The sequence below is a fragment of the Nerophis lumbriciformis genome, linkage group LG28 (genome assembly GCF_033978685.3).
Source record: "Nerophis lumbriciformis linkage group LG28, RoL_Nlum_v2.1, whole genome shotgun sequence".
Taxonomy (NCBI): Eukaryota; Metazoa; Chordata; class Actinopteri; order Syngnathiformes; family Syngnathidae; genus Nerophis; species Nerophis lumbriciformis.
In genome coordinates this window covers 6987553-7059641 of record NC_084575.2, presented here as the reverse complement: position 1 = coordinate 7059641, position 72089 = coordinate 6987553, and the positions used below count along the sequence as shown (strand labels likewise).

General features: G+C 41.2%; 3 protein-coding genes, 1 long non-coding RNA gene and 8 other non-coding genes across 12 annotated transcripts in view; 7 read left to right on the top strand and 5 right to left on the bottom strand.

The window, feature by feature from the left end:
- The window catches only part of LOC133570535 (uncharacterized), a 17606-nt gene extending 12468 nt beyond the window's left edge, over positions 1-5138 (top strand). Inside the window, exon 3 of the mRNA XM_061923220.2 lies at positions 3197-5138. Coding sequence (XP_061779204.1) covers positions 3197-4197 — 1001 coding nt within the window. The 3' untranslated portion in view covers positions 4198-5138. The remainder of the gene's footprint in view (positions 1-3196) is intronic.
- A 13266-nt stretch (positions 5139-18404) lies between these two features.
- On the top strand, positions 18405-19727 carry LOC133570699 (uncharacterized). Its single transcript, XM_072916568.1, has one exon. It carries the CDS (start codon positions 18405-18407, stop codon positions 19725-19727), a length of 1323 nt encoding a protein of 440 aa, XP_072772669.1.
- Positions 19728-24950: 5223 nt separating this feature from the next.
- Positions 24951-25021, bottom strand: trnag-gcc (transfer RNA glycine (anticodon GCC)). Its single transcript has one exon. It is a non-coding gene; the product is annotated as a tRNA-Gly (tRNA).
- Positions 25022-25262: 241 nt separating this feature from the next.
- Positions 25263-25335, top strand: trnav-cac (transfer RNA valine (anticodon CAC)). Its single transcript has one exon. It is a non-coding gene; the product is annotated as a tRNA-Val (tRNA).
- A 2466-nt stretch (positions 25336-27801) lies between these two features.
- On the top strand, positions 27802-27874 carry trnav-cac (transfer RNA valine (anticodon CAC)). The gene has a single exon. It is a non-coding gene; the product is annotated as a tRNA-Val (tRNA).
- Positions 27875-30040: 2166 nt separating this feature from the next.
- Positions 30041-30114, bottom strand: trnan-guu (transfer RNA asparagine (anticodon GUU)). The gene has a single exon. It is a non-coding gene; the product is annotated as a tRNA-Asn (tRNA).
- A 535-nt stretch (positions 30115-30649) lies between these two features.
- Positions 30650-30722, top strand: trnav-cac (transfer RNA valine (anticodon CAC)). Its single transcript has one exon. It is a non-coding gene; the product is annotated as a tRNA-Val (tRNA).
- A 1866-nt stretch (positions 30723-32588) lies between these two features.
- On the bottom strand, positions 32589-32659 carry trnag-gcc (transfer RNA glycine (anticodon GCC)). Its single transcript has one exon. It is a non-coding gene; the product is annotated as a tRNA-Gly (tRNA).
- Positions 32660-32900: 241 nt separating this feature from the next.
- trnav-cac (transfer RNA valine (anticodon CAC)) lies at positions 32901-32973 on the top strand. Its single transcript has one exon. It is a non-coding gene; the product is annotated as a tRNA-Val (tRNA).
- A 1416-nt stretch (positions 32974-34389) lies between these two features.
- trnag-gcc (transfer RNA glycine (anticodon GCC)) lies at positions 34390-34460 on the bottom strand. The gene has a single exon. It is a non-coding gene; the product is annotated as a tRNA-Gly (tRNA).
- A 5543-nt stretch (positions 34461-40003) lies between these two features.
- Positions 40004-51853, top strand: LOC133570545 (uncharacterized). Its single transcript, XM_061923229.2, has 4 exons — positions 40004-40348; positions 41340-41570; positions 45649-45909; positions 50083-51853. Exons 1-4 carry the CDS (start codon positions 40246-40248, stop codon positions 51636-51638), a joined length of 2151 nt encoding a protein of 716 aa, XP_061779213.2. The 5' UTR covers positions 40004-40245; the 3' UTR covers positions 51639-51853.
- Positions 51854-55309: 3456 nt separating this feature from the next.
- On the bottom strand, positions 55310-57095 carry LOC133570649 (uncharacterized). The gene is made up of 4 exons (XR_009810231.2): positions 57071-57095; positions 56041-56157; positions 55513-55666; positions 55310-55388 (listed from the first exon to the last, which is right to left on the bottom strand). It is a non-coding gene; the product is annotated as an uncharacterized lncRNA (long non-coding RNA).
- Between the last annotated feature and the right edge of the window lie 14994 nt (positions 57096-72089).

Here is a 72089-nt window from a genome sequence, read left to right as displayed (position 1 = left end):
GTGCCTCTCACCTGGATAGTAGAAGGATGAGGACGTTCTCTGACAAGTTGGTAACATTTGACAGCCAATTTAGACCCGGCAATGGCGAACAACACAAAAAGACGCTTAGCTTCTCCCCCCTTTTCCGTGCGACGATTATGAATCATTTTTCATCTAAACGGGAATATAACTAGATTTTATCAGTCTGAATCATAGCGACAGCAGACCTTGTACAGTAAGTGCTGTTCTATTATGTTTGTTGGCTCTCATGAAGTCAGCAGTGTGTAATATTCAGAGATGTTGTTAAAAAAAAGCGAACCTCGTGTTGCGTTTTTGAAATGAATGCGCTAATGAGCAATCCAGCACCCCCCGCGACCCATAAAGGGACAAGGGGTAGAAAATGGATGGATGGATGGATGAGCAAAAATAGGTAAATATTACATATTTTAAAAATGCACCTGTTACTAAATGACATATATACCTACTGCATGTACATGAAACCTTAATGGAGGTGTTTGGATGTTTTTAAGTTCTTTATAGGCAGAATATTGTAAGCAGACTTTGGATCACATTTATTTACTATTTAGAATGCATAAAAAAGAAAAATATATGTGTAGTTGATTGTCAAAATAAATAAATGTGTGGTTCCCTTTTAAGTGAAGTGAAGTATATATATTTAACGCTTTTCTCTAGTGACTTACATAGTGAAACCCATTATCTAAGTTACATTTAAACCAGTGTGGGTGGCACTGGGAGCAGGTGGGTAAAGTACCTTGCCCAAGGACACAACGGCAGTGACTAGGATCGAACCTGGAACCGTCGAGTTGCTCGCAAGGCCGCCCTACCAACCGAGCCACGCTGGCTTCAGAATGTATTAAATTCTATCAAAATCTCGTAAAAATCATAAATACATGCTAGAAATGTTTCAATAATTCCATTAACAATATTTTTTATTTAGGAACTTTCTAATGTAGCATGTTTCTATCTACACTTCTGTTAAAATGTAATAATCACTTATTCACTTGTTTTGTTAAAATGTAATAATCACTTATTCACTTGTTTTGTTAAAATGTAATAATCACTTATTCACTTGTTTTGTTAAAATGTAATAATCACTTATTCACTTGTTTTGTTAAAATGTAATAATCACTTGTTTTGTTGTTTGATACTTTAGTTTTGGCTGATACTACCAATGTAGGTATCAATCCAGTACCAAGTAGTTACAGGGACAGTATCGGTCATACCAATGTGGATACTGATATTTAAAATGTTTCAAGATCATTGAATGATAAAATTTTTGTTCGCAATCATAATCAGACAAAAACACAGGATGGAGGTGTTAGAATATCAATGTAATATTTAAATATGGCTCTGAATGAAATCATTTGGTTTGTGCCCTTAAAGTCTTCCTGTGACCATAAACTTATTTCCTGAGTTTGTAAACAATAACAAAATCAACAAATTATATATAATACAAATTATCGATCAAACCACTGTATCGACCTTATATTGATATTATACTTGGTATTGTTACTGTCGGTTTTTGTATCAATCGGTCCACATTTGTTTAAACTCAAGAGCTTTAGCAGGGTTTCTGTGTAATACTGGATGACATTAAATTATATATATATATATATATATATATATATATATATATATATATATATATATATATATATATATATATATATATATATATAATTTAATGTCATCCAGTATTACACAGAAACCCTGTAATACTGGATGACATTAAATTATATATATATATATATATATATATATATATATATATATATATATTAGAGATGTCCGATAATATCAGCCTGCCGATAAATGCTTTAAAATGTAATATCGGAAAATATCGGTATCGTTTTTTTTATTATCGGTATCGTTTTTTTTATGTTTATTAAATCAACATAAAAAACACAAGATACACTTACAATTAGTGCACCAACCCAAAAAACCTCCCTCCCCATTTACACTCATTCACACAAAAGGGTTGTTTCTTTCTGTTATTAATATTCTGGTTCCTACATTATATATCAATATATATCAATACAGTCTGCAAGGGATACAGTCCGTAAGCACACATGATTGTGCGTGCTGCTGGTCCACAAATTAATCCCGCATAACAAACACCTCCCCCCTCCCGTCCATATAACCCACCAATACAAATCAAACACCTGCACAACACACTCAATCCCACAGCCCAAAGTACCGTTCACCTCCCCAAGGTTCATACAGCACATATATTTCCCCAAAGTTACGTACGTGACATGCACATAGCGGCACGCACGTACGGGCAAGCGATCAAATGTTTGGAAGCCGCAGCTGCGTATTCACAGTAGCGCGTCTCCAACTCAAAGTCCTCCTGGTAAGAGTCTATGTTGTCCCAGTTCTCCACAGGCCAATGTGTATCCAACTCAAAGTCCTCCTGGTAAGAGTCTCTGTTGTCCCAGTTCTCCACAGGCCAATGTGTATCCAACTCAAAGTCCTCCTGGTAAGAGTCTATGTTGTCCCAGTTCTCCACAAGCCAATGGTAAAGCTTGACTGTCATCGTTCGGGAATGTAAACAATGAAACACCGGCTACGACGTAGCTGCTACGTGTTTGTGTTGCTGCAGCCGGGCGCTAATACACCGCTTCCCACCTACAGCTTTCTTCTTTGCTGTCTCCATTGTTCATTAAACAAATTGCAAACGGTTCACCAACACAGATGTCCAGAATACTGTGGAATTTTGCGATGAAAACAGACGACTTAATAGCTGGCCACCATGCTGTCCCAAAATGTCCGCTACAATCTGTGACGTCACGCGCAAACGTCATCATACCGAGACGTTTTCAGCAGGATATTTCGCGGGAAATTTAAAATTGCACTTTATAAGTTAACCCGGCCGTATTGGCATGTGTTGCAATGTTGAGATTTCATCATTGATGTATAAACTATCAGACTGCGTGGTCGGTAGTAGTGACTTTCAGTAGACCTGTAACTAATTAACTATTATTCAATCATCACCATATTTCATGTTTGTACTGTTGTTGGTTAATAAAAGTCCACAACCATAAAAGACTTCCAGTAAGATGTGTAATAAGAGCTATAAATGATTTAGATATGATAGTTTTTATGCATATATTTGATTAGGCCAACCTCACATCATGTGGATGGTTGGCATAAGAGCTGCAAAGTAAAATACAGTAACACCTCATTTGTTCTGCAGACGTCCAGCGGGTGTCAGCAGAGAGTCAAGAAGAGATTCCCTCCAAGCAGCAGGAGTGGAGCTCCAGTGTGGGACAGAAGGAGCTGGAGCCCCCACACATTAAAGAGGAAGAGGAGGAACTGTGGGAGCAGCTTCAAAGGTTGGTGGAGGCTAACGATGAAGATGAAGCTCAGTCCTCACAGCTTCATCACAGTCAAAGTGAGGAGAACAGAGGGGCGGAGCTTGTAAGTCAACACATCACAGAAGCTGATGGAGAGCATTGTGAAGATATCAAGTCAGAACCAGACAGCATCTTTGCTCCACTGTCAGACATGGACCACATGATGTCACACTCTTCTGATCACAGTGACCACATCCAAAAACCTTTGGAGAGTAAAAATGACTCTAAAGGTGATACGAGACATCACACTAACAACAAACACTTTGACTGCTCTGAATGTGGGAAATCATTTAGACGGAAGAGTCATTTTACAAGACACATGAGAATACATACTGGAGAGAAACCTTTTACTTGCTCTGTTTGTAAGAAGAGTTTCTCCACAAAACATTACGTGACCACACACATGAGAATCCATACTGGAGAGAAACCTTTTACTTGCTCTGTTTGTAAGAAGAGTTTCTCCAGAAAGAAATACATGATCACACACATGAGAACACACACTGGAGAGAACCCTTTTGCTTGCTCAGCTTCTAATCACAGTGACCACATCCAAAAATCTTTGGAGAGTAAAAATGACTCTAAAGGTGATACGAGACATCACACTAACAACAAACACTTTGACTGCTCTGTATGTGGGAAATCATTTAGGCAGAAGAGTCATTGTATAAGACACATGAGAATGCATACTGGAGAGAAACCTTTTACTTGCTCTGTTTGTAAGAAGAGTTACTCCAGAAAGTGTGACATGACCTTACACATGAGAACACACACTGGAGAGAAACCTTTAGCTTGCTCAGCTTCTGATCACAGTGCCCACATCCAAAAACCTTTGGAGAGTTAAAATGACTCTAAAGGTGATACGAGACATCACACTAACAACAAACACGTTGACTGCTCTGAATGTGGGAAATCATTTAGACTGAAGAGTAATGTTACAAGACACATGAGAATACATACTGGAGAGAAACCTTTTACTTGCTCTGTTTGTAACAAGAGTTTCTCCACAAAACATTACGTAACCACACACATGAGAATACATACTTGAGAGAAACCGTTTAGTTGCTCTGTTTGTAAGAAGAGTTTCTTCACAAAGCTTAACATCACCTCACAGATGAGAACACACACTGGAGAGAAACCTTTTACTTGCTCTGTTTGTAAGAAGAGCTTCTTCACAAAGCTTAACATGACCACACACATGAGAACACATACAGGTGAGAAACCGTTTAGTTGCTCTGTTTGTAAGAAGAGTTTCTCCAGAAAGCAAGTCATGACCACACACATGAGAACACACACTGGAGAAAAACCGTTTGCTTGCTCAGCTTGTGCTAAAAGATTTAACTCTAAGAGGTAAATGATATTGCACATGATAACACACACTGGTGATAAACCTTTTACTTGCTCTGTTTGTAAGAAGAGTTTCTCCACAAAGCAACGCATGACCACACACATGAGAACACACACTGGAGAGAAACCGTTTAGTTGCACTGTGTGTGTTAAAAGGTTCAGGTCTAAGAAGCAGTTACGTAAACACAAGTGTGTAACAGTCATGGAAGCTGCAGGGATGTAAAAACGCTTAGAGAGTGATTGTGCTAAATGTAGTTTAAAAACACAGCATGTTTAATATGAATGTATATTTGATCTTGTATGTAGTGCTTCTCATCTTCTAGTCTTATATGTTGTCCTGTAGTTACTTTTTAAGTTGTGTTCATGTATTGAATATTATATATGTAGCTACTATTTTATTTTATTTTCTCATTGTTTAAAGAGATGGCATCGTATTTAAATGTGTTTTTTTTGTGTCTTATAAAATCACACATTTTTTTGATTGCATTTTATTGATCTTATTATCCAACTAAAAGTATGAATGAATAAAATGGTTAACAAAATGTGGACTCTGGTAGATTAGCAGCATTGTTACATCATGGATGTTAACTACTGCAAAACATCAACAAAGAAGAAAAATGCTGAAGTTAGCAACACATCACTGAACTTTAGAGCCATCGTGAGTGGAGTTGCTTGTTTTTATTGCTGCATTTGTACTTATTTCACCTCACATCTTCACTTTTAATCCTAAAGTCTTCTTCACATATATTGTTGTAGGCTTCTAACATTTATGTTTCTGATGTGTGTGTGTAGTCTGTGGAAAGGGTTGTTGTCCCTTGTGGATCCAATTGTTCACTTGCACAGATACATCCTCATCCTCATCATCATCATCATCATCATCACCGGGCCACTACTGGACGAAACCTTAGCATTAATGTTTTAATATAAGTGTGACCTCATTATTCCTTGATAATAAGACTAAAAATACAGATTTAAGCACTGTATGAGAGTGCTTCTTGTAGTACTCCAACTCGCCACACTGAGAAGTGGGGGCGATCATGAGCTAGCAGATGCATGTTGCTATCATGTTTTATCAGCAAGGAAGACAACATTTGTGTTTACTTTTTGTCAGATCCAAGTTTTAATGCTCTGCTGAATAAATGAATCACTATGGCTGCCAATATGGAGGATTATTTATATATTTAAAATCAAATACTTCTCTTAACAGCTAGAAAAATGACACCACAAAAATAGCGAAACAGCAGCAGGACTCAGTAAATATTTTATTAATTGACTAATTAATAAACTGTAAAGAGTAACATGACAGTGGATATTTCACAAGAGTTGACTAAAAAGTGTAAAATGGGAATGCTACATAAAATGCTTAACATAGACTGATACTGATACTGTGTAATCATTTATTTGTCCTAACATTATTTTGGGATATAAATTGATGTCCCCCCAATGTTAAACTCATTTCTACGCTCACTGTGTGAAGACTGGAGGTTAATGTACTAATAAAGTAAAAACATGGACCACAAATGATGTGTATATATGTTAGCCAATAACAAGTCCGTCTGTAAGTGTCAGGCTTGGACGTAGGAAGGGACTCAGATGCAGAGAGGTGATTCCAAATAAAGCTTTTATTTTGAAAAAACTCTTTAAGCCTCCAGAGCCGAGTAAATTCTAATACTATGAAATAGAAAAATACTATCGACAAAATGTTCCAAAAGGGAAAAACCGAAAATCACTCCAAAAGGGAGGGAATACAAAAATAAGGACGATATAATTAGCACCGTATCTGTTATCAAAAAACTTTAACTCTAAACGCTCCAACAGGAGGAAGAAAATAAAGACTATAAAACTTAACTACTCTAATCAATGTAAACAAAAAATCACTCAACAAACTTTGAGGAAAAAATCTTTAAGGAAAAATTATAACTCACCACTGCGGTAAAAAAAGGTAGGATAACAAAAGTCGCTCTGAGGGAGGAAAAAAGTTAATTCAAAATTACAGCGTGGGATATTCTGGGAGCAAGGACGTAGACATGAGACAAGGCAAGGCATGGACATGAACAGGGACATGGAACGCAAGACAGGCACGAAAGCTCGAGACAATCTGGCACAGAACAAGGGGAGGCTTGGGTTTATAAAGAACATGAGGGTAATGGGAAACAGGTGGAAACAATCAAGGGTCCGGAATGACGTCAGACTGGTGACACAAGAGGAAGGACCCGTGATCTGAAACAAGAGGAGTTGCTTTTCAAAATAAAACATGTAAATCACAAGACAGAAAAAACCAAGACAAGACTTCCCTCACCGCGGTGTAACAGTAAGGCACACAAACACATTTATTCAACATCGTTATGATGTAACATGGAAGATGCTAACGTTAAGCTAACTAGCGAGGTGATGCTGTGAAGAGCTGCTCCGCAAAGTTGGCATACAACCAAAAATTACTTTAAAATGTTATTATTAATGTTCACTTTCAATGTATTTATTTGGAACATGTCAAAACTTTACAAGCACAACTTTTGCTCAAGTGATCAAGCGTCCAACATGAGTGGAAGAAGCAGAGCTTGTCTGGTCCCCCCCAGTGTAAAAACTAAATGCTTGTCTGGTCCCCCCCAGTGTAAAAAGAAAATGCTTGTCTGGTCCCCCCCAGTGTAAAAACTAAATGCTTGTCTGGTCCCCCCCAGTGTAAAAACAAACTAAATGCCACTCAATGATGTGTTGAGTTGAGTTGAGTGTATTTATTTCTATGTGACATTTAAAACAAGCTCAGTTGGCCAAAGTGCTGTACAGACATAAGACATAAGGTGCACATAGTGTCACATTAAAGGCCTACTGAAATGAAATGTTCTTATTTAAACGGGGATAGCAGGTCCATTCTATTTGTCATACTTGATCATTTCGCGATATTGCCATATTTTTGCTGAAAGGATTTAGTAGAGAACAATGACGATGAAGTTCGCAACTTTTGGTCGCTGATAAAAAAGCCTTGCCTGTACCGGAAGTAGCAGACGAGTAGCGTGACGTCACAGGTTGTGGAGCTCCTCACATCTGCACATTGTTTACAATCATGGCCACCAGCAGCGTGAGCGATTCGGACCGAGAAAGCGACGATTGCCCCATTAATTTGAGCGAGGATGAAAGATTTGTAGATGAGGAAAGTGAGAGTGAAGGACTAGAGGGCAGTGAGAGCGATTCAGATAGGGAAGATGCTGTGAGAGGCGGGTGGGACCTGATATTCAGCTGGGAATGACTAAAACAGTAAATAAACACAATATACTCTATTAGCCACAACACAACCAGGCTTATATTTAATATGCCACAAATTAATCCCGCATAACAAACACCTCCCCCCTCCCGTCCATATAACCCGCCAATACAACTCAAACACCTGCACAACACACTCAATCCCACAGCCCAAAGTACCGTTCACCTCCCCAAAGTTCATACAGCACATGTATTTCCCCAAAGTTACGTACGTGACATGCTCATAGCGGCACGCACGCACAGGCAAGCGATCAAATATTTGGAAGCCGCAGCTGCGTACTCTTGGTAGCGCTTATCCAACTCAAAGTCCTCCTGGTATGAGTCTATGTTGTCCCAGTTCTCCACAGGCCAATGTGTATCCAACTCAAAGTCCTCCTGGTATGAGTCTATGTTGTCCCAGTTCTCCACAGGCTAATGTGTATCCAACTCAAAGTCCTCCTGGTAAGAGTCTCTGTTGTCCCAGTTCTCCACAGGCCAATGTGTCTCCAACTCAAAGTCCTCCTGGTAAGAGTCTATGTTGTCCCAGTTCTCCACAGGCCAATGTGTCTCCAACTCAAAGTCCTCCTGGTAATAGTCTCTGTTGTCCCAGTTCTCCACAGGCCAATGTGTCTCCAACTCAAAGTCCTCCTGGTAAGAGTCTATGCTGTCCCAGTTCTCCACAGGCCAATGTGTATCCAACTCAAAGTCCTCCTGGTAAGAGTCTATGTTGTCCCAGTTCTCTACAGGCCAATGTGTCTCCAACTCAAAGTCCTCCTGGTAAGAGTCTCTGTTGTCCCAGTTCTCCACAGGCCAATGTGTCTCCAACTCAAAGTCCTCCTGGTAAGAGTCTATGTTGTCCCAGTTCTCCACAGGCCAATGTGTATCCAACTCAAAGTCCTCCTGGTAAGAGTCTCTGTTGTCCCAGTTCTCCACAGGCCAATGTGTCTCCAACTCAAAGTCCTCCTGGTAAGAGTCTCTGTTGTCCCAGTTCTCCACAGGCCAATGTGTCTGCAACTCAAAGTCCTCCTGGTAAGAGTCTATGTTGTCCCAGTTCTCCACAGGCCAATGTGTCTCCAACTCAAAGTCCTCCTGGTAAGAGTCTCTGTTGTCCCAGTTCTCCACAGGCCAATGTGTCTCCAACTCAAAGTCCTCCTGGTAAGAGTCTATGTTGTCCCAGTTCTCCACAGGCCAATGTGTATCCAACTCAAAGTCCTCCTGGTAAGAGTCTCTGTTGTCCCAGTTCTCCACAGGCCAATGTGTCTCCAACTCAAAGTTCTCCTGGTAAGAGTCTCTGTTGTCCCAGTTCTCCACAGGCCAATGTGTCTCCAACTCAAAGTCCTCCTGGTAAGAGTCTCTGTTGTCCCAGTTCTCCACAGGCCAATGTGTATCCAACTCAAAGTCCTCCTGGTAAGAGTCTCTGTTGTCCCAGTTCTCCACAGGCCAATGTGTATCCAGCTCAAAGTCCTCCTGGTAAGAGTCTATGTTGTCCCAGTTCTCCACAGGCCAATGTGTCTCCAACTCAAAGTCCTCCTGGTAAGAGTCTCTGTTGTCCCAGTTCTCCACAGGCCAATGTGTCTCCAACTCAAAGTCCTCCTGGTAAGAGTCTATGTTGTCCCAGTTCTCCACAGGCCAATGTGTCTCCAACTCAAAGTCCTCCTGGTAAGAGTCTATGTTGTCCCAGTTCTCCACAGGCCAATGTGTATCCAACTCAAAGTCCTCCTGGTAAGAGTCTATGTTGTCCCAGTTCTCCACAGGCCAATGTGTCTCCAACTCAAAGTCCTCCTGGTAAGAGTCTCTGTTGTCCCAGTTCTCCACAGGCCAATGTGTATCCAACTCAAAGTCCTCCTGGTAAGAGTCTCTGTTGTCCCAGTTCTCCACAGGCCAATGTGTATCCAACTCAAAGTCCTCCTGGTAAGAGTCTCTGTTGTCCCAGTTCTCCACAGGCCAATGTGTCTCCAACTCAAAGTCCTCCTGGTAAGGGTCTCTGTTGTCCCAGTTCTCCACAGGCCAATGTGTCTCCAACTCAAAGTCCTCCTGGTAAGAGTCTATGTTGTCCCAGTTCTCCACAGGCCAATGTGTCTCCAACTCAAAGTCCTCCTGGTAAGAGTCTCTGTTGTCCCAGTTCTCCACAGGCCAATGTGTATCCAGCTCAAAGTCCTCCTGGTAAGAGTCTATGTTGTCCCAGTTCTCCACAGGCCAATGTGTCTCCAACTCAAAGTCCTCCTGGTAAGAGTCTCTGTTGTCCCAGTTCTCCACAGGCCAATGTGTCTCCAACTCAAAGTCCTCCTGGTAAGAGTCTCTGTTGTCCCAGTTCTCCACAGGCCAATGTGTCTCCAACTCAAAGTCCTCCTGGTAAGAGTCTATGTTGTCCCAGTTCTCCACAGGCCAATGTGTCTCCAACTCAAAGTCCTCCTGGTAAGAGTCTATGTTGTCCCAGTTCTCCACAGGCCAATGTGTATCCAACTCAAAGTCCTCCTGGTAAGAGTCTATGTTGTCCCAGTTCTCCACAGGCCAATGTGTCTCCAACTCAAAGTCCTCCTGGTAAGAGTCTCTGTTGTCCCAGTTCTCCACAGGCCAATGTGTCTCCAACTCAAAGTCCTCCTGGTAAGAGTCTCTGTTGTCCCAGTTCTCCACAGGCCAATGTGTATCCAACTCAAAGTCCTCCTGGTAAGAGTCTCTGTTGTCCCAGTTCTCCACAGGCCAATGTGTCTCCAACTCAAAGTCCTCCTGGTAAGGGTCTCTGTTGTCCCAGTTCTCCACAGGCCAATGTGTCTCCAACTCAAAGTCCTCCTGGTAAGAGTCTATGTTGTCCCAGTTCTCCACAGGCCAATGTGTCTCCAACTCAAAGTCCTCCTGGTAAGAGTCTATGTTGTCCCAGTTCTCCACAGGCCAATGTGTATCCAACTCAAAGTCCTCCTGGTAAGAGTCTATGTTGTCCCAGTTCTCCACAGGCCAATGTGTCTCCAACTCAAAGTCCTCCTGGTAAGAGTCTCTGTTGTCCCAGTTCTCCACAGGCCAATGTGTCTCCAACTCAAAGTCCTCCTGGTAAGAGTCTCTGTTGTCCCAGTTCTCCACAGGCCAATGTGTATCCAACTCAAAGTCCTCCTGGTAAGAGTCTCTGTTGTCCCAGTTCTCCACAGGCCAATGTGTATCCAACTCAAAGTCCTCCTGGTAAGAGTCTATGTTGTCCCAGTTCTCCACAGGCCAATGTGTCTCCAACTCAAAGTCCTCCTGGTAAGAGTCTGTGTTGTCCCAATTCTCCACAGGCCAATGTGTCTCCAACTCAAAGTCCTCCTGGTAAGAGTCTCTGTTGTCCCAGTTCTCCACAGGCCAATGTGTATTCAACTCAAAGTCCTCCTGGTAAGAGTCTCTGTTGTCCCAGTTCTCCACAGGCCAATGTGTATCCAACTCAAAGTCCTCCTGGTAAGAGTCTCTGTTGTCCCAGTTCTCCACAGGCCAATGTGTCTCCAACTCAAAGTCCTCCTGGTAAGAGTCTCTGTTGTCCCAGTTCTCCACAGGCCAATGTGTCTCCAACTCAAAGTCCTCCTGGTAAGAGTCTATGTTGTCCCAGTTCTCCACAGGCCAATGTGTCTCCAACTCAAAGTCCTCCTGGTAAGAGTCTCTGTTGTCCCAGTTCTCCACAGGCCAATGTGTCTCCAACTCAAAGTCCTCCTGGCAAGAGTCTATGTTGTCCCAGTTCTCCACAGGCCAATGTGTATCCAACTCAAAGTCCTCCTGGTAAGAGTCTCTGTTGTCCCAGTTCTCCACAGGCCAATGTGTATTCAACTCAAAGTCCTCCTGGTAAGAGTCTCTGTTGTCCCGGTTCTCCACAGGCCAATGTGTATCCAACTCAAAGTCCTCCTGGTAAGAGTCTCTGTTGTCCCAGTTCTCCACAGGCCAATGTGTCTCCAACTCAAAGTCCTCCTGGTAAGAGTCTATGTTGTCCCAGTTCTCCACAGGCCAATGTGTATCCAACTCAAAGTCCTCCTGGTAAGAGTCTATGTTGTCCCAGTTCTCCACAGGCCAATGTGTCTCCAACTCAAAGTCCTCCTGGTAAGAGTCTCTGTTGTCCCAGTTCTCCACAGGCCAATGTGTCTCCAACTCAAAGTCCTCCTGGTAAGAGTCTCTGTTGTCCCAGTTCTCCACAGGCCAATGTGTCTCCAACTCAAAGTCCTCCTGGTAAGAGTCTCTGTTGTCCCAGTTCTCCACAGGCCAATGTGTCTCCAACTCAAAGTCCTCCTGGTAAGAGTCTCTGTTGTCCCAGTTCTCCACAGGCCAATGTGTCTCCAACTCAAAGTCCTCCTGGTAAGAGTCTCTGTTGTCCCAGTTCTCCACAGGCCAATGTGTCTCCAACTCAAAGTCCTCCTGGTAAGAGTCTCTGTTGTCCCAGTTCTCCACAGGCCAATGTGTATCCAACTCAAAGTCCTCCTGGTAAGAGTCTATGTTGTCCCGGTTCTCCACAGGCCAATGTGTATCCAACTCAAAGTCCTCCTGGTAAGAGTCTCTGTTGTCCCAGTTCTCCACAGGCCAATGTGTCTCCAACTCAAAGTCCTCCTGGTAAGAGTCTATGTTGTCCCAGTTCTCCACAGGCCAATGTGTATCCAACTCAAAGTCCTCCTGGTAAGAGTCTATGTTGTCCCAGTTCTCCACAGGCCAATGTGTATTCAACTCAAAGTCCTCCTGGTAAGAGTCTCTGTTGTCCCAGTTCTCCACAGGCCAATGTGTATCCAACTCAAAGTCCTCCTGGTAAGAGTCTCTGTTGTCCCAGTTCTCCACAGGCCAATGTCTATCCAACTCAAAGTCCTCCTGGTAAGAGTCTCTGTTGTCCCAGTTCTCCACAGGCCAATGTCTCTCCAACTCAAAGTCCTCCTGGTAAGAGTCTCTGTTGTCCCAGTTCTCCACAGGCCAATGTGTCTCCAACTCAAAGTCCTCCTGGTAAGAGTCTATGTTGTCCCAGTTCTCCACAGGCCAATGTGTATCCAACTCAAAGTCCTCCTGGTAAGAGTCTATGTTGTCCCAGTTCTCCACAGGCCAATGTGTCTCCAACTCAAAGTCCTCCTGGTAAGAGTCTCTGTTGTCCCAGTTCTCCACAGGCCAATGTGTATCCAACTCAAAGTCATCCTGGTAAGAGTCTCTGTTGTCCTAGTTCTCCACAGGCCAATGTGTATCCAACTCAAAGTCATCCTGGTAAGAGTCTCTGTTGTCCCAGTTCTCCACAGGCCAATGTGTCTCCAACTCAAAGTCCTCCTGGTAAGGGTCTCTGTTGTCCCAGTTCTCCACAGGCCAATGTGTCTCCAACTCAAAGTCCTCCTGGTAAGAGTCTCTGTTTTCCCAGTTCTCCACAGGCCAATGTGTTTCCAACTCAAAGTCCTCCTGGTAAGAGTCTCTGTTGTCCCAGTTCTCCACAGGCCAATGTGTATCCAACTCAAAGTCCTCCTGGTAAGAGTCTCTGTTGTCCCAGTTCTCCACAGGCCAATGTGTATCCAACTCAAAGTCCTCCTGGTAAGAGTCTCTGTTGTCCTAGTTCTCCACAGGCCAATGTGTATCCAACTCAAAGTCCTCCTGGTAAGAGTCTCTGTTGTCCCAGTTCTCCACAAGCCAATGGTAAAGCTTGACTGTCATCGTTCGGGAATGTAAACAATGAAACACCGGCTACAACGTAGCCGCTACGTGTTTGTGTTGCTGCAGTCGGGCGCTAATACACCGCTTCCCACCTACAGCTCTCTTCTTTGCTGTCTCCATTGTTCATTAAACAAATTGTAAAACATTCACAAACACAGATGTCCAGAATACTGTGGAATTTTGCGATGTAAACAGACGACTTAATAGCTGGCCACCATGCTGTCCCATACCGAGACGTTTTCAGCAGGATATTTCGCAGGAAATTTGACAGGCTGTGAACCCCTTACGTATGGCAGGGGGTTCGGCGGAAGCTGCTCATTAGTGCCATCCTGGTGCCGTGAGCCCCCCGAAGGTTACAGGTTCACCATGCACTGAGCCCAGGCAGGCACCAGGTAGGTTTAAGCTGTCGCACCTCGTCAAGGTTACACAGTTCCTTGTCCTGGTGGGGTGAGGCCCCCAGGACAGCGACAGCGGCCCCCAGGACAGCGACAGAACAAGTAGGAAGAAGCAGAGCTTATTTAATTCTACCCCTTTTCTTTTACATAACAGTTGCGAACACTTTTGTTCACTTCCTGTTCTCAATGTGTTCACAATATACTCCATAAGTAATCACAATAAAAATAAATAAATAATAATGAGTGAAGTAAGTTATATTTCATATGGTGAGATGAGTAAGATGATGTAGAAAATGAATGATGGATGAAATAAATTGAGAATGTTTATCTTCTTCTTTGTACTTTGTAAACACTTTAAGTGTGAAGAGTTTCTTGAAGTGGATCATATTAGTACATTGTTTGATTGCTTTGCTTAATCCATTCCATCATTTAATTCCACATACTGATATACTGAAGGTCTTAAGTGTTGTACGTGCATAAAAATGTTTTAAATTACCGTATTTTCCGCACTATAAGGCGCACCTAAAAAGCACAAATTTTCTCAAAAGCTAACAGTGCGCCTTATAACCCGGTGCGCTTTATTACGATTCATTTTCATAAAGTTTCGATCTCGCAACTTCGGTAAACAGCCGCCATCTTTTTTCCCGGTAGAACAGGAAGCGCTTCTTCTTCTACGCAAGCAACCGCCAAGGTAAGCACCCGCCCCCATAGAACAGGAAGCGCTTCTTCTTCTACTGTAAGCTACCGCCCGCCCCCGGAAGAAGAAGAAAAAACGCGCGGATATCACCGTACGTTTCATTTCCTGTTTACATCTGTAAAGACCACAAAATGGCTCCTACTAAGCGAAAAGGATCCGGTTCATAAAAAGACGCAATCTCTCCATCCGCACACGGATTACTACCGTATTTCACAGCAACTGATATTCCTGTGAACCGCACTGTGGAACGGGAGCACGTACGGTGAATATTCGCACCACAGGGAATGAGAAGTCATCCTTCACTGTGGTTCTAGCTTGCCATGCTAACTTCCACCCATGGTGATATTCAAAAGGAAGACCTTGCCAAAAGAGACCTTTCCAGCCGGCGTCATCATAAAAGCTAACTCGAAGGGATGGATGGATGAAGAAAAGATGAGCGAGTGGTTAAGGGAAGTTTACGCGAAGAGGCCGGGTGGCTTTTTTCACACAGCTCCGAAGGCGAACACACCTTCACTAAGACGGGCAGACAGCGCCGGACGACATACGCCAACATTTGCCAGTGGATCGTAAATGCCTGGGCAGATATTTCGGTCACAACTGTGGTCCGAGCTTTCCGGAAGGCAGGATTCACAGAACTGCTGCACAACAACAGCGACACTGAATCCGATGACTTCGACGAGACGGAGCCGGCCATTTTTGGATCCCACGCTTGCGCAACTTTTCAATTCGGACACCGAAGACGAAGAATTCGAAGGATTTACGAATGAAGAATAACTTCAGAAGGTGAGCGCTATGTTTATTTTGTGTGTTGTGACATTAACGTTCGAGCAACATTATGTTGCTATTGCTCTACACCATTTTGAATTTTACTATGTTTGTGATTGCACATTTGCGTACATTTTGGGACAGAGTTGTTAGAACGCTGGTTTTCAATATATTATTAAAGTTTGACTGAACTATCTGACTGTTTTTTTGACATTCACTTTAGCGCAGCGTAGGCGCGCCTTATAATCCGGGGCGGCTTATTGGTGGACAAAGTTATGAAATATGTAATTCATTGAAGGTGCGGCTAATAATCCGGTGCGCCTTATAGTGCGGAAAATACGGTACATTTTTCTCTAAGATGATATTTCTCATCTTTATTTGAGAATTGTTGTACATTCTTGGCTAGCAGGTTATAGTTTGCTTTGTGTATCATTTTAGCTGTTTGCTAATTCACTATGTGGTGGAATTTCAGTATTTTTGATTCAATAAATAAAGTGTTTGTATGTTGTCTATATCCAACATGATGTATTATTATAACTGATCTTTTTTGTAACACAGTTAATGAATGAAGTGTACTTTTGTAGTTATTTCCCATATTTCTACACAATAAGTCAGATATGTAACACTAGTGAGCAGTAGAGAATATGAAGTCATTTTTGTCCCAGGACTTATTTTGCTTTATTCATTATTGCAATGTCTTTTGCCACCTTATGTGGTATATTTTTTACATGAGATTTCCAGTTCAATTTATCATCTGTTATTACACCCAAAAATCCGGTTTATTTTACCCATTCAATGTCTACTCTGTCCATTTGGACTTCTCCTGTAACCAAATAGCATTATTTTACTTTTACTGAGACTCAAAGATAGTTTGTTTTTGTCAAAGCATCTTTTTAATGTGTTCATTTCTTCTGTTATTATTTGTATTATTTTCTGTGTGTTCTCTCCTAAACAGAAAGCAGTTGTGTCGTCTGCAAATAAAACTAACTAAGTCCTTTGTAACTTTACAAATGTGGTTTATATAAAGATGAAACAATCTTGGTCCCAGTATTGATCCCTGGGGTACACCACAAGATATATCTAGCCGTGTTGACATATTTTCACCCATCTTCACATATTGCTTCCTGTTGGTTAAATAGCTTCTTACCCAGTTCAAGACCAAACCTCTGATGCCATATCCTTCTAGTTCTGTTATAAAAATATCATGATTAATTGTGTCAAATGCTTTAGTTTAGTCCATGAATACTGCGGCCGCACATTCTTTACCATCTATTGCATTGCTCATTTCTTTTGTTATTTGGATTAATGCTATCCATGTTGAGATATTTGCTGTGAATTCTGGTGTGTGGTTAGTAAACTGGTGTATGTCTCCATTCTTATAAATTGGTACGACTTTTGCAATTTTCATTTTGTCAGGGAATTTGCGGGTTAGAAATGATACGTTGCTGATATATGTCAGAGGTTCTGAAATGTCTTCTATAACCTTTTTTATGGTTACCATATCTATTCCATGACAGTCGGTTGAGGTCTTGGATTTACAATGTTTTACAATTTTGATTATTTCTTCTTTAGTCACGTTCTTAAGAAACATGGAATTGGGATTTCTGTCTATGAGCTCACTCAAGTCCTCAACTGATCCATCATCTGCATTTGGAAATCTTTGTTCCACATTTTTTCCAATATTAACAAAGTAATCATTAAAACGTTGAACTATTTGGTTCATATTGTCATTTTTTGTATTTCCATGTAGAAAGTACTGGGGGTAATCTTTCTTAGCAGCATTTTTAATGATGCTATTTAGGATGCCCCATGTTGCTCTCATGTTGTTTCTGTTCTTCTTTAATAATTGTCTGTAGTATTCCTTCTTAAATGTTCCTAGTATACCAATTAGCTTGTTTTTATATTTATTATACTTATTTTCTGCCTCTATAGATGTCTGTGTTATTAATATTCCATATAATGTCTTTTTTTTGTGACAAGCATTTTTCAGTCCTTTTGTCATCCATGGTTGGTTGTTTTTCTTTTGCTTCTTACTAACTTCTTTCCATGGACAACATAAACATTGATATTATACATGTGGGCCAATATATATATATATATATATATATATATTTGATGTGGCAAGCTACTTTTGCAGTGTATAGCTTAGCTACATTTAATTGAGAGTATAGCTTAGCTCCATTTAATTGAGAGTAACTTGTAGCTTAGCTTACTACATTGTCCAGGTAGCTTGCCCATCACTGTCTATTTGGCCTAGCTCACATGTCAATAGTTTGAATACTGCAAACTTCAATACAGTAACACCTCATTTGTTCTGCAGACGTCCAGCGGGTGTCAGCGGGGAGTCATGAAGAGGAGTGGCACACCAGTGTGGGACAGAAGGAGCTACAGGCCCCCTCCCACATTAAAGAGGAGCAGCTTCATGATGAAGATGAAGCTCAGTCCTTACAGCTTCATCACAGTCAAAGTGAGGAGAACAGAGGGGCGGAGCTTGTAAGTCAACACATCACAGAAGCTGATGGAGAGCATTGTGAAGATATCAAGTCAGAACCAGACAGCATCTTTGCTCCACTGTCAGACATGGACCACATGATGTCACACTCTTCTGATCACAGTGACCACATCCAAAAACCTTTGGAGAGTAAAAATGACTCTAAAGGTGATACGAGACATCACACTAACAACAAACACTTTGACTGCTCTGAATGTGGGAAATCATTTAGAAAGAAGAGTCATTTTACAGAACACATGAGAACACATACTGGAGAGAAACCTTTTGCTTGCTCAGCTTGTGCTAAAAGATTCAACACTAAGAAGGAAATGATATTATACATGAGAACACACACAGGTGAGCAATCTTTTGCTTGCTCTGTTTGTAAGAAGAGTTTCTCCAGAAAGGAACACATGACCACACACATGAGAACACACACTGGAGAGAAACCTTTTACTTGCTCTGTTTGTAAGAAGAGTTTCTCCAGAAAGGGTGACATGACCACACACATGAGAACACACACTGGAGAGAAACCTTATGCTTGCTCAGCTTGTGCTAAAAGATTCAACACTAAGAAAGTCATGATCATACACATGAGAACACACACAGGTGAGAAACCTTTTACTTGCTCTGTTTGTAAGAAGAGTTTCTCCAGAAAGGGTGACATGACCACACACATGAGAACACACACTGGAGAGAAACCTTTTGCTTGCTCAGCTTGTGCTGAAAGTTTCAACACTAAGAAGGAACTTATATTACATGTGAGAACACACACAGGTGGTAAACCTTTTACTTGCGCCGTTTGTAAGAAGAGTTTCTCTAGAAAGGAACACATGACCAGACACATGAGAACACACACTGGAGAGAGACCTTTTGTTTGCTCAGCTTGTGCTAAAAGATTCAACACTAAGAAGGAAATGATATTACACATGAGGACACACACAGGTGAGAAACCCTTTGCTTGCTCTGTTTGTAAGAAGATTTTCTCCAGAAAGGAACACATGACCACACACATGAGAACACACACTGGAGAGAAACCTTTTACTTGCTCTGTTTGTAAGAAGAGTTTCTCCAGAAAGGGTGACATGACCATACACATGAGAACACACACTGGAGAGAAACCTTTTGCTTGCTCAGCTTGTGCTAAAAGATTCAACACTAAAAAGAAAAGTATATTACACATGAGAACACACACTGGAGAGAAACCTTTTGCTTGCTCAGCTTGCGCTAAAAGATTCAACACTAAGATTGAAATGATGTTACACATGAGAACACACACAGGTGAGAAACCTTTTACTTGCTCTGTTTGTAAGAAGAGTTTCTCCAGAAAAGAACACATGACCACACACATGAGAACACACACTGGAGAGAAACCTTATACTTGCTCTGTTTGTAAGAAGAGTTTCTCCAGAAAGGGTGACATGACCATACACATGAGAACACACACTGGAGAGAAACCTTTTGCTTGCTCAGCTTGTGCTAAAAGATTCAACACTAAGAAGAAAATTATATTACACATGAGAACACACTCAGGTGAGAAACCTTTTACTTGCTCTGTTTGTAAGAAGAGTTTCTCCAGAAAGGAACACATGACTACACACATGAGAACACACACTGGAGAGAAACCTTTTACTTGCTCTGTTTGTAAGAAGAGTTTCTCCAGAAAGGGTGACATGACCATACACATGAGAACACACACTGGAGAGAAACCTTTTGCTTGCTCAGCTTGTGCTAAAAGATTCAACACTAAGAAGAAAATTATATTACACATGAGAACACACACTGAAAAGAAACCTTTTGCTTGCTCAGTGTTAGAATAATTATGTATATATTATCACACTAACTTTAGTATGCTTAAAGTCTGTTGCTTTAGTTATTAGTTATTGTGCTCAAGTTAGACTTTTCTATTTGTGCAAGGACAAAAACTTCTTGTCTGAGGGGTGGCCTCAGCCACAGATGTTATCTTTGTTTTAGCCCGCTAACAGCCAAGGACTTCAAGGACCTCAACGAAGATAAGACGACAACACGCAGACGAAGCAGAGACTTTAAGGACCTCAATGAAGATAAGTTGACAACATGCAGACAAAGCGGAGACAAGGCGAAATCACAAGGCCCCCACCACATTCTGTCACGTATTGTGCGTCCTGGACCTGCTTTGCATAAAATATGTGACCACTCTTTTTAGAGGCGGCCTCAGTGATGTTGACTGTGGAACTCTTGAATAAATAGAGGGACGCGGGAGCTGAACTTTAGAGCGTAGGGCAAGACTGTGACTAAGTGTGCAGCTCCATGTGTTCTCCTCATGAGCTAAATTGAACTCTGTCTCTTCTTTATTCCTTGCTTCTTGTCTGATGAATATATGTCATAAGTGTTTGAACCTGACACTCAGCTTGTGCTAAAAGATTCAACACTAAAAAGGAACTTTTATTACACATGAGAACACACATTGGGGAGAAACCTTTTACTTGCTATGTTTGTAAGAAGAGTTTCTCCAGAAAGCAAATCATGACCAGACACATGAGAACACACACTGGAGAGAAACCTTTTGCTTGCTCTGTTTGTAAGATGAGTTTCTCCAGAAAGCGTGACATGACCACACACATGAGAACACACACTGGAGAGAAACCGTTTAGTTGCACTGTGTGTGATAAGATGTTCAGGTTTAAGTATCAGGCCAGTAGACACAAGTGTGTAACAGTCATGGAAGCTGCAGGGATTTAAAAACACTTAAAGGGGAACATTATCACAATTTCAGAAGGGTTAAAACCATTAAAAATCAGTTCCCAGTGGCTAATTTTATTTTTCGAAGTTTTTTTCAAAATTCTACCCAGCACGCAATATCCCTAAAAAAGCTTCAATGTGCCTGATTTTAACCATCGTTATATACACCCGTCCATTTTCCTGTGACGTCACATAGTGATGCCAATACAAACAAACATGGCGGATAGAACAGCAAGCTATAGCGACATTAGCTCGGATTCAGACTCGGATTTCAGCGGCTTAAGCGATTCAACAGATTACACATGTATTGAAACGGATGGTTGTAGTGTGGAGGCAGGTAGCGAAAACCAAATTGAAGAAGAAACTGAAGCTATTGAGCCATATCGGTTTGAACCGTATGCAAGCGAAACCGAGGAAAACGACACGACAGCCAGCGACACGGGAGAAAGCGAGGACGAATTCGGCGATGGCCTTCTAACCAACGATTGGTATGTGTTTGTTTGGCATTAAAGGAAACTAACAACTATGAACTAGGTTTACAGCATATGAAATACATTTGGCAACAACATGCACTTTGAGAGTGCAGACAGCCCATTTCAGGCGCGCTAAGAACATATATTTTTCCACGATTTCAGCATTTAGGTTAACCATACCTAAATAGACACAAAATACTGCATTACACAAGACTACCCGAATGTACTCGAATGATTGAAAAAAATAAATATTGTTAAGCAAAATTATTGGCAAACACAGTTTATGTATAATAATTTACGTAAAACCGCGAGTAATGAATAAAGTTTTCATCAATTAATATATTCTGTAGACATACCCTCATCCGCTCTCTTTTCCTGAAAGCTGATCTGTCCAGTTTTGGAGTTGATGTCAGCAGGCCAGGGAAGCTAGGGTCAATATTCTTCTCTTGATCATCTTCGGTGGCATAAGGGACGGTGTGAGCCAAGACATCCAGGGGGTTTAGCTCGCTCGTCTGCGGGAACAAACTGCCGCCATTGCTTGCCGTGCTACCGAGGTTCTTTGTCCCTGAATTGCTCACACACTCCGGCAGATTCAATGGGGGTCTGGCGGCAGATTTCTTTGACTTTATGGTTGGAAATGCATCTGCTTTGAGTGTCGCAGGATATCCACACATTCTTGCCATCTCTGTCGGAGCATAGCTTTCGTCGGTAAAGTGTGCGGAACAAACGACTGACCATTTCGTCGGCTTTCCCCACACCCTCGTATTTTGAACAAATTTCGTCCAATTTCTTGCCACTTTGGCATCTTTGGGCCACTGGTGCAACTTGAATCCGTCCCTGTTCGTGTTGTTACACCCTCCGACAACACACCGATGAAAGTGAGAAAATGGCGGAGTGCTTCCTGATGTGACGTCACCTTGTGACGTCATCGCTCCGAGAGTGAATAATAGAAAGGCGTTTAATTCGCCAAAATTCACCCATTTAGAGTTCGGAAATCGGTTTAAAAAAATATATGGTCTTTTTTCTGCAACATCAAGGTATATATTGACGCTTACATAGGTCTGGTGATAATGTTCCCCTTTAAATTAGTGGTAAAAGTGTAATATAATAACACAGTTTCAGAATGATTTCCCTGTTAAAATCTCACAATTCATGAGATTTTTATCATAAATGGCGTTTTTCGGGGCTTGTTGGTCTAGTGGTATGATTCTTGCTTAGGGTGCGAAAGGTCCCAGGTTCAATTCCTGGACAAGCCCTTAACAGTGATTTAAAACTCTTAGCTCAAATTTCCAAACTGCACACACTCAAGGGATCAATGAAAATTATAAAATCAAATACAGTGGTAGTTCAATTTACAAGCTCTAATTGTTTTAGGACAGAGCTTGTAACCCTTATTTATTTTTTGCAGGAAAATAGCCATACCTTTAATTTAGTGGTAAAAGTGCAATATACTAACCCAGTTTCAGAATGATTTCCCTGTTAAAATCTCACAATTCATGAGATTTGTATCTAAAATGATATTTTTGGGGGCTTGTTGGTCTAGTGGTATGATTCTCGCTTAGGGTGAGAGAGTACTCCGGTTCAACTCCCAGACAAGCCCCTAACAGTGATCTTGAAGTCTTAGATAAATTTTCCTAACTGCACACAATGAAGGGATCAATGAAAATGTATTAAATCAAATACAGTGGTAGCTCAATTTACAAGCTCTAATTGTTTTAGAACAGAGCTTGTAACCTTTAGTTCTTTTTGCAGGAAAATAGCCATACCTTTAAATTAGTGGTAAAAGTGTAATATACTAACCCAGTTTCAGAATGATTTCCCTGTTAAAATCTTACAATTCATGAGATTTTTAGCTAAAATTATATTTTTTGGGGCTTGTTGGTCTAGTGGTATGATTCTCGCTTAGGGTGCGATAGGTCCCAGGTTCAATTCCTGGACAAGCCCTTAACAGTGCTTTTGAACCCTCAGCTCAATTTTATAAACTGCACACACTCAAGGGATTGATTGATTGATTGAGACTTTTATCAGTAGGTTGCACAGTGAATTACATATTCCGTACAATTGACCACTAAATGGTAACACCCCAATAAGTTTTTCAACTTGTTTAAGTCAGGGTCCACTTCATATATATACTATCGTCATAATACAGCCATCACACAAGAGAATCACATTAAATGATAAATGATAAATGGGTTGTACTTGTATAGCGCTTTTCTACCTTCAAGGTACTCAAAGCGCTTTGACACTACTTCCACATTTACCCATTCACACACACATTCACACACTGATGGAGGGAGCTGCCATGCAAGGCACTAACCAGCACCCATCAGGAGCAAGGGTGAAGTGTCTTGCTCAGGACACAACGGACATGACGAGGTTGGTACTAGGTGGGGATTGAACCAGGGACACTCGGGTCGCGCACGGCCATTCTGAATTGAATTATTTACAATCTGGGATCTGGAGGGGGGTGGGTTTGGTTGTTATCATCAGTCATCAACAATTGAGAACAGAGAAATGGATATTGAAACAGTGTAGGTCTGACTTGGTAGGATATGGACAGCAAGTAGTGGGCAGAGAGAGAGAGAGAGAGAGAAAGAGAGAGAGAGAGAGAGAGAGAGAAAGAGAGAGAGAGAGAGAGAGAGAGAAAGAGAGAGAGAGAGAAAGAGAAAGAGAGACCCAGGAGAGCTATCCAGACAAACTATTGATTTGGAACCTATCTGAAGTAGTGTTTCTTTCTGAGTCCTGGTTTAATCCACATTTAAAATGGCATTTTTTTGAAGAAAACATTGCAGTAAACATCAAACTCTGTGGATCCATTGGGATTTTATTCAAAACGAATAGAATTTGGCTTGCATTGATTATCAGTAATTTAAATTAGTTTAAACAAGCATGGCTTGAAAGTTATGTTGCAAACGTTTTAACTAGAAACTTTTTTGCAAATTTAGAGAAGGACATGGGCTGTACAAGAAAACCCTCAAACCCTCGTGCTCGCGTCAAGATTTCATCCCTGGGTTGGCTTGAACCACCATCCTCTCAGTTAACAGCCGAACGCGCTGACCGATTGTCATTGTCTTTGGATGGGCGTAACTAGAAGTACACTGATTCAGCCTTCGGTGAGTCCAATATGCCCTTTGGGTGGAATGCCTGCGTCTTGCGGTTTTCACAAACATTGCTTTTGTCCCTTATGAATATTAGTTAAAATGTAATAAAAGCAACAGAATTTATTGGCCGGGAATCGGACCCGGGTCTCCCGCGTGGCAGGCGAGAAATCTACCACTGAACCACCAATGCCTGTGGAGTAAAAGAGGTTTCTGAACTCGGTTAAGAGGAAGAACGTTTGAAATGCGGGCTGCGACGGACCAAACATTCTACACTGAATTAATGATAGCCAATATGAGGCGATAGCATTGATTATCAGTAATTTACATTAGTTTAAACAAGAATGGCTTGAAAGTTATGTTGCAAACGTGGCACACGTTTAAACTAGAAACTTTTTTGGAAATTTAGAGAAGGACATGGGCTGTACATGTGTACTGTGCTCGAGTCAAGATTTCGTACCTGGGTGGGCTTGAACCACCATCCTCTCAGTTAACAGCCGAACGCGCTGACCGATTGCGCCACAGAGACTTACTGGTTTACATGATTAATTACTCCCCCAAAAATTATAAAATCTCATGCTACGATGTCCCGATGTCATTGTCTTTGGATTAGCGTAACGAGAAGTACACTGCTTCAGAATTCGGTGAGTCCAATATGCCTTTTGGGTGGAATGCCTGCGTCTTGCGGTTGTCACAAACAATGCTTTTGTCCCTTATGAATATTAGTTAAAATGTAATCAAAGCAACAGAATGCATTGGCCGGGAATCGGACCCGGGTCTCCCGCGTGGCAGGCGAGAATTCTACCACTGAACCACCAATGCCTGTGGAGTAAAAGAGTTTTCTAAACTCGGTTAAGAGGAAGAACGTTTGAAATGCGGGCCGCGACAGACAAAACATGCTACAAAGTAGTTTTCATTCTACGTGCACAAGGGATTTAACAACATCCACAAAAAGTAAGAAATGCAATGCAGCTAATAACAGCAATAAGACTAGCTAGCACCATGTTTTCCATTGGCCGAAAATCAACTTGTAAGTCTTGATAAAGGTCTGCAACTTGCAGCAGTTTCCATGGTGTAGTGGTTATCACATTCGCCTCACACGCGAAAGGTCCCCTGTTCGAAACAGGGTGGAAACAAGGTCTTTTTACTTTCCTTCTTACTTCTTTGAATAAGCAAGGAAATAAATGATAGCAAGGTCCTGTGTTTCATCATAAAGTAGTTTGCAACATAGCTGACCACCTCATGTACAGCCGAGCACACACGACACCAAATTTAGAGGGTTCTCATATAGGCAGACCTCAGGCTTCAACATCATGAATGCTGGGTTCCATGAAAATGTCACGCACAAACCTGTGAAATTTCTCATTCATTCAAGTCACTGTATTCTCAGGGCTTTCAATGGATTGCAACTGTACTGTTTAGATTGACTTATAAGATGTTTAACCTCTCTTTTAGCAGGAATCATAGGTGTAATTCCCAAAGAGTTAGAGAAGACAGCTGCAGTCTGAATGAGTGTTGGCCTTGCTTTCAAATTAAGAACCAGTCATATAGACAACTGAAACCTAAATAAATGGGTTGATAAATGGGTTGTACTTGTATAGCGCTTTTCTACCTTCAAGGTACTCAAAGCGCTTTGACACTACTTCCACATTTACCCATTCACACACACATTCACACACTGATGGAGAGAGCTGCCATGCAAGGCGCTAACCAGCACCCATCAAGAGCAAGGGTGAAGTGTCTTGCTCAGGACACAACGGACATGACGAGGTTGGTACTAGGTGGGGATTGAACCAGGGAAATCATAGCAGAGGATGGTTTCGATCCATCGACCTCTAGGTTATGGGCCCAGCACTCTTCTGCTGCGCCACTCTGCTGTCTTAAACTACAAGATGCTTACTCTGGTGAAAATCCAGACAAACTATTTGTAACAAAGTGATTTGGAACCCATCTGAAGTAGTGTTTCTTTCTGAGTCCTGATTTAATCCACACTTAAAATGGCATTTTTTTAAGAAAACATTGCAGTAAACATCAAACTCTGTGAATCCATTGGGATTTTATTCAAAACGAATAGAATTTGGCTTGCATTCATGTGGTCTGAAAACAAACTGAGAAAGTGTTACAGAAAAATCATCAAGACACTGACGGGATTTGAGCCCAACATCTCCTATTTAACAAACAGGCACCTTGACTGACAGCTACAGTGCCTGGAACAGCATGGGATTTCAACACGATGTCTATAACCCTACACTGAATTAATGATAGCCAATTTGAGGCGATAGCATTGATTATCAGTAATTTACATTAGTTTAAACAAGCATGGCTTGAAAGTTATGTTGCAAACATTTTAACTAGAAACTTTTTTGCAAAGTCAGAGAAGGACATGGACTGTACAAGAAAACCCTCAAACCCTCGTGCTCGCGTCAAGATTTCGTCCCTGAGTGGGCTTGAACCACCATCCTCTCAGTTAACAGCCGAACGCGCTGCCCGATTGGATTGTCATTGGATTAGCGTAACTAGAAGTACACTGATTCAGCCTTCGGTGAGTCCAATATGCCTTTTGGGTGAAATGCCTGCGTCTTGCGGTTGTCACAAACATTGCTTTTGTCCCTTATGAATATTAGTTAAAATGTAATAAAAGCAACAGAATGCATTGGCCTGGAATCGGACCCGGGTCTCCCACGTGGCAGGCGAGAATTCTACCACTGAACCACCAATGCCTGTGGAGTAAAAGAGATTTATGAACTCGGTTAAGAGGAAGAACGTTTGAAATGCGGGCTGCGACGGACCAAACATGCTACACTGAATTAATGATAGCCAATTTGAGGCGATAGCATTGATAATCAGTAATTTACATTAGTTTAAACAAGAATGGCTTGAAAGTTATGTTGCAAACGTGGCACACGTTTTAACTAGAAACTTTTTTGCAAATTTAGAGAAGGACATGGGCTGTACAAGGAAACCCTCAAAAACCTGTGCTCGAGTCAAGATTACGTCCATTGGGTGGGCTTGAACCACCATCCTCTCAGTTAACAGCCGAACGCGCTGACCGATTGCGCCACAGAGACTTACTGGTTTACATGATTAATTACTCCCCAAAAAATTATAAAATCTCATGTTACGATGTCCCGATGTCATTGTCTTTGGATTAGCGTAACTAGAAGTACACTGTTTCAGACTTCAGGGAGTCCAATATGCCTTTTGGGTGGAATGCCTGCGTCTTGCGGTTGTCACAAACATTGCTTTTGTCCCTTATGAATATTAGTTAACATGTATTAAAAGCAACAGATTGCATTGGCCGGGAATCGGACCCGGGTCTCCCGCGTGGCAGGCGAGAAATCTACCACTGAACCACCAATGCCTGTGGAGTAAAAGAGGTTTCTGAACCCGGTTAAGAGGAAGAACGTTTGAAATGCGGGCTGCGACAGACAAAACATGCTACAAAGTAGAACACATTCTACGTGCACAAGGGATTTAACAACATCCACAAAAGGCAAGAAATGCAATGCAGCTAATAACAGCAATAAGACTAGCAAGCACCATGTTTTCTATTGGCCGAAAATCAACTTGTAAGTCTTGATAAAGGTCTGCAACTTGCAGCAGTTTCCATGGTGTAGTGGTTATCACATTCGCCTCACACACGAATGGTCCCCTGTTCGAAACAGGGTGGAAACAAGGTCTTTTTACTTTCCTTCTTACCTCTATAAATAAGCAAGGAAATAAATGAAAGCAAGGTCCTGTGTTTCATCATAAAGTAGTTTGCAACATACCTGACCACCTCATGTACAGCCGAGCACACACAACACCAAATTTAGAGGGTTCTCATATAGGCAGACCTCAGGCTTCAACATCATGAATGCTGGGTTCCATGAAAATGTCACGCACAAACCTGTGAAATTTCTCATTCATTCAAGTCACTGTATTCTCAGGGCTTTCAATGGATTGCAACTGTACTGTTTAGATTGACTTATAAGATGTTTAACCTCTCTTTTAGCAGGAATCATAGGTGTAATTCCCAAAGAGTTAGAGAAGACAGCTGCAGTCTGAATGAGTGTTGGCCTTGCTTTCAAATTAAGAACCAGTCAAATAGACAACTGAAACCTAAATCATAGGAGAGGATGGTTTCGATCCATCGACCTCTGGGTTATGGGCCCAGCACGCTTCCGCTGCGCCATTCTGCTGCATTAAACTACAAGATGCTTACTCTGGTGAATATCCTGACAAACTACTTGAAACAAAGTGATTTGGAACCCATCTGAAGTAGTGTTTCTTTCTGAGTCCTGGTTCAATCCACATTTAAAATGGCATTTTTTTGAAGAAAACATTGCAGTAAACATCAAACTCTGTGGATCCATTGGGATTTTATTCAAAATGAATAGAATTTGGCTTGCATTCATGTGGTTTGAAAACAAACTGAGAAAGTGTTACAGAAAAAACTTCAAGACACTGACGGGATGTGAGCCCAACATCACCTATTTAACACAGGCACCTTGACTGACAGCTACAGTGCCTGGAACAGCATGGGATTTCAACACGATGTCTATAACCCTACACTGAATTAATGATAGCCAATTTGAGGCGATAGCATTGATTATCAGTAATTTACATTAGTTTAAACAAGCATGGCTTGAAAGTTATGTTGCAAACGTTTTAACTAGAAACTTTTTTGCAAATTTAGAGAAGGACATGGGCTGTACAAGAAAACCCTCAAACCCTCGTGCTCGCGTCAAGATTTCGTCCCTGGGTGGGCTTGAACCACCATCCTCTCAGTTAACAGCCGAACGCGCTGACCGATTGTCATTGTCTTTGGATGGGCGTAAGTAGAAGTATACTGATTCAGCCTTCGGTGAATCCAATATGCCCATTGGGTGGAATGCCTGCGTCTTGCGGTTTTCACAAACATTGCTTTTGTCCCTTATGAATATTAGTTAAAATGTAATAAAAGCAACAGAATTTATTGGCCGGGAATCGGACCCGGGTCTCCCGCGTGAATTCTACCATTGAACCACCAATGCCTGTGGAATAAAAGAGATTTATGAACTCGGTTCAGAGGAAGAACGTTTGAAATGCGGGCTGCGACGGACCAAACATGCTACACTGAATTAATGATAGCCAATATGAGGCGATAGCATTGATTATCAGTAATTTACATTAGTTTAAACAAGAATGGCTTGAAAGTTATGTTGCAAACGTGGCACACGTTTTAACTTGAAACTTTTTTGCAAATTTAGAGAAGGACATGGGCTGTACAAGAAAACCCTCAAACCCTCGTGCTCGCGTCAAGATTTCGTCCCTGGGTGGGCTTGAACCACCATCCTCTCAGTTAACAGCCGAACGCGCTGACCGATTGTCATTGTCTTTGGATGGGCGTAACTAGAAGTATACTGATTCAGCCTTCGGTGAGTCCAATATGCCCTTTGGGTGGAATGCCTGCGTCTTGCGGTTTTCACAAACATTGCTTTTGTCCCTTATGAATATTAGTTAAAATGTAATAAAAGCAAAAGAATGCATTGGCCGGGAATCGGACCCGGGTCTCCCGCGTGAATTCTACCATTGAACCACCAATGCCTGTGGAGTAAAAGAGATTTATGAACTCGGTTAAGAGGAAGAATGTTTGAAATGCGGGCTGCGACGTACCAAACATGCTACACTGAATTAATGATAGCCAATATGAGGCGATAGCATTGATTATCAGTAATTTACATTAGTTTAAACAAGAATGGCTTGAAAGTTATGTTGCAAACGTGGCGCACGTTTTAACTAGAAACTTTTTTGAAAATTTAGAGAAGGACGTGGGCTCTACAAGAAAACCCTCAAACCTCCGTGCTCGAGTCAAGATTTCGTCCCTGGGTGGGCTTGAACCACCATCCTCTCAGTTAACAGCCGAACGCGCTGACCGATTGCGCCACAGAGACTTACTGGTTTACATGATTAATTACTCCCCAAAAAATTATGAAATCTCATGTTACGATGTCCCGATGTCATTGTCTTTGGATGGGCGTAACTAGAAGTACACTGCTTCAGGCTTCGGCGAGTCCAATATGCCTTTTGGGTGGAATGCCTGCGTCTTGCGGTTGTCACAAACATTGCTTTTGTCCCTTATGAATATTACTTAACATGTAATAAAAGCAACAGATTGCATTGGCCGGGAATCGGACCGGGGTCTCCCGCGTGGCAAAAAAGAAATCTACCACTGAACCACCAATGCCTGTGGAGTAAAAAAAGTTTTCTAAACTCGGTTAAGAGGAAGAACGTTTGAAATGCGGGCTGCGACAGACAAAACATGCAACAAAGTAGAACACATTCTACGTGCACAAGGGATTTAACAACATCCACAAAAGGCAAGAAATGCAATGCAGCTAATAACAGCAATAAGACTAGCTAGCACCATGTTTTCCATTGGCCCAAAATCAACTTGTAAGTCTTGATAAAGGTCTGCATCTTGCAGCAGTTTCCATGGTGTAGTGGTTATCACATTCGCCTCACACGCGAAAGGTCCCCTGTTCGAAACAGGGTGGAAACAAGGTCTTTTTACTTTCCTTCTTACCTCTATAAATAAGCAAGGAAATAAATGATAGCAAGGTCCTGTGTTTCATCATAGAGTAGTTTGCAACATAGCTGACCACCTCATGTACAGCCGAGCACACACAACACCAAATTTAGAGGGTTCTCATATAGGCAGACCTCAGGCTTCAACATCATGAATGCTGGGTTCCATGAAAATGTCACGCACAAACCTGTGAAATTTCTCATTCATTCAAGTCACTGTATTCTCAGGGCTTTCAATGGATTGCAACTGTACTGTTTAGATTGACTTATAAGATGTTTAACCTCTCTTTTAGCAGGAATCATAGGTGTAATTCCCAAAGAGTTAGAGAAGACAGCTGCAGTCTGAATGAGTGTTGGCCTTGCTTTCAAATTAAGAACCAGTCAAATAGTCACCTGAAACCTAAATCATAGCAGAGGATGGTTTCGATCCATCGACCTCTGGGTTATGGGCCCAGCACGCTTCCGCTGCGCCACTCTGCTGTCTTAAACTACAAAGTGATTTGGAACCCATCTGAAGTAGTGTTTCTTTCTGAGTCCTGCTTCAATCCACATTTAAAATGGCATTTTTTTGAAGAAAACATTGCAGTAAACATCAAACTCTGTGGATCCATTGGGATTTTATTCAAAACGAATAGAATTTGGCTTGCATTCATGTGGTTTGAAAACAAACTGAGAAAGTGTTACAGAAAAAACATCAAGACACTGACGGGATTTGAGCCCAACATCTCCTATGTAACAAACAGGCACCTTGACTGACAGCTACAGCGCCTGGAACAGCATGGGATTTCAACACGATGTCTATAACCCTACACTGAATTAATGATAGCCAATTTGAGGCGATAGCATTGATTATCAGTAATTTACTTTAGTTTAAACAAGCATGGCTTGAAAGTTATGTTGCAAACGTTTTAACTAGAAGCTTTTTTGCAAATTTAGAGAAGGACATGGGCTGTACAAGAAAACCCTCAAACCCTCGTGCTCGCGTCAAGATTTCGTCCCTGGGTGGGCTTGAATCACCATTCTCTCAGTTAACAGAAACGCACTGACCGATTGTCATTGTCATTGGATGGGCGTAACTAGTAGAACACAGATTCAGCCTTTGGTGAGTCCAATATGCCTTTTGGGTGGAATGCCTGCGTCTTGCGGTTGTCACAAACATTGCTTTTGTACCTTATGAATATTAGTTAAAATGCAATAGAACAAATAGAATGCATTTGCCGGGAATCTGACCCGGGTCTCCCGCGTGGTAGGCGAGAACTCTACCACTGAACCACCAATGCCTGTGGAGTAAAAGAGGTTTCTGAACTCGGTTAAGAGGAAGAACGTTTGAAATGCGGGCTGCGACGGACCAAACATGCTACACTGAATTAATGATAGCCAATATGAGGCGATAGCATTGATTATCAGTAATTTACATTAATTTAAACAAGAATGGCTTGAAAGTTATGTTGCAAACGTTTTAACTAGAAACTTTTTTGCAAATTTAGAGAAGGACATGGGCTGTACAAGAAAACCCTCAAACGCCTGTGCTCGAGTCAAGATTTCGTACCTGGGTGGGCTTGAACTTTCATCCTCTCAGTTAACAGCCGAACGCGCTGACCGATTGCGCCACAGAGACTTACTGGTTTACATGATTAATTACTCCCCAAAAAATTATAAAATCTTATGTTACGATGTCCCGATGTCATTGTCTTTGGATTAGCGTAACTAGAAGTACACTGCTTCAGCCTTCGGCGAGTCCAATATGCCTTTTGGGTGGAATGCCTGCGTCTTGAGGTTGTCGCAAACATTGCTTTTCTCCCTTATGAATATTAGTTAAAATGTAATAAAAGCATCAGTATGCATTGGCCGGGAATCGGACCCGGGTCTCCCGCGTGGCAGGCGAGAATTCTACCACTGAACCACCAATGCCTGTGGTGTAAAAGAGTTTTCTAAACTCGGTTAAGAGGAAGAACGTTTGAAATGCGGGCTGCGACAGACAAAACATGCTACAATGTAGAACACATTCTACGTGCACAAGGGATTTACCAACATCCACAAAAGGTAAGAAATGCAATGCAGCTAATAACAGCAATACGACTAGCGAGCACCATGTTTTCCATTGGCCCAAAATCAACTTGTAAGTCTTGATAAAGGTCTGCAACTTGCAGCAGTTTCCATGGTGTAGTGGTTATCACATTCGCCTCACACGTGAAAGGTCCCCTGTTCGAAACAGGGTGGAAACAAGGTCTTTTTACTTTCCTTCTTACCTCTATAAATAAGCAAGTAAATAAATGCTAGCAAGGTCCTGTGTTTCATCATAAAGTAGTTTGCAACATAGCTGACCACCTCATGTACAGCCGAGCACACACGACACCAAATTTAGAGGGTTCTCATATAGGCAGACCTCAGGCTTCAACATCATGATCAATCAATCAATCAATCAATCTTTATTTATACAGCCCTAAATCACAAGTGTCTCAAAGGGCTGCACAAGCCACAACGACATCCTCGGTACAAAGCCCACATAAGGGCAAGGAAAAACTCACCCCAGTGGGACGTCGATGTGAATGACTATGAGAAACCTTGGAGAGGACCGCATATGTGGGTAACCCCCCCCCCGTCTAGGGGAGACCGAAAGCAATGGATGTCGAGTGGGTCTGACATAATATTGTGAGAGTCCAGTCCATAGTGGATCCAACATAATAGTAAGAGTCCAGTCCATAGTGGGGCCAAACTTGAAGAAGACAGCTGCAGTCTGAATGAGTGTTGGCCTTGCTTTCAAAATAAGAACCAGTCAAATGAAACCTAAATCATAGCAGAGGATGGTTTCGATCCATCGACCTCTGGGTTATGGGCCCAGCACGCTTCCTCTGCGCCACTCTGCTGTCTTAAACTAGGAGATGCTTACTCTGGTGAATATCCTGACAAACTACTTGTAACAAAGTGATTTGGAACCCATCTGAAGTAGTGTTTCTTTCTGAGTCCTGGTTCAATCCACATTTAAAATGGCATTTTTTTGAAGAAAACATTGCAGTAAACATCAAACTCTGTGGATCCAATGGAATTTTATTCAAAACGAATAGAATTTGGCTTGCATTCATGTGGTTTGAAAACAAACTGAGAAAGGGTTACAGAAAAAACTTCAAGACACTGACGGGATTTGAGCCCAACATCTCCTATTTAACAAACAGGCACCTTGACTGACAGCTGCAGTGCCTGGAACAGCATGGGATTTCAACACGATGTCTATAACCCTACACTGAATTAATGATAGCCAATTTGAGACGATAGCATTGATTATCAGTAATTTACATTAGTTTAAACAAGTATGGCTTGAAAGTTTTGTTGCAAACGTTTTTACTAGAAACTTTTTTGCAAATTTAGAGAAGGACATGGGCTGTACAAGAAAACCCTCAAACCCTCGTGCTCGCGTCAAGATTTCGTCCCTGGGTGGGCTTGAACCACCATCCTCTCAGTTAACAGCCGAACGTGCTGACCGATTGTCATTGTCTTTGGATGGGCGTAACTAGAAGTACACTGATTCAGCCTTCGGTGAGTCCAATATGTCCTTTGGGTGGAATGCCTGCGTCTTGCGGTTTTCACAAACATTGCTTTTGTCCCTTATGAATATTAGTTAAAATGCAATAAAAGCAACAGAATGCATTGGCCGGGAATCGGACCCGGGTCTCCCGCGTGGCAGGCGAGAATTCTACCACTGAACCACCAATGCCTGTGGAGTAAAAGAGATTTATGAACTCGGTTAAGAGGAAGAACGTTTGAAATGCGGGCTGCGACGGACCAAACATGCTACACTGAATTAATGATAGCCAAAATGAGGCGATAGCATTGATTATCAGTAATTTACATTAGTTTAAACAAGAATGGCTTGAAAGTTATGTTGCAAACGTGGCACACGTTTTAACTAGAAACTTTTTTGCAAATTTAGAGAAGGACATGGGCTGTACAAGAAAACCCTCAAACCCCCGTGCTCGAGTCAAGGTTTCGTCCCTGGGTGGGCTTGAATCACCATCCTCTCAGTTAACAGCCGAACGCGCTGACCGATTGTCATTGTCTTTGGATGGGCGTAACTAGAAGTACACTGATTCAGCCTTCGGTGAGTCCAATATGCCCTTTGGGTGGAATGCCTGCGTCTTGCGGTTGTCACAAACGGTGATTTGTGACAAATGGTTAGGACATTGATTTTAGTTTTTCTTCCTTTCAAGTTGAGCTTTGTCATCAAGCTTTCAGAACAAAATGTATCTGTGCCGCCTGGATCCAGGAATGCATAGGTTTTTATGACTGTGTGTCCTTTGCTGGACTTTATCTGTACAGGCAGAATTGACAGAATTCCATTTCCAGCCCCCGTTTGTCCATATGTTTGCAGAGATACTTGTTCACTGCTCACAGATAGTCCCCTTGCCTTATTTTGGTTTGGAATTATGTTGCTTGCTCTTTCCTTCTGACCAATATGAAGCAGACTTGGATGGTTTTGCTTGCATATCTTGCAGGTCAAGCGCTTGTCACAATGCCTGCTAAGATGTCCAACATGAAGACACCCAAAACAGATTCCTTTCTGTCTTATGAAAGTTATCTTTTCCCTGTGGGTCTTCTCCTCCAACTGAGGACACTGGTCAAAAGCATGATTATTAGAGCAACAAACACAGGTATTTGTGGTACGAGCAGATGCACTTTGCTTTGGAGCAGGTTTGTATCTGGTTTGCTCTTCCGCTTGAGGGGTTTCGATATTAATAGTTGTGGCAAAACTGCTACCTTGGAATTTGGGTTTACCTTGTGATTTTGTTGCTTTTACAAGTTTACTTCCTGTACTCTGTGGTGCATTCTGGATGTCTCCAAAGACTGGGTCAGAGACAATTTTCACCTGTCGCTCAATAAATGCTACAATGTCTGAGAACTGAGGTCTGCGATGGTGGTTTTCTACTATGTTGCATGCAGAGACTCTCCAGCTTTCTCGCAGCCTGTACGGCTGCTTGGAGATCACAGTTTTCATGTTAGCTGGCATATTAAGTTCCTGCATGTACTGCACGTTTTCCATAGCAGTGCAACATTCTCGAAGGTAAAGAGAGTAGGCTTGCAGAGCTCGTACGTCTTCAGACTTTACCAAAGGCCAGTTAAACACTTTCTCCATGTAAGCTGCTGTTATCTGGTGCTGGTCACCAAAGTGTTTTTCCAATAAATACTTTGCCATCTCATAGCCTCTTTCTGGGGGCATGTGTTGACAGCTACGCAGCAGTTCTGTAGGTTGACCCTTAGTGTACATTTCCAGGTAGTACAAACAGTCAATCAATCAATCAATCAATCTTTATTTATATAGCCCTAAATCACAAGTGTCTCAAAGGGCTGCACAAGCCACAACGACATCCTCGGTACAAAGCCCACATACGGGCAAGGAAAAACTCACCCCAGTGGGACGTCGATGTGAATGACTATGAGAAACCTTGGAGAGGACCGCATATGTCCCCCCCTCTAGGGGAGACCGAAAGCAATGGATGTCGAGTGGGTCTGACATAATATTGTGAGAGTCCAGTCCATAGTGGATCCAACATAATAGTAAGAGTCCAGTCCATAGTGGGGCCAGCAGGACACCATCCCGAGCGGAGACGGGTCAGCAGCGTAGAGATGTTCCCAGCCGATGCACAGGCGAGCGGTCCACCCCGGGTCCCGACTCTGGACAGCCAGCACTTCATCCATGGCCACCGGACCTGTGCCCCCCCCCCCCTCAAGGAAAAGGGGAGCAGAGGAGAAAAGAAAAGAAACGGCAGATCAACTGGTCCAACAGGGGGGCTATTTAAAGGCTAGAGTATACAAATGAGTTTTAAGATGGGACTTAAATGCTTCTACTGAGGTAGCATCTCTAATTGTTACCGGGAGGGCATTCCATAGTACTGGAGCCCGAATAGAAAACGCTCTATAGCCCGCAGACTTTTTTTGGGCTCTGGGAATCACTAATAAGCCGGAGTTCTTTGAACGCAGATTTCTTGCCGGGACATATGGTACAATACAATCGACAAGATAGGCTGGAGCTAGACCGTGTAGTATTTTATACGTAAGTAGTAAAACCTTAAAGTCACTTCTTAAGTGCACAGGAAGCCAGTGCAGGTGAGCCAGTATAGGCGTAATATGATCAAACTTTCTTGTTCTTGTCAAAAGTCTAGCAGCCGCATTTTGTACCAACTGTAATTTTTTAATGCTAGACATAGGGAGACCCGAAAATAATACGTTACAGTAGTCGAGACGAGACGTAACGAACGCATGAATAATGATCTCAGCGTCGCTAGTGGATAAAATAGAACGAATTTTAGCGATATTACGGAGATGAAAGAAGGCCGTTTTAGTAACACTCTTAATGTGTGATTCAAACGAGAGAGTTGGGTCGAAGATAATACCCAGATTCTTTACTGATTCGCCTTGTGTAATTGTTTGGTTGTCAAATGTTAAGGTGGTATTATTAAATAAATGTCGGTGTTTAGCAGGACCGATAATCAGCATTTCCGTTTTCTTGGCGTTGAGTTGCAAGAAGTTAGCGGACATCCAATGTTTAATTTCATTAAGACACGCCTCCAGCTGACTACAATCCGGCGTGTTGGTCAGCCTTAGGGGCATGTAGAGTTGGGTGTCATCAGCATAGCAATGAAAGCTAACACCGTATTTGCGTATGATGTCGCCTAGCGGCAGCATGTAAATACTAAAGAGTGCAGGGCCAAGAACCGAACCCTGAGGAACTCCGCACGTTACCTTAACATAGTCAGAGGTCACATTATTATGGGAGACGCATTGCATCCTGTCAGTAAGATAAGAGTTAAACCACGACAAGGCTAAGTCTGACATACCAATACGTGTTTTGATACGCTCTAATAAAATATTATGATCGACGGTATCGAAAGCAGCGCTAAGATCAAGAAGCAGCAACATAGATGACGCATCAGAATCCATCGTTAGCAGTAGATCATTAGTCATTTTTGCGAGGGCTGTCTCCGTAGAGTGATTTGCCCTGAAACCGGATTGAAAAGGTTCACAGAGATTGTTAGACACTAAGTGTTCATTTAGCTGCTGTGCGACAATTTTTTCGAGGATTTTCGAAATAAAGGGAAGGTGGGACACCGGTCGGTAGTTTACCATGAGGTCAGGATCAAGGTTAGGTCTTTTGAGCAGAGGATGAATAACCGCTTTCTTGAATGCTAGGGGAACAGTGCCAGAGGAAAGTGATAAGTTTATAATATTTAGCACTGATGGACCTAATAATACAAAAAGCTCCTTGATAAGTTTCCCAGGAAGTGGGTCAAGTAAACATGTTGTTTGTTTTATCCCACTTACACGCTGTAATAGTTCCTCTAATGTTATTTCATCAAAAAGAGAGAGACTATTTTGTATTGCAGTATCCGTCGTAGATACAGTTGTATCTGTGTTCATAGAACCCAGTTGTAGCTGGGATGCGTTATCTTTAATCTCCTTTCTAATGAGTTCAATTTTCTTATTAAAGAAATTCATAAAGTCATCTGCCGGGTGGGTGGAGCTATTGGGAGGAGTCCCTTGTTGGGTTAGCGATGCTACTGTACTAAACAAAAATTTAGGGTCGTTTTTGTTGAGGCGGATGAGATTTGAGTAATATTTAGCTTTAGCTAAGGTAAGCATGCGTTTATACGATAATAAACTATCACTCCATGCTTGATGGAAAACCTCAAGCTTGGTCGCGCGCCATTTGCGTTCCAACTTTCTACATGATAATTTATGAGCTCTGGTTTCCTCTGTAAACCATGGGGTGCGCCTTTTAGGGGCCCTTTTTTGTTTTAGCGGTGCTATACTATCAATGGTTTTGCGCAGGGCATTGTCAAAGTTGTTAGTGAGGTTATCAATAGAGCCGACATAATTTGGGAATGGTGCCATTACCGAAGGCAGTAGGTCAGCAAGAGTCATCGTTGTGGCGGCATTAATGTTGCGGCTGCTATAGCAGTTATTATTATTATTAGTTTGTTGACAATGAGTCAGAACTTCGAATTTTATAAGGTAATGATCGGACATTACTTTAGTTTACGGGAGTACCATAACTTTGGAGGTGGTGACACCCCTGACCAGCACTAGATCTATCGTATTGCCGTTGCGATGCGTAGGTTCATTTATTATTTGTGTAAGACCACAGCTATCAATTATAGTCTGGAGCGCCACGCACTGAGGGTCCGATGGGGTATTCATATGGATATTAAAGTCCCCCATTATGATTATATTGTCTGCGTGCGTCACTAGATCAGCAACGAACTCTGAGAATTCATTAATAAAGTCCGAGTAGGGCCCTGGGGGGCGGTAGATAACAGCCATATCGAGAGGCAGCGGTGCGACAGACCTCATAGTAAGCACCTCAAACGATTTGTATTTATTATTTAGGTTAGGGGTAAGGTTAAAGTTTTCATTGTATATTAGTGCGACCCCCCCACCCCTTTTAAGGGGACGGGCAATATGCGCATTCGTATAGTTAGGAGGAGATGCCTCATTTAGCGCAAAAAATTCGTCTGGTTTGAGCCAGGTTTCGCTAAGACCAATGACGTTAAGATTGTTGTCTCTAATGACCTCATTAACTAATAACGTTTTGGGAGACAATGATCTTATGTTTAAAAAGCCCATATTATAAGTATTGGGCTGTTTTGACGAGTTTTTGTTTAAATTATCCGTAGTAGAAATATTAATAATGTTGCGTTTATTATACGTAGTGCACTTTAAATAGTTTCGACCATATCTAGGAATTGATACGACGGGAATTTTCAGATTGTTTGCTTGATGCTGCGATCGACTGAACGCATCATGATTTGCCACCTCAGTAGAATGCATATCTACCCCGGACACATTCACAACAGAAAACACATTATGTGAGTTGTGTGTTATTCTAAGAAAATTGCTATGCGTACAGGAATTATCCAGCCTGGTGCTGGCTAGTTCTAGCTTAACTGACTCCTCACCCGGACTAGCAGGCTCTACTGTTTATTTACCAAAATAAGTTGTATGTCTTTGTTTTGAAAATGTAAAAGTTTATTTTTATTTTCAGAATGTTGAAATGGTTGTACCGGGGTGGGGGGGGGGAGCTGGTTACTTGTTTCTCTCGCGAGATCTGGAAAAGAGCTGGTTTGTACTTTTTTCTCTCGCGAGATCTGGAAAAGAGCTGGTTTGTACTTGTTTCTCTCGCGAGATCTGACAAGACTGCGCGCGAACCAAACACGGCGAGGATAAAGCAAGATGGCGTCTGACGGTGAAGACGTTATTGCAGTCGTCACAGTTCAGTGTTCTTAATCTGTGCGTCCATGTACACATATATGTCCTTTATTACACTCTATTAAATAGAGTAACATCATTAATAACTGTTTGCATCCGCTTATATTAGTCTGAGCGCACTTTTCGAGCTAGCTTAGCTTGCTAGTTAGCTTAGCTTGTTAGCTGCTAACAAAGAGAGATGAAAACACATCGCTAAGCAGAGATCAAGTGTGAGTGTAAAGTGTTGTGATTGTGTGAAAATGTGCGAAAGAACCATAGCAGAGTACGAGGAGGAACTTTGTCCAACAAAAGAGGAGAAGGAGCGACAACATGAAAAACATCAAGTTGTGTTACACACAACAGGTTTGTTTACTTCTTACTCTCACATCTTTACTAACTTTATATTTATTATTAACACTTTTCTTCAATAGATTGTCTATAGGAAGATGAATTGTCATGTGAGGATGTTCAGACACACAATATTTATGAGAGGTTGATGTTCCTCTCAGTTTGTAACAAAGTGTATCAACATGTTTACACAAAACTCACACAGTCACCGGGGGAATATTCCGGAGAGCAGGTTAAGTGCAAACTCCTGAGTATGTAAATAAGAAAGGTAAGACAAAGTCAGAGTCAGTTACCATGGTAACTGACGCTGTAAACCTAGCCTGCTAGCTGGCAGGTTTGACAAGTTATTTATGTGTGTAAAAGCTATACTGACCTGTTATTTCCTTCATATTGGTGCAGCCATTAACCTACTACAACACCTGCTACATCCACCTACTCAGTGGCCTAGTGGTTAGACTCTCTGTGCTGAGATGGGTAGCTTGTGTCATACCAAAGACTATACAAATGGGACCCATTACCTCCCTGCTTGGCACTCAGCATCAAGGGTTGGAATTGGGGGTTAAATCTCCGTAAAAAATGATTCTCGGGCGCGGCCACCGCTGCTGCTCACTGCTCCCCTCACCTCCCAGGGGGTGATCAAGGTTAATGGGTCAAATGCAGAGAACAATCTGGTCACACCTAGTGTGTGTGTGACAATCATTGGTACTTTAACTTTTTAATGTGGCAGTGATTGTGGAAAAAACAAAGCCTGATCTAAAGATGACATCTTGATCTCATACCATCTCAAACCAATTGGCCGTTCATTATTAAGTGAAATGTCTTAAAGTCGCTTAAATTTGTCTTTAACCAAGCAACACTAAGTTTTATCCAGTTACTTGATTAATCGAAAACATTTCCAGTAGAACACTTGATTAATGACATTTTCAATAGCCACAGCCCTATATTTCATGTACGATTTAATATTTAGCATGTAGGAGTTAAAATGTGTTTTGTTTGTGTCCTGTAGACATCCATCAGCTGATTGGACACCAAGAAGAATGTCTCCCTCATCTGCAGGGGGACAGTTTCACTTCAGAGGATCCACAGCCCTCACACATGAAAGAGGAAGAGGAGGGAGAGTGTGTTGTAGGGCAGGAGGAGGATGATGTCAGCAAGTTTCTACTGACTGTTGTCTCTGTGAAGACTGAAGAGCATGAAGACAAAGCACCTGAGTCCTCGCAGCTTCATCACAGTCCAAGTAAGCACAACATCCACATATCATCTAATACAATGTTTGTGACACATGTTCATCCGGGGGCCACATTTATGACTAAAGATGGAGATATACTTGCTTTTTAACACGTCCATTTAAAAATGAATGCTCATCAATCCATCAATCATCAACAGTGTAATTGCTGGGGTGTAACCATGTGACCTAGAGGCCGTCCTCCTTACCTCACGTGGTCAAATGAAGGCAAACATTCAATATGGCTACTGTTTATTTACCTTTAGCAGCACATATGTCAGCATATTTCAAAGGTTTAGTGGTGAAGATTAGGGATGTATACCAAGTATCATTTTTTTTAGTCCTGGTTCCTAATTATGTCGTCCATGAGGACCGTGGAGATTCTGGACTAACGACACAACTATTTGTATTTTTAATTCCAGCTGACTGACGTAACTATGACACGTTGTCACATTGAGTTCAGCTGCCGCTGCTACACATTAAAATCAGCTTTGAATAATGACAAATAAGGAAGCAACAACATGTAAAAGATTGATGTGTGTGTTATTGACAAGAAGATGACATAACTGCATTTCACCTTGCACTGCACACATAGTTGACTTATTTAAGACTTCAAATAAACAGCTGTTTTTTTTGTTTGTTTGTTTTTTTTTCTTTATTTAACCCATTGAGATCAAATATCTCTTTTCCAAGGGAGACCTGGCCAAGAGGGCAGCAGCAAGGTTACATTAAAAACAGTAAACAACACATAAAACATTAAATGTACAACATTAAAACTTGCTGACATGACACATGTGCATACAGACAAGGTAGACTGCAATCCTTTCACAAAAGCTTTAAACTCATTCAATGTAACAAGGGTTTGAAGTTGAATATTGGATTGTAGGTTATTCCAAGCCATCACTGCTGAAAACCTAAATGCTTTCTTGCCCAGTTCAGTTCTTACTTTGGGGACGACAAATTGCAGAACATTCATTGAAAGAAGATTGTGACTTCCTTGTTTCTTTGTAAAAATAAAAGACAGATAAGATGGGGTGATACCCAGAATGGTTTTGTAGATGAACACATACCAATGATTGAGGCGTCGAGCACATAAAGATGTCCAGTTAACCATTGAGTATAACACCACTATGGACTGGACTCTTACTATTATGTTGCATCCACTATGGACTGGACTCTCACAATATTATGTCAGACCCACTCGACATCCATTGCATTCGGTCTCCCCTAGAGGGTGGGGGGGTGGGGGTTACCCAACCCTACATTTTCTAAAAGGGGCATGTTTGTTCACTATACTCAAGAAGTTTTCGTGAAAATATTTCCGAGCCAGTTCAACATGATCAAAAAGAGCAATTCTATCCCAATTAAAAAGATGCAAGTCATGTAAAAAAGCTTGCGTCTCAAATAATTTCATATAATGTTTTTCAAGAAGACGAGGCTTGCTTTTAGGAATCCTTGTGTCTCGCACTACTGCAATCACACAATGATCACTCACATCATTAGGGAAAACACCAGATGCAACTCTTTTGAAGGGCATATTTGTTAGAATTAAGTCAATGAGTGTAGCTTTTTGAGGGCATTTAGGATTAGGTCTTGTAGCTGAGTTAATTAATTGTGTTAAATTTAGAGATTCACACTGTGCTTTCAAAGAGTCAGACACAGATGTGAGCCAGTCCCAGTTCAAATAACTATTTCCTTGTATTTCAGTTGAGACAGAAGCTTCACAAGAGTAGATAGGGAATTACTAGGGGCAGATGGAGGCCTATAACACCCCACTACCATAATGTGGTGATTTCTAGCTAATTCGATTTCAAGTGCTAACAGTTCAAGTTCTTTACTTACTGATTCAGAGAGCACTAATTTAACATCAAACCTCTGCTTAATATATATGGCCACTCCACCACCTTTTCTTTGTCGGTCAGTACGATAGACATTATAGCCATGAATGTAAATATCTTTATTAAGCACAGATTGTTTAGGCCAAGTTTCAGATAAGACTACAATATCAGCATTTGTTGAGTTTATCCAGATCTTTATCATATCCAGTTTAGGGAGTAAACTCCGAACATTGATATGAATAATCCCAAGACCAGATCTAGTTTTAAAATCTGCAGGTGTAAAACATTGTGTAGGTGTATCAGGGCCTGGATTAGTCTCAACATTTCCTGAGAGCAATAACAATAATATAACTAAACATTTGCGCTTAAAGTTACCATCTTTTGAGTCGGTCTTTAATCTGTGAAAGTAAGTGCTCACAATAGGGGAGGATGCAGTAATGTTGACATGATCTCTCAAAACAAGGAAACAATAAGAATGAATGGACTCTACCATAGTATGCAGCCATTTAGTTTTGTCCAAAGTCACAGAAATCTTCAACTGAGGTAAGGCCGAGGTTATTTTGTAGCTGCCACTATAATGAAATGTCAAATTATCAAATATGTCAAACTGTGCATCTTGAATTAGCATAGCTTGTGAGTGGGGGTGACCAGACCCATTTGGGACACCAGTAAAACCACACAAAAGTATAAAACACAATATGATAATATGTGACATAGTGAGAGGAGAAGTTCCACTCGTTTTACCACTTTTGAAGATGTTAGCAGACAGAGCTAAAGACTAGCAACCAAGGCCGACGGGTGGAAGCCCGTAGACAAAGCCAATGGCTGGAGGCAAACAGCAGGTCGATGGAAGGCTAGTAGGCAGGTCGATGGTGGAAGGCTAGCAGGCAGGTCGACGGTGGAAGGCTAGCAGGGAGGCCGACGGTGGAAGGCTAGCAGGCAAGTCGATGGTGGAAGGCTAGGAGGCAGGTCGATGGTGGAAGGCTAGCAGGCAGGTCGATGGTGGAAGGCTAGGAGGCAGGTCGATGGTGGAAGGCTAGTGGCGCGGTTGGTAGAGTGGCCGTGCCTGACGGTTCCTGGTTCAATCCCCACCTTCTACCAACCTAGTCACGTCTGTTGTGTCCTTGAGCAGGACACTTCACCCTTGCTCCTGATGGGTCGTGGTAAGCGCCTTGCATGGCAGATCCCGCCATCAGTGTGTGAATGAGTGAATGAGACGGGATGAGTTTTCTAAGTACAAAGATGAGTTGAAATTTTTGAATGAAAGAAACTGCTGTTCTAAACGTGTCCTCTAGATGTTGCAATAGCAATTCTTTGTATCTTTGTAGATGATGCTACATATGTAAAACACAACTAAAACACATGATGTTAGCGCACCAGTCGGGGAAAATGAGCAAACTACATCAATAACATCCTGTAATTTGATTTTGATATTATTTATTTATCTTGATGGATTGAAAATGAACACCAATGAGTTGACTGATGAACATTATCACATAATTGATTCTGAAAGTGTAAAAAAGGACAACTAAAGTTAGAATACTATTGTATGTAAAAAAAAAAAACGACATGATTTGTACATTTTCAGAATGTTTTTGTTTTATTTTTAAACAAAGAAAACAATCTGCAATTGTCTTCATTTTTTACGTTATCTTGCCGTGATTTTACCAGTCCGGCCAACTTGGAGTAGATCTTCCTCCATGTGGCCCCCCATCTAAAATTAGTTTAAACACCCCTGGCCTAGATCTTCCTGCGAAAAGCAGATACGAGAAAAAAATCTAATTATGAAACGGAATAGATCCCTAAAGATTTGTTGAGTAATATCAAGGATTATCCGTCGGTGGCGTTCCCAGACATGTGGAACTATCTTGAGTTCCAGACGTCATTCTACACCACAAATTGTGGTTAAGTTTAGAGATAAAGTTTAGGTGTCATAGACCGTATACAGAATAAAATATTTACACACTTTATATCAGTGAGTGTAAAATTAATAATGCCTCAATCAATGCTGGCTTGTACTTATAAAAAAAACTTGCTCCTCATCAAATTTCCAAGTCTGTTTTTGTACTCACTTTTGAATGAATTTTAGTTGCTGGGACAAAAGGAAGTATTTCCCGTGTTTTTATTGGTTGTTTTGTTACACTCTTTTAACACAACACACGAAAGAACACAAATAATGTCATTGTGTTAACAGTGTCAGTCCAAAACTATTTCTATTCTCTCTTTATCTTATTGACTTATTTACCCAACAGACGTCCAGCAGCCCCTTCACATTAAAGAGGAAGAGGATGATCCACAGCCCACCTACATTAAAGAGAAAGAGGAGGATCCGCAGCCCACCCACATTAAAGAGGAAGAGGAGGATCCGCACATGAAAGAGGAAGAGGAGGGAGAGTGTGTTGTAGGGCAGGAGGAGGATGATGTCAGCAAGTTTCCACTGACAGTTGTCTCTGTGAAGACTGAAGAGCATGAAGACAAAGCACCTGAGTCCTCACAGCTTCATCACAGTCCAAGTAAGCACTTATCATTTTATTCTCAGGGCATTCAATCCATCACAACTGGACTGTTCACTTTGTCTTAGAAGACTCATCCAAGTAGGCTTCATCACTTCATGCTCATACACTTCAAGTCTTAAATCTAATCATTGGAATTCAGAGGGGAACTGCACTTTTTGGGAATGTTTCTATTGTTCACAATCTTTATAAAAGACATGATGGTGGATATATATAAAAAAAAAATCGCATTCTAAGTAGGGCTGGGCGATATGGCCTTTTATTAAAATCTCTATTTTTAGTCCATGTCACGATACCCCGTATATATGTGTACATTTTGCCTTAGCCTTGAATGAACACTAATGACTATAATCACAGCAGTATGATGATTCTATGTGTCTACTTTAAAACATTCTTCTTCATACTGCATTAATATATGCTACTTTTAAACTTTCATGCAGAGAGGGAACCACAACTAAGTAAATTTAGCAAAAGTGTATTTATTAAACAGTTATTAAGCAGTGGTACAAACATTCATGTCATTTCAAAACAGAAAGTGCAAGATTGTCAGACATTTTAAAACAAGTTATTAGTGCACTTTTGTGCATGATGTCACTAAGATGACACATCAAAACAACACTAAATTAAAGTACACTTTCTGTACAGAATGCCACTACAATAGTTTAAAACAAATAAAGTGCACTTTTGTGCATGATGTCACACAAGATATTTCAATAAGTGTCAAATAAAAATGAGCTGCATAATAGGAAATCAAATAGTGTATGTCCTTCACTATGTGGTAGGTTCCTGCGGACGTTATCTCCTTCTGTTGTTGACTATTTGTTTCATATGGTGTTGATCTGGAAATGGTTGCTTGGGCATTTTGTGGGTGTGGCACTAAACGGAGATGTTGACATGCAGAGTTTCAAGCACTCCTCATTCTCTAGCGGGTGACTTTTCAAATGATGCTACATTAGCAGTGCTGCTACTTTTTGTAGCAACGCTTTTGCCGCATACTTGTTCACCATCTACCCGCTTGAAGCCAAACCACCGCCAGACGATGGACCCCCTGCTGTTTGTCTTGGGAATTAATTATTCCTTCATTTGTTACCAGATTGGCACCTTCTTTCTCTCGTATTACCACTAGCACCACAGCTAACGTTACCATGCCGCTACCTGTCTGCTCCGTGAGAGCGTATGACGTTGCACACGTGACAGTATGTGACGTATGTAAGAAGGTGCGCTTGTTTTATGTCTTTGTGAGAAGGAGAGACAAGAAAGAGTGAGAAGAGCCTGTAGTGTAATGCCTGCAGCTAAAAGCAACTGTGTGAGAACGTATACTCCAATATCACCATATAGTCATTTTCTATATCGCCCAGAGACAAACCCACAATATATCCAGTATATTCCATACATCACCCAGCCCTAATTCTAACTCATAAATGTAAATAAAAGTCCACTTGCAATGGAGCCAATGGGAGGTCCTCTATAACCATCCAAAATACACCAACAATACTCCATTTGCATTTTGTGGCTTGAATGTCCACCAAGTGTTAGTTGAGTTGAGTTTATTTGGAACATGCAAGCATACAACATGATACATCACACATGCATGCATACAACATGATACATCACACATGCATGCATGCATACAACATGATACATCACACATGCATGCATACAACATGATACATCACACATGCATGCATACAACATGATACATCACACATGCATGCATACAAGATGATACATCACACATGCATGCATACAACATGATACATCACACATGCATGCATACAACATGATACATCACACAAGCATGCATACAACATGATACATCACACATGCATGCATACAACATGATACATCACACATGCATGCATACAACATGATACATCACACATGCATGCAAACAACATGATACATCACACATGCATGTATACAACATGATACATCACACATGCATGCATACAACATGATACATCACACATGCATACAACATGATACATCACACATGCATGCATACAACATGATACATAACACATGCAAGTATACAACATGATACATCACACATGCATGTATACAACATGATACATCACACACACATGCATGCATACAACATGATAGATCACACATGCATGCATACAACATGATACATCACACATGCATGCAAACAACATGATACATCACACATGCATGTATACAACATGATACATCACACATGCATGCATACAACATGATACATCACACATGCATGCATACAACATGATACATCACACATGCATGCATACAAACATGATACATCACACATGCATGCATACAACATGAAACATCACACATGCATGCATACAACATGATGCATCACACATGCATGCATACAACATGATACATCACACATGCATGCATACAACATGATACATCACACATTCATGCATACAACATGATACATTACACATGCATGCATACAACATGATACATCACACATGCATGTATACAACATGATACATCACACATGCATGCATACAACATGATACATCACACATGCATGCATACAACATGATACATCACACATGCATGCATGCATACAACATGATACATCACACATGCATGCATACAAACATGATACATCACACATGCATGCATACAACATGAAACATCACACATGCATGCATACAACATGATGCATCACACATGCATGCATACAACATGATACATCACACATGCATGCATACAACATGATACATCACACATACATGCATACAACATGATACATTACACATGCATTCATACAATATGATACATCACACATGCATGCATGCATACAACATGATACATCACACATGCATGCATACAACATGATACATCACACATGCATGCATACAACATGATACATCACACATGCATGCATGCATACAACATGATACATCACACATGCATGCATACAAACATGATACATCACACATGCATGCATACAACATGAAACATCACACATGCATGCATACAACATGATGCATCACACATGCATGTATACAACATGATACATCACACATGCATGCATACAACATGATACATCACACATGCATGCATACAACATGAAACATCACACATGCATGCATACAACATGATGCATCACACATGCATGCATACATCATGATACATCACACATGCATGCATACAACATGATACATCACACATGCATGCATACAACATGATACATCACACATGCATGCATACAACATGATACATCACACATGCATGCATACAACATGATACATTACACATGCATGCATACAACATGATACATCACACATGCATGTATACAACATGATACATCACACATGCATGCATACAACATGATGCATCACACATGCATGCATACAACATGAAACATCACACATGCATGCATACCGCTCGCCTGTGCATCGGCTGGGAACATCTCTGCGCTGCTGACCCGTCTCCGCTCGGGATGGTGTCCTGCTGGCCCCACTATGGACTGGACTCTTACTATTATGTTGGATCCACTATGGACAGGACTCTCACAATATTATGTCAGACCCACTCGACATCCATTGCTTTCGGTTTCCCCTAGAGGGGGGGGGGGTTACCCACATATGCGGTCCTCTCCAAGGTTTCTCATAGTCATTCACATCGACGTCCCACTGGGGTGAGTTTTTCCTTGCCCTTATGTGGGCTTTGTACTGAGGATGTCGTTGTGGCTTGTGCAGCCCTTTGATACACTTGTGATTTAGGGCTATATAAATAAACATTGATTGATTGATTGATTGATTGATTATTCCATATAATGTCTTATTTTTGTGACAAGCATTTTTCAGTCCTTTTGTCATCCATGGTTGGTTGTTTTTCTTTTGCTTCTTACTAACTTCTTTCCATGGACAACATAAACATTGATATTATACATGTGGGCCAATATATATATATATATATATATATATATATATATATATATATATATATATATTTGATGTGGCAAGCTACTTTTGCAGTGTAGCTTGTAGTGTAGCGTGCTACAATTCTCTGAGGATAGCTTAGCTCCATTTAATTGAGAGTAACTTGTAGCTTAGCTTACTACATTGTCCAGGTAGCTTGCCCATCACTGTCTATTTGGCCTAGCTCACATGTCAATAGTTTGAATACTGCAAACTTCAATACAGTAACACCTCATTTGTTCTGCAGACGTCCAGCGGGTGTCAGCGGGGAGTCATGAAGAGGAGTGGCACACCAGTGTGGGACAGAAGGAGCTACAGGCCCCCTCCCACATTAAAGAGGAGCAGCTTCATGATGAAGATGAAGCTCAGTCCTTACAGCTTCATCACAGTCAAAGTGAGGAGAACAGAGGGGCGGAGCTTGTAAGTCAACACATCACAGAAGCTGATGGAGAGCATTGTGAAGATATCAAGTCAGAACCAGACAGCATCTTTGCTCCACTGTCAGACATGGACCACATGATGTCACACTCTTCTGATCACAGTGACCACATCCAAAAACCTTTGGAGAGTAAAAATGACTCTAAAGGTGATACGAGACATCACACTAACAACAAACACTTTGACTGCTCTGAATGTGGGAAATCATTTAGATGGAATAGTCATTTTACAGTACACATGAGAGTACACACTGGAGAGAAACCTTTTGCTTGCTCAGCTTGTGCTAAAAGATTCAACACTAAGAATGAAATGATATTACACATGAGAACACACACAGGTGAAAAACCTTTTACTTGCTCTGTTTGTAAGAAGAGTTTCTACAGCAAGCAAATCATGACCACACACATGAGAACACACACTGGAGAGAAACCTTTTGCTTGCTCAGCTTGTGCTAAAAGAGTCAACACTAACAATGACATGATATTACACATGAGAACACACACTGGTGAGAAACCTTTTACTTGCTCTGTTTGTAAGAAGAGTTTCTCCAGAAAGCAAATCATGACCAGACACATGAGAACACACACTGGAGAGAAACCTTTTTCTTGCTCAGCTTGTGCTAAAAGATTCAACACTAACAATGACATGATATTACACATGAGAACACACACAGGTGAGAAACCTTTTACTTGCTCTGTTTGTAAGAAGAGTTTCTCCAGAAAGCAAATCATGCCCAGACACATGAGAACACACACTGGAGAGAAACCCTTTTCTTGCTCAGCTTGTGCTAAAAGATTCAACACTAACAATGACATGATATTACACATGAGAACACACACTGGTGAGAAACCTTTTGCTTGCTCTGTTTGTAAGAAGAGTTTCTCCAGAAAGGAACACATGACCACACACATGAGAACACACACTGGAGAGAAACCTTTTGCTTGCTCAGCTTGTGCTACAAGATTCAACACTAAGAGGAAAATTATATTACACATGAGAACACACACAGGTGAGAAACCTTTTAATTGCTCTGTTTGTAAGAAGAGTTTCTCCAGTAAGGAACACATGACCACACACATGAGAGCACACACTGGAGAGAAACCTTTTGCTTGCTCAGCTTGTGCTAAAATATTCAACACTAAGAATGAAATTATATTGCACATTAGAACACACACAGGTGAGAAACCTTTTACTTGCTCTGTTTGTAAGAAGAGTTTCTCCAGAAAGACACACATGACCACACACATGAGAACACACACTGGAGAGAAACCGTTTAGTTGCACTGTGTGTGATAAGATGTTCAGGTATAAGTATCAGGTCAGTAATCACAAGTGTGTAACAGTCATGGAAGCTGCAGGGATGTAAAAACACTTAAACAGTGATTGTGCTAAATGTAGTTTAAAAACACAGCATGTTTAATATGAATGTATATTTGATGTTGTATGTAGTGCTTCTCATCTTCTAGTCTTATATGTTGTCCTGTACTTACTTTATAGTTGTGTGCATGTATTGAATATTATATATGTAGCTACTATTGTATTTTATTTTATCATTGTTGAAGAGAGGACATCTTATTTTCATGTGGGGTTTTTTTTTGTGTCTTATAAAATCAATTTGTTTCCATTGCATTTTATTGTTATTATCCAATTAAAAGTATGAATGAATAAAATGGTTAACAAAATGTGGACTCTGGTAGATTAGCAGCATTGTTACATCATGGATGTTAACTACTGCAAAACATCAACAAAGAAGAAAAATGCTGAAGTTAGCAACACATCACTGAACTTTAGAGCCATCGTGAGTGGAGTTGCTTGTTTTTATTGCTGCATTTGTACTTATTTCACCTCACATCTTCACTTTTAATCCTAAAGTCTTCTTCACATATATTGTTGTAGGCTTCTAACATTTATGTTTCTGATGTGTGTGTGTAGTCTGTGGAAAGGGTTGTTGTCCCTTGTGGATCCAATTGTTCACTTGCACAGATACATCTTCATCATCATCATCATCAGACGTTACCGGTCCACTTCTGGACAAAACCTCAGCATTAATGTTTTAATATAAGTGTGACCTCATTATTCTTTGATAATAACTCTAAAAATACAGCTTTAAGCACCTCTTGTAGTACTCCAACTCGCCACACTGAGAAGTGGGGGCGATCATGAGCTAGCAGATGCATGTTGCTATCATGTTTTATCAGCGAGGAAGTCAGCATTTGTGTTTACTTTTTGTCAGATCCAATAAATGAATCACTATGGCTGCCAATATGGAGGATTATTTATATATTTAAGATCAAATACTTCTCTTAACAGCTAGAAAAATGACACCACACACTCAAAAAAATGACTCATTGGATGAACTCAATTAAAATGAGGGCAGGATTTCTATCCAACAAATATATGTTGGCCCAACTCAAAATTAGTACATTCTCACAATGCAACAAAAATGTGTTAATCCAACTAATTTTTAGCAAATAAAGCCAAACTGAAATTATTGCAATAACTAAGCGAAATTGATTTACATTTGTCAGACTAATTTTTAACAAATACAGCTGAAATGAAATTATTTTGGTTACTAAGTGAAATTGATTTATATGTGCCCAACTCAAAATTGATTGGAAATTAAGCAAGCTAAAAATCACCCTAGATCCCATAAAAACACATCAGACAAAACCTGGTTGGTATTTTTAATGTAGAATAATCCTTAATTCAACAATCTTGAATAAAACACCACAAGAAGTCAAAGTTACTTGCAAACACAAACCAAAATGTTGCGTTTGAGTGAAAACAAAACATCAAGAAGTCAATTTGACATAAAAATGTCAGATTTGCGTACCAACACAGACCAAGAACTTAGTTTTATATAAACAAAGATGTCAAACTGACTTGATACAAAGCATAGAGAACTCAGTCTTAGTTATAAAACACCAAGAAAAAGTTTTACCTTTTCTTAAATAACTCCAGGCAAACTTTACGAGAAATGGTTCTCCAAAATAGTTTAAAGTGGTGTAAAATTAACACTCAGGAAACTGCAAAAACACATTTGAGTCCTGCGCAAGTGTGCTAATGTAGCCATTAGCCTACACAGGGCCAACACAGATAGACAGACAACATTCACACTCACATTCACACACTAGGGACAATTTACACTGTAAAAACTGTTGCCTAGATCTAACTCAATAAAAATAAGGCAACATTTTCCAAGCAATTTTTGTTAGTTTAATCAACTAATTGGTATTTTGAGTAAGTAGAACTTAATAATATGTATTTCGATTTATGCAAAAAGATTAAGTTGCGTTTACAGGAAAAGCCAAGAAATTGAGTAAAATCAATGTAAAAAAACATCAGCATATTAAACACACAAAACTTAATTAAAATAAGTAACATTTAAATGAAAAAAGAAATGTGTACTCAATTTTATTAATTTTGACCAACTTACCCTTTCTTTGTTTTGAAAATGGAAACTGCTTAAAATAATTACTTAGAATAATAATAAAAAAATCAAGACATATCAAATTCCAACCTTTATTAAATCATTACCATATAAAAACAGTGGCAATGAGCTGGACAGTATGAACAGTCAACATCCATATTATACAAGAATGCATGACCTCAACTTTTTAAAGTGCTGTATAGAACACCTTCACAGTAGTTTTCTTTTTTTAACCGTATACATATTAAAACATTTTCACAAGCCATATCCAAACCTGTCAATAAGCTGGACATTATTAACAGTCAAGAACAGCAGTATTTAGTGCATAAAAGAATGCATGACCTCAGCATCTCAAGTTTTACTTAGAACATTCACAGTACAGTTTCTTGCTAAAACAATTTAACATTAAGATTATCTGTACTTCTGTAACAATTCACAAGCAGAACACCTTCACTGTAGTGTCTTTCAGTGTGTATATTTTGAAACATTTGAACTTAAACAACTCACAGATCCCTCCTTCTGACCAGCTGGAGCTTCACAGTGGGGCAATTTAGTGTGTATAAAACATAAAAAAAACTTAATTTACACACCAGAAATGATGACCTGGAGCTTTGTATAAAACCTGAACAGGACAAACCGTTACAACATTCTGAAGAATTCCACTTAATGAACAATGTATAATGATTTTGAACAGACACAAGAAAATAGCTGTTCAAAAGTGCAAGCTGACAGTCATGGCTCACTGCCTAAGCTAGAAGCTTGTTTTTGACAGTCATGAATTTGGGGGTTGGTTTTGGGCGCAGTGTGTCAAGTCCCACAAAAAGTCTTTGAAACACCTCAAATGTTTTGGAAAGTTTGGATGGATACTCAAGATTAAGTGCATACGTCAACCCCAGAAGTAGGCAGCATGCTTTGGCCAGGTTTCCAAGATGAGTAAGGACTGGTACTCCCTCAATGATGATTCCTACTGCATTTGGCTCACGACAGATGTAGATGCTCATATTCTCTATTTCCAAGACCTCATGAACAGCGGTCTCTGCAGTTCCCTTTGAGATACAAAAACAGTAATTAAAAAAACAAACATCTAATTTTATATTTACAGTAATCTAAGTTGTGTGATTTAATTCAGATAATGATTACTTTTGTGAAGACCATTTTGAAAACTTTTTAATTCTAATTTGAGATCTTGTACATTAAACTTGGTACAATAGATGCATTTCCAGCCACATGTTTTTTATTGGCATTTCTAATTTGCATATAAAAAACCTGAATAGAACCACCAGAAATTAAAACAAACAAACAAACAGTAATATGTTATATGTATATATATATATAAAGTAAATGTTTTTAATGCTTGTTTAAGGGGAGTATTTTTTGTTTGCATTGTTTTTTTAGGGCAAACAGAAACACAAGACAGAAAGGCATCACTCTGTGGTGCTATGCTAATTGGCTATCCTGGGGCTCTTGCCAACTAGCTGCATGCTCAACCTCCACCTGACAACTGCTGGTTCAGTCAGTTCACATAAAAGTAAACCCAATTTAAGCTTGTACATCAGACTGATCCAAACCTGCTTTTAAACAATACTTACAGTAGTCAGAGATGAGCTCCTGTCCACTCTCTCCCATGTACTCTATGAGGCATCTCACAGTCACATCTCTCTTCTTCACTGCAGAGGCACTTGGGTCCTAGAGTTAAGAGAAGAATAATAAATAATTGAATTTTGTTGGCAATTTTACTCCAAATCTGTGATACCATTATTAGAGCATGATTACAGATTCAGTTTAAACTTTTAAACCACTTTTAACCCACCTGTATCAGTTCCATCAACAAGTTCTTGATGCGCTGCAGTCACTCCTCCTTTTGCACTGGAGAGCTCCAGGAGTTTTGGAGTGTACCTGTCCAGTTGTGACATAAATGTTGATTCCAGTGGAACAGCAGTGCACCTTCGGAACGCTTCATTAATCTGTAAGACAGCAAATGTTGACCGTTACTGATATTAAGGGTTTTAGTGTACATTTTCAGGCAAAAAGTGAGTCTAGTATGTCATGTCCAAGTCACAATGGAAACTTGGTCAGGAAAAATAGAATGATAATAGAATAGAATAGAATAGAAGATGTTCTACGAGTCGGTGGTGGCAGGCGCCTTCTTGTACGCCGTGGCCTGCTGGGGCAGCGGGCTGAGCGCGAGGGACGCAAACAGACTGGACAAGTTGGTAGAGAAGGCCAGTAACGTGGTGGGAGTGGAGCTAGACTCTGGCAGTGGTGTCAGAGAGGAGAAGTCTAGCATCTTGACAGATGAGAGCGAAGGGATGTATAAGAGCATGGCCGGGCAACCTACATGAATGCAAGGCAAGGAATGGCTGTGTCCAAAGGTCCCATGGTGCAGTCTGTAATGCTTTAAAATGTCACTCTTGGTTGGTACAACAGTGCTGCACAACTTACAGGGCCATCCCATCTGTCATTGGAGAGAGAGAACAAAAAAGACAAGTTATGGTTCATGTCTAACCTCTTGGATATATAAGCCTGATGAGAGCCCTTTATATCTGTTTTTTTACACCCTAATATACTCATTTGCAGTATTTCCTCTAGATTTTTTTGTAGCCACGGTGGTCTAAGTTGGGGCGGTATAGCTCGGTTGATAGAGCGGCCGTGCCAGCAACTTGAGGGTTGCAGGTTCGATCCCCGCTTCCGCCATCCTAGTCACTGCCGTTGTGTCCTTGGGCAAGACACTTTACCCACCTGCTCCCAGTGCCACCCACACTGGTTTAAATGTAACTTAGATATTGGGTTTCACAATGTAAAGCGCTTTGAGTCACTTGAGAAAAAGCACTATATAAATGTAATTCACTTCACTAAGTTGGTAACCTAGCAACAGTCCAGGGGCATGTCCCCACGGAAGAAAAATTTGAAAAATTACCCTTTAAATGGTGACTACTGGTGAGATTTGGGGGGGGGAATTGTTGAGATTGAGACTTACACAATGAGTGTTATTCTTACAAGAGTAGCGTTTTGCCTAGGAGTGTGCATGGACAGCAAGTCTGAGGGGGCTTCAGATAGCTCTGTCAAGTGTACCTAGCTAGCTGCTAGCAACTTTGAATGCAAGCTAGTTAAGCAGCTTTAATGTGGCTGCTTATAAACTGAAGAATAAAATATTAAACTACCACGCAAATAAAACGCTAACTATAAACTTCACAGCTATAAACAATGTTTGGTTGAAGTTAATGAGCTGTTGGAGGTAAGAGCACATTCGAAATGGCGGTCGGCGGGAAAAGTAGTAAACTAAATATAACATTGAACCATGCTTTTGAAAATGTATACATTTAAATCCTGGCAAATACTGACTTTTAACAATATAAATGGTTACTTACATGAGTTCGGTAAAGTGTTTTCCTTGGACTCCGTGAAGAAACGTGTCTGGGCTTGTTCTTCCACAGCTGCATGCAGGTGGGCGGGTCCTGACGTTTTAGGTCTGATATAAACCTGAGTTTTGCTAAATCAATTTATGTTGGAAGTCCAATAAAATTAATTTTATCACATAAAAAAGTAAGTTACGAAAATATTCACACTTTTTACTTATAGATAACTCAAAAACTCTAAAAATAAAAATAAATTGATTTATTGGAATAAATATACTTTTAAAAATAAAGTAGAATGGACAATACCACTGAAAGAGTTTTTACAGTGCAGTCTACATGTGTTTTGTGGACTTGGAGAAGGCATTCGACCGTGTCCCTCTGGAAGTCCTGTGGGGAGTGCTCGGAGAGTACGGGGTATCGGAGTGTCTGATTGTGGCAGTCCGCTCCCTGTATGATCAGTGCCAGAGCTTGGTCCGCATTGCCGGTAGTAAGTCGGACACGTTTCCAGTGAGGGTTGGACTCCGCCAAGGCTGCCCATTGTCACCGATTCTGTTCATAACTTTTATGGACAGAATTTCTAGGCGCAGTCAAGGCGTTGAGGGGATCTGGTTTGGTGGCTGCAGGATTAGGTCTCTGCTTTTTGTAGATGATCTGGTCCTGATGGCTTCATCTGGCCAGGATCTTCAGCTCTCACTGGATCGGTTCACAGCTGAGTGTGAAGCGACTGGGATGAGAATCAGCACCTCCAAGTCCGAGTCCATGGTTCTCGCCCGGAAAAGGGTGGAGTGCCATCTCCGGGTTGGGGAGGAGATCTTGCCCCAAGTGGAGGAGTTCAAGTACCTCGGAGTCTTGTTCACGAGTTAGGGAAGAGTGGATCGTGAGATCGACAGGCGGATTGGTGTGGCGTCTTCAGTAATGCGGAAGCTGTATCGATCCGTTGTGGTGAAGAAGGAGCTGAGCCGGAAGGCAAAGCTCTCAATTTACCGGTCGATCTACGTTCCCATCCTCACCTATGGTCATGAGCTTTGGGTTATGACCGAAAGGACAAGATCACGGGTACAAGCGGCCGAAATGAGTTTCTTCCGCCGGGTGGCGGGGCTCTCCCTTAGAGATAGGGTGAGAAGCTCTACCATCCGGGAGGAGCTCAAAGTAAAGCCGCTGCTCCTCCACATGGAGAGGAGCCAGATGAGGTGGTTCGGGCATCTGGTCAGGATGCCACCCGAACGCCTCCCTAGGGAGGTGTTTAGGGCATGTCCGACCGGTAGGAGGCCGCGGGGAAGACCCAGGACACGTTGGGAAGACTATGTCTCCCGGCTGGCCTGGGAACGCCTCGGGGTCCCACAGGAAGAGCTGGACGAAGTGGCTGGGGAGAGGGAAGTCTGGGCTTCCCTGCTTAGGCTGCTGCCCCCGCAACCCGACCTCGGATAAGCGGAAGAAGATGGATGGATGTGAAATTGGTCAAAATGGCTCTTTGACTGGTAAAGGTTGCCGACCCCTGCACTAGACCAACAAGCCCCGAAAAATATAATTTTAGATAAAAATCTCATGAATTGTGAGATTTTAACAGGGAAATCATTCTGAAACTGGGTTAGTATACTGCACTCTTACCACTAATTTAAAGGGGAACATTATCACCAGACCTATGTAAGCGTCAATATATACCTTGATGTTGCAGAAAAAAGACCATATATTTTTTTTACCGATTTCCGAACTCTAATTGGGTGAATTTTGGCGAATTAAACGCCTTTCTATTATTCGCTCTCGGAGCGATGACATCACAACGTGACGGCACATCGGAAGCAATTCGCCATTTTCTCACTTTCGTCGGTGTGTTGTCGGAGGGTGTAACAACACGAACAGGGACGGATTCAAGTTGCACCAGTGGCCCAAAGATGCGAAAGTGGCAAGAAATTGGACGAAATTTGTTCAAAATACGAGGATGTGGGGAAAGCCGACGAAATGGTCAGTCGTTTGTTCCGCACACTTTACCGACGAAAGCTATGCTACGACAGAGATGGCAAGAATGTGTGGATATCCTGCGACACTCAAAGCAGATGCATTTCCAACCATAAAGTCAAAGAAATCTGCCGCCAGACCCCCATTGAATCTGCCGGAGTGTGTGAGCAATTCAGGGACAAAGGACCTCGGTAGCACGGCAAGCAATGGCGGCAGTTTGTTCCCGCAGATGCGCGAACTAAACCCCCTGGATGTCTTGGCTCACACCGTCCCTTATGCCACCGAAGATGATCAAGAGAAGAATATCGACCCTAGCTTCCCTGGCCTGCTGACATCAACTCCAAAACTGGACAGATCAGCTTTCAGGAAAAGAGAGTGGATGAGGGTATGTCTACAGAATATATTAATTGATGAAAACTTTATTCATTACTCGCGGTTTTACGTAAATTATTATACATAAACTGTGTTTACCAATAATTTAGCTTAAAAACATTTATTTTTTTCAATCATTCGAGTACATTCGGGTAGTCTTGTGTAATGCAGTATTTAATGTCTATTTAGGTATGGTTAACCTGAGTGCTGAAATCGTGGAAAAATATATGTTCTTAGCGCGCCTGAAATGGGCTGTCTGCACTCTCAAAGTGCATGTTGTTGCCAAATGTATTTCATATGCTGTAAACCTAGTTCATAGTTGTTAGTTTCCTTTAATGCCAAACAAACACATACCAATCGTTGGTTAGAAGGCGATCGCCCAATTCGTCCTCGCTTTCTCCCGTGTTGCTGGCTGTCGTGTCGTTTTCGTCGGTTTCGCTTGCATACGGTTCAAACCGATATGGCTCAATAGCTTCAGTTTCTTCTTCAATTTGGTTTTCGCTACCTGCCTCCACACTACAACCATCCGTTTCAATACATGCGTAATCTGTTGAATCGCTTAAGCCGCTGAAATCCGAGTCTGAATCCGAGCTAATGTCGCTATAGCTTGCTGTTCTATCCGCCATGTTTGTTTGTATTGGCATCACTATGTGACGTCACAGGAAAATGGACGGGTGTATATAACGATGGTTAAAATCAGGCACTTTGAAGCTTTTTTTTAGGGATATTGCGTGATGGGTAAAATTTTGAAAAAAAAATTCGAAAAATAAAATAAGCCACTGGGAACTGATTTTTAATGGTTTTAACCCTTCTGAAATTGTGATAATGTTCCACTTTAAGTGTTTTTAAATCCCTGCAGCTTCCATGACTGTTACACACTTGTGTCTACTGGCCTGATACTTAAACCTGAACATCTTATCACACACAGTGCAACTAAACTTTTTCTCTACAGTGTGTGTTCTCATGTGTGTGGTCATGTCACGCTTTCTGGTGAAACTCTTCTTACAAACAGAGCAAGTAAAAGGTTTCTCACCTGTGTATATTCTCATGTGTAATATAAGTTCCTTTATCATTTGTTCCTGTATATCGGTTGGGAACATCTCTGCGCTGCTGACCCGTCTCCGCTCGGGATGGTTTCCTGCTGACCCCACTGTGGACTGGACTCTTACTGTTATGCTGGATCCACTATGGACTGGACTCTCACAATATTATGTTAGACCCACTCGACATCCATTGCATTCGGTCTCCCTAGAGGGGGGGGGGGGTTACCCACATATGCGGTCCTCTCCAAGGTTTCTCATAGTCATTCACATCGACGTCCCACTGGGGTGAGTTTTTCCTTGCCCTTATGTGGGCTATACCGAGGATGTCGTTGTGGCTTGTGCAGCCCTTTGAGACACTTGTGATTTAGGGCTATATAAATAAACATTGATTGATTGATTGATTCTTAGTGTTGAATCTTTTAGCACAAGCTGAGCAAGCAAAAGGTTTCTCTCCAGTGTGTGTTCTCATGTGTCTGGTCATGATTTGCTTTCTGGAGAAACTCTTCTTACAAACAGAGCAAGTAAAAGGTTTCTCACCTATGTGTGTTCTCATGTGTAATATAAGTTCCTTTTTAGTGTTGAATCTTTTAGCACAAGCTGAGTGTCAGGTTCAAACACTTATGACATATATTCTTCAGACAAGAAGCAAGGAATCAAGCAGAGGCAGAGTTCAATTTAGCTCATGAGGAGAACCCATGGAGCTGCACACTTAGTCACAGTCTCGCCCTACGCTCTTAGGTTCAGCTCCCGCGTCCCTCTATTTATTCAAGAGTTCCATAGTCAACATCACTGAGGCCGCCTCTAAAAGGAGTGGTCACATATATTATGCAAAGCAGGTCCAGGACGCACAATACGTGACAGAATGTGGTGGGGGCCTTGTGATTTCGCCTTGTCTCCGCTTCGTCTGCGTGTTGTCATCTTATCTTCATTGAGGTACTTAAAGTCTCTGCTTCGTCTGCGCGTTGTCGTCTTATCTTCGTTGAGGTCTTTGAACTCCTTGGCGTTTAGCGGGCTAAAACAAAGATAACATCTGTGGCTGAGGCCACCCCTCAGACAAGAAGTTTTTGTCCTTGCACAAATAGAAAAGTCTATCTTGAGCACAATAACTAATAACTAAAGCAACAGACTTTAAGGATACTAAATTTAGTGTGATAATATATACATAATTATTCTAACACTGAGCAAGCAAAAGGTTTCTCCCCAGTGTGTGTTCTCATGTGTAATATAATTTTCTTCTTGGTGTTGAATCTTTTAGCACAAGCTGAGCAAGCAAAAGGTTTCTCTCCAGTGTGTGTTCTCATGTGTGTGGTCATGATTTGCTTTCTGGAGAAACTCTTCTTACAAACAGAGCAAGTAAAAGGTTTCTCTCCAGTGTGTATTCTCATGTGTGTGGTCATGTGTTCCTTTCTGGAGAAACTCTTCTTACAAACAGAGCAAGTAAAAGGTTTCTCTCCAGTGTGTGTTCTCATGTGTAATTTAATTTTCTTCCTAGTGTTGAATCTTTTAGAACAAGCTGAACAAGCAAAAGGTTTCTCTACAGTGTGTGTTCTCAAGTGTGTGGTCATGTCACCCTTTCTGGAGAAACTCTTCTTACAAACAGAGCAAGTAAAAGGTGTCTCACCTGTGTGTGTTCTCATGTGTAATATAATTGTCCTCTTAAAGTTGAATCTTTTAGCACAAGCTGAGCAAGCAAAAGGTTTCTCTCCATTGTGTGCTCTCATGTGTCTGGTCATGTTACGCTTTGTGGAGAAACTCTTCTTACAAACAGAGCAAGTAAAAGGTTTCTCACCTGTGTGTGTTCTCATGTGTAATATCATGTCATTCTTAGTGTTGAATCTTTTAGCACAAACAGAGCAAGTAAAAGGTTTCTCTCCAGTGTGTGTTCTCATGTGTATGGTCATTTGTTCCTTTCTGGAGAAACTCTTCTTACAAACAGCGCAAGTAAAAGGTTTCTCTCCAGTATGCATTATCATGTGTTGTGTAAAATGACTCTTCTTTCTAAATAATTTCCCACATTCAGAGCAGTCAACGTGTTTGTTGTTAGTGTGATGTCTCGTATCACCTTTAGAGTCATTTTTACTCTCCAAAGGTTTTTGGATGTGGTCACTGTGATCAGAAGAGTGTGACATCATGTGGTCCATGTCTGACAGTGGAGCAAAGATGCTGTCTGGTTCTGACTTGATATCTTCACAATGCTCTCCATCAGCTTCTGTGATGTGTTGACTTACAAGCTCCGCCCCTCTGTTCTCCTCACTTTGACTGTGATGAAGCTGTAAGGACTGAGCTTCATCTTCATCATGAAGCTGCTCCTCTTTAATGTGGGAGGGGGCCTGTAGCTCCTTCTGTCCCACACTGGTGTGCCACTCCTCTTCATGACTCCCCGCTGACACCCGCTGGACGTCTGCAGAACAAATGAGGTGTTACTGTATTGAAGTTTGCAGTATTCAAACTATTGACATGTGAGCTAGGCCAAATAGACAGTGATGGGCAAGCTACCTGGACAATGTAGTAAGCTAAGCTACAAGTTACTCTCAATTAAATGGAGCTAAGCTATCCTCAGAGAATTGTAGCACGCTACACTACAAGCTACACTGCAAAAGTAGCTTGCCACATCAGAGCTACATTTAACAGCATTTATATATATATATATATATATATATATATATATATATATATATATATATATATATATATATATATATATATATATATATATATGTCTTAATAAGGTTATCCAAAAAATAGTGCTCGATACCGTAGTAGAGCGCAATATATGTATGTGTGGGAAAAAAAATCACAAGACTATTTCATCTCTACAGGCCTGTTTCATGAGGGGGGGTTCCCTCACTCATCAGGAGATTTTAATGGGAGCATTCACATACCATGGTTTATATAGGGCACAGAGTGGGTGGGTACAGGCTGGCGTAGGGGCGTGGTGATTGGCTCATGTGTTACCTAGGAGGTGTTTCCGTCTGTGGCGGCATGCTGTTACAATTTCGCTGCGCTTGTTGAGGGATGACAGGTATGGACGGTAAATAATAAACAGTTTCTCTTTCAAGCATAGGTTGCATCTTTTATTACCACTATTGTAAGGTGTGCTGGATGCAAGAATTTGCCATGTTATTGAATATTCAACATTATTGTCTTTGAGGTCCCAAATGTATTTGCTGAGTTCTGTGGTATTCCGTAGGTTTTGGTTCCTGAAAGAAGCCTTGTGATTGTTCCATCTGGTTTTAAATTCTCCCTCGGTTAATCCTACATATGTGTCGGATGTGTTAATGTCCTTGCGTATTACCTTAGATTGGTAGACAACTGATGTTTGTAAGCACCCCCCGTTGAGAGGGCAATCAGGTTTCTTTCGACAGTTACAGCCTTTGTTGGTTTTGGAGTCGCTCTGTCCGGGGGCCGACGGCTCATTTGCAATTGTTTTGTTGTGGTTTGAGATGATTTGTCGTATATTGTTCATACAGCTGTAGCTCAATTTAATGTTGTTCTTGTTGAATACTTTTCTTAGGGTGTTGTCTTTGGGAAAGTGTTTGTCAATCAGATTGAGGAATTTGTGTCCAATGTTAGTTGAGACGTTTTTGCTGTATGGGGGGTTGTACCAGATGATGTTGTTTCGTTTTCTGTTCTTTTTTGGCTGGTTTCCTGGCGTGGGTTCATAGGTGAGGGTGAAATTGTATCCGCTTTCATCAAGGGCTTTTTGGTACGGGGGGGTTGCTTGGTCAAATTCAGCTTTGCTAGATGACAGCATCGATAGCCTTTTATTAATTCCGGTAGGTATTCTTTTCGTGGTGGTGGGTGGGTGGTTGCTGTCATGGTGCACGTATTGGAGTGTTGTGTTGGATTTCGTGAATGGTTGGTAGCTGTTATTTCTCAAGTTGAAAGTGACATCAAGGAAGTTGATGGTTTGCTTGTTGGCTTCAATCGTGATCCGTAGGCCGTTCTCTTTGAAAATTTGGCATATGCGCTTCTTGGTATTCTCGCTGCTCCTTGGCGAGGCGCGACACACTGCCAGTCCGTCATCACGGTAAATACCAAGGTTCAGATTGAGGCTAGCGAGCTGGGAGAGGAGGAAACTCCCAACGAGTTCACACGTTTCTGCTCCGTCAAAACTTCCCATAGTGACGTCAAATGTTGCATTGTTCTTTTTTTGCCATGGTGTACTGTTGTGGATGAGAATGGAGTTTTTTGCGTGGATGATGATGTTTCTTTCGTTGCCTGTGATTGAGTCGTAGTCTGAGGCGAAGTCTAGTGCTTGAGTCAGTAGGTCTTGCGTAATGGAAGGGTAAAATTCTTCGATATCAAAGGAGATAAAGTTGTGCTGTTGTTTGTCTTGGATGTTGTTGAACCATTTGATTACTGCTGCTGTATTTCTCCATTGGTTGAGTGGTGTTCACCTATGAACCCACGCCAGGAAACCAGCCAAAAAAGAACAGAAAACGAAACGACATCATCTGGTACAACCCCCCATACAGCAAAAACGTCTCAACTAACATTGGACACAAATTCCTCAATCTGATTGACAAACACTTTCCCAAAGACAACACCCTAAGAAAAGTATTCAACAAGAACAACATTAAATTGAGCTACAGCTGTATGAACAATATACGACAAATCATCTCAAACCACAACAAAACAATTGCAAATGAGCCGTCGGCCCCCGGACAGAGCGACTCCGAAACCAACAAAGGCTGTAACTGTCGAAAGAAACCTGATTGCCCTCTCAACGGGGGGTGCTTACAAACATCAGTTGTCTACCAATCTAAGGTAATACGCAAGGACATTAACACATCCGACACATATGTAGGATTAACCGAGGGAGAATTTAAAACCAGATGGAACAATCACAAGGCTTCTTTCAGGAACCAAAACCTGCGGAATACCACAGAACTCAGCAAATACATTTGGGACCTCAAAGACAATAATGTTGAATATTCAATAACATGGCAAATTCTTGCATCCAGCACACCTTACAATAGTGGTAATAAAAGATGCAACCTATGCTTGAAAGAGAAACTGTTTATTATTTACCGTCCAGACCTGTCATCCCTCAACAAGCGCAGCGAAATTGTAACAGCATGCCGCCACAGACGGAAACACCTCCTAGGTAACACATGAGCCAATCACCACGCCCCTACGCCAGCCTGTACCCAACCACTCTGTGCCCTATATAAACCATGGTATGTGAATGCTCCCATTAAAATCTCCTGATGAGTGAGGGAACCCCCCCTCATGAAACAGGCCTGTAGAGATGAAATAGTCTTGTGATTTTTTTTCCCACACATACATATATATATATATATATATATATATTGGCCCACATGTATAATATCAATGTTTATGTTGTCCATGGAAAGAAGTTAGTAAGAAGCAAAAGAAAAACAACCAACCATGGATGACAAAAGGACTGAAAAATGCTTGTCACAAAAAAAAGACATGATATGGAATATTAAAAACACAGACATCTATAGAGGCAGAAAATAAGTATAAGAAATATAAAAACAAGCTAATTGGTATACTAGGAACATGTAAGAAGGAATACTACAGACAATTATTAAAGAAGAACAGAAACAACATGAGAGCAACATGGGGCATCCTAAATAGCATCATTAAAAATGCTGCTAAGAAAGATTACCCCCAGTACTTTCTACATGGAAATACAAAAAATGACAATATGAACCAAATAGTTGAACGTTTTAATGATTCAAAATGTCTAGGTATAACAATTGATGATAAATTGAACTGGAAATCTCATGTAAAAAATATACAACATAAAGTAGCAAGAAACACGTCAATAATGAATAAAGCAAAACATGTTCTAGACCAAAAATGACTTCATATTCTCTACTGCTCACTAGTGTTACATATCTGACTTATTGTGTAGAAATATGGGAAATAACTACAAAAGTACACTTCATTCATTAGCTGTGTTACAAAAAGATCAGTTATAATAATACATCATGTTGGATATAGACAACATACAAACACTTTATTTATTGAATCACAAATACTGAAATTCCACCACATAGTGAATTTGCAAACAGCTAAAATGATACACAAAGCAAACTATAACCTGCTAGCCAAGAATGTACAACAATTCTCAACAAAAGAGGAGAAACATAATCTTAGAGAAAAATGTAATTTAAAACATTTGTATGCACGTACAACACTTAAGACCTTCAGTATATCAGTATGTGGAATTAAATGATGGAATGGATGAAGCAAAGCAATCAAACAATGTACTAATATGATCCACTTCAAGAAACTCTTCACACTTAAAGTGTTTACAAAGTACAAAGAAGAAGATAAACATTCTCAATTTATTTCATCCATCATTCATTTTCTACATCATCTTACTCATCTCACCATATGAAATATAACTTACTTCACTCATTATTATTTATTTATTTTTATTGTGATTACTTATGGAGTATATTGTGAATACATTGAGAACAGGAAGTGAACAAAGGTGTTAGCAACTGTTATGTAAAAGAAAAGGGGTAGGATTAAATAAGCTCTGCTTCTTCCTACTCCTTTTCCAACATGTTGAAAAGACAAATTGGAAATAGTGATGCATCATGTTGTATGCATGCATGTGTGATGTATCATGTTGTATGCTTGCATGTTCCAAATAAACTCAAAGTCAACACAACTCAACTCAACTAACACTTGGTGGACATTCAAGCCACAAAATGCAAATGGAGTATTGTTGGTGTATTTTGGATGGTTATAGAGGACCTCCCATTGGCTCCATTGCAAGTGGACTTTTATTTACATTTATGAGTTAGAATTAGGGCTGGGTGATATATGGAATATACTGGATATATCGTGGGTTTGTCTCTGTGCGATATAGAACATGACTATATGGTGATATTGGAGTATACGTTCTCACACAGTTGCTTTTAGCTGCAGGCATTACACTACAGGCTCTTCTCACTCTTTCTTGTCTCTCCTTCTCACAGAGACATAAAACAAGTGCACCTACTTACATACGTCACATACTGTCACGTGTGCAACGTCATACGCTCTCACGGAGCAGACAGGTAGTGGCATGGTAACGTTAGCTATGGTGCTAGTGGTAATACGAGAGAAAGAAGGTGCCAATCTGGTAACAAATGAAGGAATAATTCATTCCCAAGACAAACAGCAGGGGGTCCATCGTCTGGCGGTGGTTTGGCTTCAAGCAGGTAGATGGTGAACAAGTATGCTGCAAAAGCGTTGCTACAAAAAGTAGCAGCACTGCTAATGTAGCATCATTTGAAAAGTCACCCGCTAGAGAATGAAGAGTGCTTGAAACTCTGCATGTCAACATCTCCGTTCAGTGCCACACCCACAAAATGCCCAAGCAACCATTTCCACATCAACACCGTATGAAACAAATAGTCAACAACAGAACGAGATAACGTCCGCAGGAACCTACCACATAGCGAAAGAACATACACTATTTGATTTCCTATTATGCAGCTCATTTTTATTTGACACTTATTGAAATATCTTGTGTGACATCATGCACAAAAGTGCACTTTATTTGTTTTTAACTATTGTAGTGGCGTTCTGTACAAAAAGTGCACTTTAATTTAGTGTTGTTATGATATGTCATCTTAGTGACATCATGCACAAAAGTGCACTAATAGCTTGCTTTAAATTGTCTCTGACAATCTTGAACTTTCTGTTTGGAAATGACATGAATGTTTGTACCACTGCTTAATAACTGTTTAATAAATACACTTTTGCTAAATTGACTTAGTTGTGATTTCCCTCTCTGCATGAAAGTTTAAAAGTAGCATATATTAATGCAGTATGAAGAAGAATGTTTTAATGTAGACACATAGAATCATCATACTGCTGTGATTATATACATTAAGTGTTCATTCAACGCTAAGGCAAAATGTCCACATATATATGGTGTATCGTGACATGGCCTAAACATATCCACATATATATGGTGTATCGTGACATGGCCTAAACATATCCACATATTAATAAAAGGCCATATCGCCCAGCCCTAGTTAGAATACGATTTTTATTTAATTTTTTTAATATATCCACCATCATGTCTTTTATAATGATTGTGAACGATAGAAAAATTCCCCAAAAAAGTGCAGTTCCCCTCTAAATTCCAATGATTAGATTTAAGACTTGAAGTATATGAGCATGAAGTGATGAAGCCTACTTGGATGAGTCTTCTAAGACAAAGTGAACAGTTCAGTTGTGATGGATTGAATGCCCTGAGAATAAAATGATATGTGCTTACTTGGACTGTGATGAAGCTGTGAGGACTCAGGTGCTTTGTCTTCATGCTCTTCAGTCTTCACAGAGACAACAGTCAGTGGAAACTTGCTGACATCATCCTCCTCCTGCCCTACAACACACTCTCCCTCCTCTTCCTCTTTCATGTGTGGATCCTCCTCTTCCTCTTTAATGTAGGTGGGCTGTGGATCATCCTCTTCCTCTTTAATGTAGGTGGGCTGTGGATAATCCTCTTCCTCTTTAATGTGAAGGGGCTGTTGAAAGTCTGTTGGGTAAATAAGTAAATAAGATAAAGAGAGAATAGAAATAGTTTTGGACTGACACTGTTAACACAATGACATTATTTGTGTTCTTTCGTGTGTTGTGTTAAAAGTGTGTAGCAAAACAACCAATAAAAACACGGGAAATACTTCCTTTTGTCCCAGCCACTAAAATTCATTCAAAAGTGAGTACAAAAACAGACTTGGAAATTTGATGAGGAGCAAGTTTTTTTTATAAGTACAAGGCAGCATTGATTGAGGCATTCTTAACTTTACACTCACTGATATAAAGTGTGTAAATATTTTATTCTGTATACGGTCTATGATACCTAAACTTTATCTCTAAACTTAACCACAATTTGTGGTGTAGAATGACGTCTGGAACTCAAGATAGTTCCACATGTCTGGGAACGCCACCGACGGATAATCCTTGATATTACTCAACAAATCTTTAGGGATCTATTCCGATTCATAATTAGATTTTTTTCTCGTATCTGCTTTTCGCAGGAACATCTAGGCCAGGGGTGTTTAAACTAATTTTAGATGGGGGGCCACATGGAGAAAGATCTACTCCAAGTTGGCCGGACTGCTAAAATTACGGCAAGATAACGTAAAAATAAAGACAACTGCAGATTGTTTTCTTTGTTTAAAAATAGAACAAACACATTCTGAAAATGTACAAATCAAAATGTTTTTTTTTTTTTTACATACAATAGTACTCTATCTTTAGTTGTCCTTTTTTACACTTTCAGAATCAATTGTGATAATGTTCATCAGTCAACTCATTGGTGTTCATTTTCAATCTATCAAGATAAATAAATAATATAAAAATCAAATTACAGGATATTATTGATGTAGTTTGCTCATTTTCCCCAACTGGTGCGCTAACATAATGTGTTTTAGTTGTGTTTTACATATGTCACATCGTCTGCAAAGATACAAAGAATTGCTATTGCGAACTCTAGAGGACACATTTAGAACAACAGTTTCTTTCATTCAAAAATTTCGACTTATTTTTGTACTTAGCAAACTCATCCCGTGGGCTGGATAAAACCTGTTGGAGGGCCTGATCCGGCCCGTGGGCCGTATGTTTCACGCCCCTGATCTAGGCCCTTTGTGTATTTAGAGAGTTGCTAGCTGCACAACAACCATCTTGGCTTGATTGATCAATACGTTTTTTACTTCCCGGAAGAAGTCACTTGACTGAATACAAATACGTCAGGTTCAAACACGGAACTATCTATTAAACGAGACAAGAAGCAAGGAATCAGGCAGAGACAGAGTTCAATTTTGCTCATGAGAAGAAACATTTGGGGCTGCACATTCAGTTACAGTCTCCCACAACGCTCTGAGGGGCAGTCCCACGCGCTCCTCTATTTATTCAGGAGTTCCCTAGTTAACATCACTGAGGCTGCTTCTAGGGTGAGGGGACACATATTACGCAAGCAACCCCAGTATCACAATACGTGATTATTCAGAATGCAGATGTGCTTGAGCTGGAGATTTCGCCCTGGCTCTACTTTGTCTGCGTGTTGTCGTCTTATCTTCGTTAAGGTACTTGAAGTCCGTCCTTGGCTGTTTTAGCGGACTGGAAGACAGAAACTGCTGCTGCGAGACAACTTGCAGTGGAAGATAACAAGTTAGGTCAACACTTCCTGGTTTCTGCTAAGTTGCAACTTGTGCTTGGTTTACTCGCACAGCATGAATAGGAATCAAAGATGGCAGCCATGTCTATTCTGTGTTCAGTGTGTTCTTACCTGAGGTCTGAGTTTTTGTGTTTTTTATGTATGAGATTTTAATTCATTTTAGTCTGAATGAGTGGTACTCTGCAAGATAAACAAATTCTCTGCAGAGTGGGATTTCTGGTGGATAGTTTCTCATCAAATGTCACTGGATTTCCATAGACTTTGGCCTACCTATAATCCACCTGTTCAGGTAGCAGTAGCAGACAGCTAGCACCATTCGGCCTGCCTGCTATCCTTCCACCATCAGCCTGACTGCTGCTTGCCTTCCACCATCGGCCTGACTGCTGCTAGCCTTCCACCATCGGCTTGACTGCTGCTAGCCTTCCACCATCGACCTGACTGCTGCTAGCCTTCCACCATCGGCCTGCCTGCTGCTAGCCTTCCACCATCGGCCTGACTACTGCTTGCCTTCCACCATAGGCCTAACTGCTGCTAGCCTTCCACCAATAGCCTGACTGCTGCTAGCCTTCCACCATCGGCCTGACTGCTGCTAGCCTTCCACCATCGGCCTGCCTGCTAGCCTTCCACCATCGGCCTGCCTGCTAGCCTTCCACCATCGGCCTGCCTGCTAGCCTTCCACCATCGGCCTGCCTGCCAGCCTTCCACCATCGGCCTGACTGCTGCTAGCCTTCCACTATCGGCCTGCCTGCCAGCCTTCCACCATCGGCCTGACTGCTGCTAGCCTTCCACTATCGGCCTGACTGCTGCTAGCCTTCCACCATTGGCCTGCCTGCCAGCCTTCCACAATCGGCCTGCTTGCTAGCCTTGTAAATGGTAAATGGGTTATACTCTTTGACACTATTTCCACATTCACCCATTCACACACACATTCACACACTGATGGCGAGGTCTGCCATGCAAGGCGCTTACCATGACCCATCAGGAGCAAGGGTGAAGTGTCCTGCTCAAGGACACAACAGACGTGACTAGGTTGGTAGAAGGTGGGGATTGAACCAGGAACCCTCAGGCACGGCCACTCTACCAACCGCGCCACTAGCCTTCCACCATCGACCTGCCTACTAGCCTTCCACCATCGACCTGTCTACTAGCCTTCCACCATCGGCTTGCCTACTAGCCTTCCACCTTTGACCTGCCTGCTAGCCTTCCACTATCGACCTGCCTACTAGCCTTCCACCATCGGCCTGTCTACCAGCCTTCCACCATCGGCCTGCCTGCTAACCTTCCACCATCGATCTGCCTGCTAGCCTTCCACCATCGACCAGCCTACCAGCCTTCCACCATCGACCTGCCTACTAGCCTTCGATCGACCTGCTGTTTGCCTCCAGCCATTGGCTTCGTCTACGGGCTTCCACCCATCGGCCTTGGTTGCTGGTCTTCAGCCCTGTCTGCTAACATCTTCAAAAATAGTAAAACAAGTAACTTCTCCTCTCACTATGTCACA

Coding starts and splice junctions, on each gene's coding strand:
- LOC133570699 (XM_072916568.1), top strand. CDS start 18,405: ATGACCACACACATGAGAACACACACTGGAGAGAAACCTTATGCTTGC.
- LOC133570545 (XM_061923229.2), top strand. CDS start 40,246: ATGTGCGAAAGAACCATAGCAGAGTACGAGGAGGAACTTTGTCCAACA. Junction 40,349..41,339: donor AGTTGTGTTACACACAACAG/GTTTGTTTACTT, acceptor TGTGTCCTGTAG/ACATCCATCAGCTGATTGGA. Junction 45,910..50,082: donor ACAGCTTCATCACAGTCCAA/GTAAGCACTTAT, acceptor TTTGTTCTGCAG/ACGTCCAGCGGGTGTCAGCG.